Here is a 72089-nt window from a genome sequence, read left to right as displayed (position 1 = left end):
AATTATCATGAGCGCAAGTCAAGTTTTTGCAAGTGTAAACTTTTTAATACTAAAGGTGAACAAAAAATGACCTAATTGCTAATGAACTGTGAACTTTTCAGAACGCTGAATGTTTTCCGAAAACGAATCCTGAATTTAGTATAAACAGTTGTGTTTTCTTGGCACGTACCGGTGGGTACAGCTTCAAATTATTCTATGTCATTTTTTACATTTAAAAATTATTAATTTGTTTAATTTTCTGTAAGTTTTATTTGTTTATCGGTATTGCCGAATTTTCGGGTAGTTACTATAACTTGGTGAAAGTCGCAATTTTTAAGTTATCCACTCAAAACACACATTTATTTTATTTATTTACTTATATTATGTACAAAACTGCACTACTGCCCGTTACAATGTACATATATTATATTATTAGGAAATTACTAATGTCGGCCTCGTGGTGTAATGGTCAGCGTCTTTGCCTACCAAGCAAGAGGTCTCGGGTTCGACTCGCGACATGGTTGATATGAAACATTTACCCTTGACTGGTACCGGAAGAGTAAGACTGATCACCTTACCTTCATTTAACAAAAATGATAAAGTTTATTATTTAAATAAAACACGAGTGATACTGTAATCCACAAATTTGGAATATCCAGTGACCGGTTTCATCGGAAGATGTCGCGAAGATGCCGGAGGTTGTCGCGAAAGCGATGAAACCGGTCACTGGATATTCCAAATTTGTGGATTAAAGTATCACTCGTGTTTTATTTGTATAATAAATTACAATGAACTTCCATCAAGAATTTTCACTTACAAACTTAAATGTTTTAAAATGATAAAGATATGCTGCGATTGGTGTACCAATACAATGCCCCGTGCACCAGTGGCGAATGGTGATTTTATTTACAAATAAGCTATAATAAATATTTTTACCTACATAGGAGGTACATAATATAATAAAAGTAATATATACCATAAATTGATATTTTTCTGTAGTTCTGTGTGATACAACAACTCTCATCCGTGAAATCAACTCAAACGATGTAATTTCGTGATATATTATATGGAAATATTATCCATTACTTTAATACATAACTCATTAAAAAATACTACTATGAATTCAGTTAATATTAGGTATTCAATTGAAATTTCAACTGGCTGAATTGTTCTAGTAATTAATAGTGCTAAAAACGGCCGCGTGGAGCGCTATATGCCCTGCAATATGACGCATGAAAGTAATTATGGTCTTATGTCAAAAGTACCATCTCAAAGAAAAATAGTCCTTAAGAAATAATGTTTGAAATACTGTTTTCCAAATCAAGAATCTTCAAATAATTTGTGTAATCTGCAAGTTCAATCTAGGAGAAAAAACCCGCACTGGGGTTAGTACATTCAAAATATAGTATACTTATTTGTGTGAAAAAATAAGCTGGAATAATTGGCTAGTTTCTTGGCTCACCGCAGGCGCTGGGCGCGCTTTATTAAAATTTATATTTATATTAGGATAAAAATACAAACGGTGGAAATGATTTAAAATAAATGGTAATTATTTAATTTTTTTATTTTGTTTTTACAATAAAACATTATTATGGTTCGTCAAATATAATGGTAACCTGAACATAATCGCTTTTATACACGGTTCACCTCTGCCATGCACCATTAGGTGTGGAAAGGCAATGATGATGGTAATGATCTCAATTTCATCTAAATAGATTAAAGTTTTAACATAAAAAAAAACATATGATTTAAATAGCAGGTTTTTTAAATTTTTTTTTAAATTTTTTATTTTCTTTCTTTTGACGCCCATGGGGTTTTTACATTATACATACAATATAATAAGAAAAAGTTACACATTAAGCATAATTAACATTTTTTTAAATATAAAAATTAAAAAATAAATAATTTTAAATTTAAAAATAAAGTTACATAGTTAACATAATACACTATTAAGACATAAGAGATTACCCTTTTTAAAGTATTATAAAGATTAAATTGTATTGCAACGCAGACTGATAACGTGACATGATCAGATAAACCAAAATCTCATGTCTAGTCATATCTAAAGCAGATAAAATTGAGGGGCATTTATGACAAGAAGTATGAATATGGAAGATGTTAGGAATGTACAGCAGGTTAGAAGCATGTAGTTTTCTTTTCTTTCTTTCTGCTTACGGGGAAATATCGTAAAACTGATAATGGTAACAATATTTTGAGTTCGTCCAAATTTTTTTAGACAAGGACTGGATTCAACTCCCTGGAGAACTGTTTATATTAACATATTACAAAAGATATTTAAGAGAAGGTAATATGGAAGTCTAGGCATCTACAGGGCTTATGACCTGTCAATGGCTGGTTTAAGTGGCCACTTTACACACTGTGTAACATTCACCATTCCGCATATATTTGAACATATATATTCCTTTAGTTCTTTCATCTGTTGATGTTTGTGAAGTTAAAGAGCTGAAACCTTTATTTATGCGGGTGAGATTCATCTAATTGAATTATTTCATCTACATACTAGGCAACGCCTGAAAATGTTATTTTTTCAATTTCTATACTTCATCATGGACCAGGTAATTTATCAACAATATTTTTAGTTTGTCCAAATTTTTGTAGACAAGGACTGCATTCAACTCCCTGGGGAGTTTCAAATATTGTATATACTCAAAATATTATTTTTATTTTATTGATATATTTAAGATTTTTATTTTATTTTATGTAAACATTATTACATTGTGTTACCAAATTGTTTAAAGAGAGAAATCCCTGCAAAAAAACGGCTTTTGCAGTTTGGCGGGAATTAAAAAAATTGTTTAGATGAATGCTTATGTGAAAAAAATTTCAATAAAAAAACAAAAAAAACAGAGATGAATAACATTTAAGAGAAGGTAATATGGTAGTCTAGGCATTTACAGGGCTTATGACCTGTCAATGGCTAGTTAAAGTGGCCTCTTTATACACTGCGTAACATTCATCACTCTGCCCATATTTGGACATCTATATTCCTTCAATTATTTAATCTGTTGATGTTCGTGAAGTTAAAGAGCTAAAACCTTTATTTATGCGAGTGAGATTCATCTAATTGAATTATTTCACCTACATACTAGTGGCCACTTAAACCAGCCATTGACAGGTCATCACCGATGTGGTCCATAGGGCTGCCAACCAGAAATGGAGCTGGGCTGGTCATATAGCCAGAATCACAGACTCTAGGTGGACCAAAAAAGTCCCGGAACGGCGACCCAGAACGGGTAGAAGAAGTGTCGGCAGGTCTCAGACAAGGTGGTCTGATGACATAAGACGAGTTGCAGGAAGTGGTTGGATGCGGTTGGCTGAGGATAGGGAAATATGGAGACTGAAGGGGGAGGCCTATGTTCAACATTGGACAAGAGACGACTGATGATGATGAAGCCCTGTAGATGCCTAGACTTCTATATTACCTTCTCTTAAATGTTCTTTATCTCTGTTGTAATATGTTAATTATAATGTTTAAATTTATGGTAATCAGGAGAGACAGTTAAGGGCGTCGGGTGCACCGAATATAATAATCCGCAAAACGAAACATATGCCGAAGATAGGCATTTTAAATTTCGTGATGTCCTGCCGATTTAACAACTTGGTGACTTTAAATTGATCTTAAATCAATTTGTTGATTATGAACATAAAAATTCCACACTCACTTTACTAGAATAAAAACTAAGGAAAGCATGGTCGTAATACCACCGTGTTCAATAATCTTCCGAAAACCATTGTTAAAACACTTATCCCGGAGCCGTGTAAACACGTGATTATATAACCACGCGTTGTGTCTCGGTCCCGTGTTTTCACGTGATTTACCAGCTGTTAAAAAAAGTGCATTGTATTGACATCTAGTGACTTTTATTGGTACTTTTCACTGCTGGTAAACTACGTGAAAACACGGGACCGGGCACAAATCGTGGTTGTTATAATCACGTGTTTACTCGGCTCCGAGATACAAAGCAAAAATGACTCGCCTACAATTTGTATTGAATGCCGCAGCGAAACTTATTTTTGGAATCTCTAAGTTCAGTCATATCACTCCACTACTTCGGGAACTACACTGACTACGTTTTCCACAGAGGGTCGCATACAAACTCTGTTGGCTTATGTATAAGTCACTGCACAACTCTGCTCCGGAATATCTAAGAGAACTATACATCCAGATGAACAAGCTGACAGGCGTCTCACGCTTAGATCAGCTACGTCTACGGCGAGAGGAAAAGTTATTATACCTCTACGCAAACAGCGCACTAAATTTGGTGAACGCGCATTTGCGGTCGCAGGCCCTATGGCATGGAATGCTCTCCCAGCAGAGGTGCGAGGCTGTGAAAGTGAAGTGATGTTCAGGAAAAAACTTAAAACCCACTTGTTCTCTAAATGATTTGAATAAATCCGTAGCACGTGACAACAAAATAAATTGTTTTAATTTAGGTTCGTAGGTTTTCACGGCCTTCAGAATACAGATAGTGTTTTTTTGGGTTATTATGCCGTGTTTGTGGGCTTTGTATTGCCAAATTATTGGCAATACAAAGCCCACAAACACGGCATAATAACCCAAAAAAACACTATCTGTGTTTTAATTTAATTACAAATTTATATGCTTCAATTAAATTAATTAAACAATAGAACCACTATGTAAAGCGCTCTTGAGGTATTTTATCACGAAAATGGCGCTCTATAAGTTATCCATAATAATAATAATAATATGGCACAAAAAAAGGAGTGAAACGCTTTAGGTATGTGTGCCAACATTGTAATGTGGCTCGCAAATAAATACGAAAAGTAAGAATTTATTTGACGTATTATTTTCATAATAATGACACGTTTAAGAAGCCCTTCACAAAGCATAAAATTTCACAAAAATGGGCCGGGCACAGGGTAAATTCTATGTGTATTTGGCGGTACTCAAAGTGTTAACAGGGAAGATCTTCAAAAGAAATTAAAATGAAAAAAATGCCTCTTTACTACTTTTTTGAAAATGTTTAATTCTAATTGAGTTAAGTCTATTTTTTTTCCTCATTAAGAGAATAATAGTACACAACACTACGCTTACACGGAAACGGGGAGATAGTAGTAGTAGTATATAAAAAAGAACATACACAACTACACTCTTCAGCTTGATATACTAACATATTATGCGAACTTGACTCTACCCCATATGATAGTGATATCAGGGCGCAAGTTTCAACCCTTCACATGTAAAATGAGGCTCTGTTTCAAAGCCTTTTTTGTCGTGTAACATTTCAGTAGCCCCCATAATGGGTCCCCTGAAATTTCAGACCAACTCTGAAATGGTTTCAGCACAATCCCGAGAGCACTCATTGAAACATTATGGGATCAATATTTTTAAAATACTGAAATAAAACACATGATTTTTAGTACAATGCATACAATTTAAAAGGCTGTGTCAGTTCTTTGTAAATAAAAATATATTTTTATTTTATTTATTTCGAATACAAACAGATGTACAGGTTAAATGAATATTAAAAAAAACAAACTAAATAAAATGTATACATAGTAGGGCCTGCCATCCAATTATATGTATTCACTAAATAATACTTTAATAAAGCGACGACGCGACGGCTTGAAGTTTAAACTGTATAAATAATAAATATACTATATATTAAAATAAGATAAATATGGACAAAACAAGGAGATAGTGGAAAGGAAAGAAGGAAATTGATAAGGAGTGGTAAAGGATGATTGAAGGAAAGTGAGAGTGGAAAATTGCATTTGATTTAATGATTAAATGAATTATGAATGAAGAGCATGAATCAAGCCTATTAATTCTCTTCTGTACACATTGTATGGAGTGTTAAATATATCAAGACTATTAATTTTTTTGTTAAATGTTTCACATATACGAGGGATCGTAGAATGTTTCCGATGATTAGTTTTAAATTTACGAATATAGAAAATATTAGAGTCCAGTTGGCCTGGAGGGGACACGGTAAGCAAGTAGATTAATGAGTTCCGGGGAATCGAATTTATTATTAATAATTTTATAAAGCAGGTCTAAGGTCTAAGGTCTAAGGTCTAAGGTCTAAGGTCTAAGGTCTAAGGTCTAAGGTCTAAGGTCTAAGGTCTAAGGTCTAAGGTCTAAGGTCTAAGGTCTAAGGTCTAAGGTCTAAGGTCTAAGGTCTAAGGTCTAAGGTCTAAGGTCTAAGGTCTAAGGTCTAAGGTCTAAGGTCTAAGGTCTAAGGTCTAAGGTCTAAGGTCTAAGGTCTAAGGTCTAAGGTCTAAGGTCTAAGGTCTAAGGTCTAAGGTCTAAGGTCTAAGGTCTAAGGTCTAAGGTCTAAGGTCTAAGGTCTAAGGTCTAAGGTCTAAGGTCTAAGGTCTAAGGTCTAAGGTCTAAGGTCTAAGGTCTAAGGTCTAAGGTCTAAGGTCTAAGGTCTAAGGTCTAAGGTCTAAGGTCTAAGGTCTAAGGTCTAAGGTCTAAGGTCTAAGGTCTAAGGTCTAAGGTATAAGGTCTAAGGTCTAAGGTCTAAGGTCTAAGGTCTAAGGTCTAAGGTCTAAGGTCTAAGGTCTAAGGTCTAAGGTCTAAGGTCTAAGGTCTAAGGTCTAAGGTCTAAGGTCTAAGGTCTAAGGTCTAAGGTCTAAGGTCTAAGGTCTAAGGTCTAAGGTCTAAGGTCTAAGGTCTAAGGTCTAAGGTCTAGGGTCTAGGGTCTGGGGTCTAGGGTCTAGGGTCTACATTAAAAATATTTTTGCTGAAACTATTAGCCGCTGGAGCCATTTGTTAGGAATTATTGATTAAATATAAAATGGACTTGTTTTTTATATGCCATACTACCGCTATGGACATTTTATCAGAATTTTCATAGCTTACCAATTTAAAAACTCACCGCTCGCCACTGATAGATAGATATATAGATAGATAGATAGATAGATAGATAGATAGATAGATAGATAGATAGATAAATAGATAAATAAATAAATAAATAAATAAGTAAATAAATAAGTAAATAAAAAAGTAAATAAATAAATAATATTACATGTATTCGTTTTATTTGTGTTGAAATTTTGTTCTATGGAAAGGAAATGTATAGAAATCGGTAGAATTTCAATAGAATTCGGTAGATCGGTAGATTGCTCCTAAAATCGGTTGATCTACCGAAAAATCGGTAATAATGGCAACGCTGCCGACTAGCTTTCAAAGCTCTCATGCGAAGTTAGTCGTTAGAGTTGAAATTAGGTTCGCTCCGGCGTAGCCAATAGAAGAACGCTTCAGTGTTGACAACCTCCTCCAACCATTCTCCGAAAACCCATTCAGGAAAAAAAAATGGGTATTAATATTTTTAAAATCTAAAAATTGCAATGAGCGCGTTTTAGCCGTGTACCCTACATAAACATATATCTGTTAATTCAATAAATAAATAAGTTATTTCCTGAGCCACCACAAAAAATAATATAACCTAACTCTAATTCGTTCGATAAAATCCCCTTAATAATATTTTAATACTAATATTAAAAGCTTTGCGGAGGTCCTTTTTATTATATTTTCTCTGTAAGTTCATATTTTTCTCATGCTTGTTCCTCGAATTCTTTTGAATACCCAAATTCTTTCTGAGAGAAAATAAAAATACCTTTTATTATCTGCAAAATTACGCTGTTTGAATGTGCTTCACCGTTAGTTAGCATTTATTTAGCAAGCGTTATTATTCGTTTTTTATTTTTTTTACTATTAAGTTGTTATTTTTTTCATTTCACCATCCTAAATGAGTTTTTTTAAACTCCTGGGAGTATGACATCATGTTCATCTATTATTAGCTTTATCAATAACAAGCTGTAATGTCACCATGGTTGTTTAATCTTTACATGGAGAACTGTATGAAAGAGATTGAATGTAAAAGTATTGGAGCAAAAATGGATCATTTTTCAGTGAGCTGCTTGTTTCATGCTGATGATGCAGTTCTGTTGGCAAGCAGCAAAGATGATTTGCAACAAATAGTCTCTAGAATGTATACTGTATGTCTGGAGAGCGAATTGGCGATGAACGAAAGTAAGTCAAAAGTGATGGTATCTGAAAGGGGAAGTGAGGTTGCTAACTGCAGAATAAGAGAGTAAACAACGAATGTCTTGAACAAGCAGAAAAGTTTGTGTATCTAGGAAGCACGTTTTCAAGAGGTGAAAGAGTAGAAAAATATGTTAAAAAGAAATGCGGGCAACAAAATGAATGGAGCACTAAGCACAGTAATTGCTAATAAAAATATGTCAATCGAAGTAACAATGGCAGTGCACAATAGAGTTTTAGTCCCAACACTTATGTATGGAAGTGAAACATGGAACTGGCAGAGGAAGGATGAAAGCCGAGTGAACGGGATTGAAATGCGATCTCTTAGACGCATATGTGGGAAATCAATGTATGACAGGGTTACGAATGATGAAATCAGGCGAGAGTGTAAATCTGAGTCAAGTATAATTGATAAGATTAAGAAAGGGTCTCTGAGATGGTTTGGTCACGTAGAACGAATGGACGACGAAAGAATGGTAAAACAAGTATATATGGTGAAAATGAACGGCAACGTGAGACGAGGACGACCAAGGAAGACGTGGCATGATCAGATAAACCAAAATCTTAAGTCTGGTCATGTCAAAAGCAGATAGAACCGAAGGGCAAGTATGACAAGATGTATGAATGTGGAAGAAGCTAGGATTGTATGCCAGGATAGACGTGTGTGGCGGTCCATTCTCTCTGCCTACCCCTACGGGGAAATGGCGTGATGCTAGTAGTAGTAGTAATATTGTAATATAATAAAGATTGCTTTTAATTAAAAAACACTGAGCTCTCTCAGTATTTACTTATATAATAAAATGTTTGAACGCACAGTTAAAGTTCTAAATATTGATAAATCACAATTACCTTGTAAAAACTTTAAGGGCGTTTAAATATTTAATAAAATAAATAAATATAAAGGGCGTATCCACCCCGCAAAGTATAATCTCTTTATTCTGTCCCGAATATTCGCACACCATTTGACAGACATTTTGGGTTAATTTAGAAAACAAGATGGCGTCATTTCCCGACCAAAATGACGGGCAAGGGGCACTTATTAACTTAAAATGCCGCCAAGTGCTCACTACAATTAATATTGTTCGAAGCTTTCAAAAATAACTAAGGGTGCGGCTAGAAATAGCGGGAGCTACATTCAACAGCATAAAGGTTGTCTGGAGATCGAATAAAAAAAACTAAATGCCGCATTTATAACGCCTGAATAACCTCTTTTCTCCCCTGCAGATAAAAAATGAGGCACCTCATTAGCACTAACAACATTCTGAGTTTCGAAAAAAGATGTCTCAGAAGAATCTTGGGTATGCGGTGGTTTGGCTTTGTAAGGAATTAAGTTATAAGAAAACGGACGCCGTAACAACTGTTACCAAGCAAAGTTGTTGGCTTGGCCATGTACTGCGGATGTGTCCAACAACGCTTGTCTACCGTGTTTTATTGTTGACATTGCATCGTATTCACTGCATTTTGCGGCTACCTACCGTATTATATGGGATTCGTTGCACATAATTCATTCAGTGTGTATTAATTAAGTATTAAAATTAAATGTGTTTTTTTCAAAAAATTAAACTTCTTACCAAACTCTTTTCTGTACCCCTTTCAATATAAATATATGTTTTAAATGTTTTTCTTTTATACTTATGCACCCACACACACGCACCTTCTACCTCATTCATTCAAACGCAACCATACACACCCTCCCTCACCCTTTCACACATACATACATTCACATACCAGGGACGAACCGTGTGTAGAAGAGATTATGCGCAGCTTACCATTTTATTTGACTAACCATGATAATGTTTTATTGTAAATTTATTTACAAAAAAAATGTAAAAGTTTGTTTGTATTTTTATCCTAATAGGAATATGAATTTTAATAAAGCGCGCCCAGCGCCTGCGGTGAGCCAAGAAACCAGCCGATTATTCCAGCTTATTTTTTAATACAAATAAGTATACTATATTTTGAATGTATTAACCCCAGAGCGGGTTTTTTTTATCTTACAGATTACACACATTATTTGAAGATTCTTGATTTGGAAAACAGTATTTCAAACATTATTTCTTAAGGACTATTTTTCTTTGAGATGGTACTTTTGACATAAGACCATAATTACTTTCATGCGTCATATTACAGGACATATAGCGCTCCACGCAGCCGTTTTTAGCACTATTAATTACTAGAATAATTCGGCCAGTGGACATTTCAATTGAATACCTAAAATCAGCAGAATTCATAGTGGTATTTTTTATTTATTTTTTAATTAATTATATATTAAAGTAATGGATAATATATCTATAAAATATAATTTATCACAAAGATACATAGCTTGAGTTGATTTCATGGATGAGAGTTGTTATATCACACAGAACCACAGAAAAATATCAATTTATAGTATATCTAGGTACAAATATATGATATTTTTTTATAGCTTACCTGTAAATAAAATCACTATTCGCCACTGTCACATACACACACATGAATACAAACGACACACACATACATTACGTAAAATGTTTTATAAGATTTACTGGGGATTTTTCCAATTGTCGCTAGTATTGTAAATATATTTTTTTAAGTAATAGCGGTAAAATTTTTAATAAAATCAAATAAATAAGGCATCAGGTTCTCGAAGTATTGTATGTACGTTCACTGCTAACTGTTCGTCGACAGTTCATGTCAGAAATACAGGACGCGAACCTGTTAATATTTATTTTCTACAGTATGTTTTGAGCAAAATATTGAAGTTCATATTTGACAGTATTGCAATTAACTTCGAAACATGACTGTTTAAATGAAATGTTAGCTACCAAAGTATTATTCTTATGGGTGGAAAATAATGGTTAATACTAGTCTATTCTTAGTTTGGGTCAAGTTTAATTTATGACACAACGGAATAAACTTGTGACACGAACTGACATTTTGTTTTCAATGTTTTACATAAATCATCATATAAATGAATGAAAGACCCTTTCAGGAGTTAAGCTTCTTCCAGCACGTTTTTCATGAAACATCCAGTTGTGTTCTATTTAAACGCGCTTTCATGAAAAATATTATTTATTTCACATTTTAAAGATAAAACGATGGTTGGAAGAAAATATGTTATATTGCAGGGTAAAAATGAAAAGAACTGATGCCCTTTAGAGCATGGGTGGCCAACCTTTTCAGCAGCCGGGCCAGATTTTGTAAATGAGATTTCCTACCGGGCCGTACAACAAAATTTCTTCTATTATTAAATGCAAATAAGAAATATGTATATTTTTTAATAAGATATCACTAAAATGAGAGTCAAACATATTTATTAGATTAGAGTTACAATACAAAAAATAGCAATCCAAAAAATTATCTTTAGAATTCTTTAGAATTTATCGAAAGAAGCAAAATTGGCAGTACATAGCCGAGTTCTGGTACCAACCCTTATGTATGATAAGTGAAGCGTGGTGTTAAAAAAATAAGGATAAAAGTAGACTAAGCGTTGTTGAAATGCGATCTCTCAGGCGAATGTGTGGTAAGATTATGTATGATCGGTGTACAAATGTCGAATTTAAAGCAGAGTGCAAGGCTGAGATAAGCATTATCGACAAAATTAAGAAAGGGCTCTTACGATAATTTGGTCATGTGGAGCGAATGAGTGATGAAAGAACGGCTAAAAGATGTTATAATGCAAGTGTGCCTGGATGTAGAAGCCGAGGAAGGCCGGGAAAGACGTGGCATGATCAAGTACGATAAGTACTTAAAAGTGGACATGCGAAAAGTTGAAATAATCAGCGTGTGTAAAATAGTATTTTTTTTGCATAATATGGTCCGCGGGCCATTAGCAGACACTCAGTGGGCCGCATGTGGCCCGCGGGCCGCGGTTTGGCCACCCTTGCTTTAGAGTGAATTGTGAAGAAGATTCATAGAAGGAAAAAATATTATATCGATGGATAAAAATGTGAAAAATTGATGCCTTTTAAAGCGAATTGTGTAAGAGATGCAAGAAAAGCCATTTGCTAATGAATGTTGATAAATCGAAAGTGATGGTTTTCGAAAGGGATGTGTTAATAATAATTAAATGTGAGATCAGTGTGCCATGGAGATGTTTTGAATCAGGTAGAGGAATTTGAGTATCTGGGAAGTATGTTTACTAGGGATGGAAAGAAGGTTGTGTGCCGGGAACAGGGTGAATCGATGCACTGAAATCTATCAATGTTTAAATATGTGCAAATGCTTGCAGACTGGCTGGATTTCCTCCCTAGCAAGTTGTTCATATTTAAATTTATTGCAACATAGAGAGAAAACATTATTGAGAAGGGAATATGGAAGTCTAGGCATTAACAAGGTTTATAACCTGTGATTGGCTGGTTTAAGTGGCCACTTACACACAATGTAACATTCACCATTCTGCCCAGGTTTAAACATCCACATTTCCTCAACTCTTCCATCTGTTGATTTTTGTGAAGTAATGGAGCTGAAACCTTTATTATGTGAGTGAGATTCATCCGGCTGAACCAAATCGCCCTCTAGGCAACGCCTGAAAACAATTTTCCAATTCATACCTCTTCTTTTATCAGGTAATTAATTCAACAATGTTTGAGTATGTCCAAATGCTTGCAGACTGGCTGGATTTCCTACCTAGCGAGTTTTTTTAAAATTTAAATCTTAAAGTAGGGCACACATATCATACATATTGTTATGTGTGTTCTAATAATAACATTACAAATATATTTAATTTATAAATTGTTTACCACATATGTCTTGACCTTTATTTTAAATTTTGATATGTTTTTTTCTTCATAAATATTTTTTTCCATTTCGTAATACTTTTTAATTGCTTTAAATAAAATTGAATTTTGTGACTTTGCCTTTTTCCTAAATGGAAGTCTAATTTTGTTCTTTTCTCTAGTATTGTGATCGTGTTCATGCTGGTTCCGATCAATTTTTTTCCAAAATTCTTTTTTTTTATTAGAGTTTATAATTTTATGAACAAATATCATTGTATTGTAAAATATTCTTTGTTTATATGTTAATAATTTCATTTCATTTACCATCGACTTTACCCTCGTATATCTGTTTTTTTTTTCAAAATGATTCTAAAGGCTTTATTTTGTAATACAGTTAGTTTATCTATGATTTCTTTGTATGATAAAAATAAAATGCTACTACAGTAGTTAACGTGTGGTTCAATAATTGCTTTGTAAATAGTTTTGTAAATAGTTTTGCAGGAGTCCTTATCAATAAATCTTCTGATCCTTCCCAAAATTGATATTTTTTTTGCAATCTTATTTATTACCATCTTAGCGTTTTGGTGAAATGTAAGTTTTGACTCCAACATTACACCTAAATATTTAATTTCAGTGACTTCATTAAGTTTTTCATTTTCTATTACAATTGATGGTGTAATTTCTATTCTTTTGTTTCCTATATTCATATATTTAGTTTTGTTAACATTTAATTTTAATTTATTAATTTTTAGCCACAGTGATACACTATTAAGATCATGATTTAGTCTGTCCATAATTGTTTTATAATTTTCTCCCGATATATATATTAAGGCATCGTCTGCAAAGAGTCTTATTTTTGAATATTTTAATGTTTCAACAATATCATTTATGTATATAATAAACAAAACCGGTCCGAGAACCGATCCTTGTGGTACTCCCAATGAAATTTTGAGGGGCTCGGAAATTTTATCATTCACCTTCGTTATTTGGTATCTATCGCCAAGGTACTCTTCAAACCATTTTATAGTTTTTCCTTTTATTCCTATTTTTTTCAATTTTTTAATAATTATTTCTCGGTCTATTGTTTCGAAGGCTCTTTTAAAATCCAAAAAAACTGCAATTACGAACATGTTCTTATCGGTTTCCTCTTTTCAATCTTCTAAAACCAAGTTAATAGCCATTTCACAAGATTGATTGGTTCGAAATCCACATTGTTCTTTGCATAATACTTCCCATTGTTCCAAAAAATTAACTAACTCATTCTTTACAATATATTCCAATAATTGTTCATATTTTGGAAGGGTGTTTATGGGCCTGTATTCTTCACACTTCACTGAATTTTTTATTTTTGCTATTTAAATTTATTGCGACAGAGAGGGAAAATATTATTGAGAAGGGAATATGGAAGTCTAGGCATTTACAAGGGGTTCGAAGGTTGGTAGAATCACGATGTCATATGCTTTGCTGGGAAGTTTATGTCTATAAAATGTCGTGTAACACCTCGCTGCATAACACCAGCAGCACTACCAACCGCCCGACTCATTAGCGTCCCCGCCGCGAACCCCGGGCAATGTGATCCCTCTATGCTTACATAGGTATGGGTCATAGCAGATAATGAGAGGGTAATGGCGAGTTCTTAGCGCCATAAAACTGAGAGCATCCAGCTAAGGGTAGGTAACCCTGACAGAAAATTCCCCGGAGAAGGCAACGGGAAACCACTCCGGTACTTATTCCCAGGAAATCACTATGGAGAGAAAACCAAAAGCCATGGCCCCGAGTCCCGGGCGGTCCTTAAATGGACCAGGGGTGCGAAGAATCTCCCGGCTCAAAATGGTGAACTCTAAAATGCGACTAGGAACATGGAATGCGAGGAGCCTGTATGCTGCAGGTAAATTAGAGAACTTGATACAGGAAACTGTTAGGTGTAGCATACACATTATGGGAATTAGTGAGATGAGATGGTCTGGCGCAGGTATTCAACATCATGAAAAAGGCACAATTTACTATTCTGGAAGTGATCCGCAGGACAAACACCATAGGAATGGTGTTGGAATATTTGTTACAAAAGAGTACACCAAGTTTGTTAAGAACTTCATTCCTGTGAACGACAGAATTATGCTGCTGCAGATCAGCTGCCAACCATTCAACATGAATATCATACAGGTGTATGCCCCAACATCTGAAAGGAGGTACGATGATGACGTGGAAGTGTTTTACGAGGCCATTCAAAGTGTCCTTAACTCGGTAAAAGGAGACGAAATCACAATTGTTATTGGTGATTTTAATGCCAAAGTAGGTGAAGGTCGAAGATCGCATATAGTAGGTGACTATGGACTTGGCACAGGCAACCAAAGAGGAGATAGATTATATGAATTCTGTCAGGAAACTGAAATGATCATTACAAATACATGGTTTAAACTGCCCAAGCGCAGACTCTATACATGGAAAGCACCAATGGACATCAGAGATAACCTTCCACCAGTAAGAAACCAAATCGACTATATACTTATTAATAATAGATTTAAAAACTGTGTTAAACGTGCTACAACTTATCCAGGAGCTGACATTGGTTCTGACCATAGCCTACTTGTAGCGGATATCCAACTGAAGTTGAAAGAATTGAAAACAAAGCATCCGAACAATCAGATAGATTTAACTAAACTGCAGAATCATATTGTCAAACAAAAAGTGGAATCCGATTTAAACCAAAAATTGGCACAATTGACAGACAATGCAAGTGAAAGTAATAGTGAAATTGATGTTGATACGAGCTGGAACAACTTCAAAATTATAATAAAAGATGTCTGTAATGAACACCTTAAGAGAGGAAAACAGGGAAAGAAACAGTCTTGGATGACTGATCATATTCTTGAACTCATGGAACATCGTAGACAAAATAAAAATGATACTGACCAATATAAAATTATACACAGAAGAATCAAGTCCGAAATAAAAAAGGCTAAAGAAGAATGGATGAGGAGACAGTGTCATGAATTGGATATCCTTTGTTCAAAGCATGATGCATTTAATTTGCATAAGAAAGTGAAGGAGATATCCAGAGTGACAAAAGGAAAGCATAGACCAATGAGCTTAGTAAATGACGATAATAAATTGATACTAGATGAGGATGAACTGACAGATACATGGGAATCATATATAAAAGACTTATTTGCAGACGATAGAGAAAATTTTGATTTGACAATCCCAAATCAGGGTCCTACTATTCTAAAATCTGAACTTCTCCACGCTATAGCCACATCAAAAAATAATAAAGCGAGTGGACCTGATGAAATCCCTATAGAAATGATAAAACTTATCCATGAAGAAAACATTGATCAAATCATTAAACTTTATAATAAAATTTATGACACAGGAAGAATTCCATCAGAATGGCTCCAGTCAATATTTATTACACTACCTAAAAAACAGCATCCCAAAAAATGTAGTGATTATCGACTCATTAGTCTTATGAGCCATATGCTCAAAATACTCCTTAAAATTATTCATGCTCGAATAAGAGGCAAATGTGAACAGGATTTGGACAATGCCCAGTTTGGATTTAGGAAAGCTTTTGGTACACGTGAAGCACTATTTGGAATGAATGTCCTTCTACAAAAATGTCGAGATCAGCGAAAAGACGTTTTTGCTTGCTTTATTGACTACGAGAAGGCATTTGACAGAGTAAAGCATTCAGAATTACTGAAACTGTTACAGGAGTGCCAGCTGGATGACAAGGATGTTAATTTCATAAAGAACCTTTACTGGCAGCAGACAGCTGTGATAAGATTAGGTCACAATGTAACGAGAGATATTGCAATTAAGCGTGGAGTGAGACAAGGCTGCATATTATCGCCCTTACTTTTTAACTTATACTCGAACAAGATATTTAAGAATGCTCTCTCTGATGTCAGAAAGGGAATAAGAATTAACGGCGAAATTGTCAATAACATCCGATATGCTGACGATACCGTTATCCTGGCTGACAACGCATGTGTCCTTCAGGAACTTCTTAATAAAATTGACGAAGCTGGTAGAGTAATGGGCTTGAACATCAATGTGGCCAAAACAAAGATGATAGTGTTTAGCCGAAACCCTCACAATAATGCTGTATTGCTAATAAATGGTCAAACAATAGAGAGAGTGACTAACTTTAAATACCTCGGCAGTCAAATCACTTCTGATCTGGATCCGGATAAGGAAATTAGATGCAGAATAGAAATAGCACGATCAGCATTCAATGGCATGAAATCATTCTTCTGCAGTGATAGTCTTAATTTAAAACTGAGACAGAGGATGGTCAAGTGCTATGTGTGGTCAATACTGCTCTACGGGGTTGAAACATGGACTCTCAAGGTGAACTCCATGAACCGATTAGAGGCTTTTGAAATGTGGCTTCACCGGAGAATGCTGAAAATCCCGTGGACAGATTTAGTGACCAACGTGGAGGTGTTGAGACGAGCCAGTGCCGAAAAAGAACTATTGTCCTCAATAAAACAGAGAAAACTCGCATATCTGGGCCATATTATGCGCGGAAGCAAATATACGCTTCTACAGCTTATTATGATGGGAAAGATCGAGGGAAAGCGTGGGGTTGGAAGGCGACAGATGTCCTGGCTGAGAAACATCCGCGACTGGACGGGAGTGCGTGGGGTTGAGGCGCTGTTCCAGTTGGCGCAGGACCGGAATGCCTACTCTAGAGTGATCGCCAACGTCGGGGAGACCTGATATGGCACAGAAAGAAGAGAAGGCATTTACAAGGCTTATGATTTGTCATTAAATGTTACACAGTATGTAAAGTGGCCACTAAATCCAGCCAGTGACAGGTCATAAGCCCTGTAAATGCCTAGACTTCCATATTCCCTTCTCAATAATGTTTTCCCTCTCTGTTGCAATAAATTTAAACACTGAAATCTGCTTTGGCAAACAAATGTTTGTCGCAGGAGACGAAACAAGCAGTTCACAATGTCGCAGGAGACAAAACTAGCAGTTCACAATAAAGTTCTAGTGCCAACTCTAATGTATGGGAGCGAAGTATAGAATTGAAACAGTGCCGTATGCACCTTAAGATGCGGAAAACGAATGATAATGATGATGATTTAAATTTTGAGGTCTCTTTTCTAAGACTTGTAAATAACTCAGTATTAGAAAAATTTAAATCAAGTTGGGGTCAAATTAGATTCGAGCCACGGACCTTTGATCCGTGAGTCCAAAACACTAGCCGCGGGAACACATCCCGATCCAACCACAAAAGCAACTTGTAAAATTATTTGTTTTTAAAAAACAATAATAAAATAACAGTATTCTGAATTTCGTTTAATATTAATAGTGAGAGATAATTATATAATATGTATTCACCAATCATACTTTGTTAAAGTTTTTCGATTTGTCAGACTGCCAGCTACTCTAAAAGCATTGAGGAGGAATTATTAAGATGATTAATTCGTTATGTCGTTTATCTATAAGAATTTTCGATATATTTTATCGGGATTAAAAGTAGCTCGGTCTTCCGACTATTGCAATGAAAGAAATTTGATGATCTGTTAGTCTATGGTGATGTAACATCGCAATTGTGTTCACAAATCAAAAATCCTACTACAAAACCAAAATGAAAAGCAAAATAAACTATAATCTTTAAAATATAGCTTGATTAAAATGACAGCTGTCAAACTTTTAAATTCTGTAATGTCCTGCCGGTAAAACAACTTTGTGACTACAAATTGATTGTAGATCACTTTGTTGATCCGGAATATAAAAAAAGAGTTTCCCACACTCACAACACTAGATTAAAAACTAAGGGCTCCCTGTTTGTTCCCCGAATTACAAATTACTTCGGAGAGCGAACATTAAATTGCGTTGTTCCAAGATTGTTCAATGATCTCCCACAAACCATCATTAACATGAAAGATCTTCAAATGAAAAAAAAAGAATTGAAGAAATATCTTCTAGATACTTTATAGTGCCTGTTTATGAATAAATTTGAAAAATATAAATAAAATAAATGTAATATAAACCTGTCATTAAAAAAAAAAGTGTCCCACCGAAAAGTCTTTAGACTTGGTGGGTAACAAATTCTTGTATGTATTTTTTTTAAATTATATAATAAATGCTGCTCTGCAGCACTGAAACTGAAAAAAAACTAATGTCACTAGTGATGGTAAATTATTGATCACTTACCATGTACCGATCAAATCGATTTTATCAGTTTTTTCATGCAAATGTAGGATTAAGAAGTTGGGTGTTAGTTGGAGTTACTACCCCAGCTGGAGATCCACAGGGAAGACACGAGTTTGGTGTTAAATGCGTATTTATTACATGGCAAATAAGATACAGCTCTTGGTTACGTAGCACGAGCGTAGCGGCGATGATGGGTTGAAGTAACAGCACTTAAACTACATGCTGGAGCTGAGTGACATCGTCGAGCTGGTCTGACGCGAACTGAACTTGTTGAGCTGACTGACTAGCGTTGCGTCCTGTGGTCTTTATATAGACGACGTTCCTTTGTAGTTCATTTCTTCATGGTAGGGACGATGTGAATGTACTGCCGGGCGACGATCCCGTCTTTATGTGCAATATTGCTAGAGTTGTAATATAATTTGTATTGGGTTCGATAGAAAATGACGACATTGCATCGTCGGTCATTAGTCTACTTCAGGTGAACTAATTTAACACGCGTGTGTCATCGACTATGGACTATGGACCCTACACAAACATTAGATTTTGTTTCCAAAAATTGATATAAAAACGCAAAAACAAGCCAATTATAGTGTGTTTAAGACAATTATTTACTAAAAAATAAGACATGATTTACTTTTTTTCATGAATAACAACAAATAAATTATTTTTTAATCGGTCGATTTAAGTCAATCAATTCATCTCATCTTTAACATTTTTACGGGATGGAAAACAAGTAATTTATTTTACTTCTCACCTCTCTTCTATCCTAATGCAAAAATCGCGCATCCCATTGAGACGTGAAGAAAATACAAAAAATGCTTTTGCATTAAAAATATTAGGATGGATAAAATAGATATTGTCCTTCTAGACAATACTCATGAGAAAATTCTTAAAATGCTCCCGGTGTAACGCGATGCTTTGATCAATTTATCTATCGTCTCTCTTTGCCCTGTAAATACTCCCTGCAGTAAGAAGTCTCCGATTTCCAGGACTTCCCATAGTTGCCGAGGGAACTGAGATGCAACGGCTTCTAGTCACGGTAGACCCGCTTATGTACGAACAAAATATTGCCCGGAGAACCTTTAACCGTGGGGCGCGTTCGCACATAGTGCGCCTTTACTTGGTCAACTAGTAATAGTTTGGTCAACGTTGTATTATAGAACTCTAAGTAGACTCAAATCAATGTTCGATTGTAATCTATATGTATAAAAGCAATGTTTGTATGTGTCCTCGATAGACTGAATGTTTTTTCTTCTTTTCACATCACCAGTTGCATCACCAGCTGCCTCCAGGAGACCTTATTGCCAGCCAGCATTTTTGTCTCTTCCCACGTCAATCTAGAACCCCTTAGTTCCACCGAATAAAGTCTAAAGATCGTCATCGAAGGCCTTCCAGGACGGTGAGAGCCCGCAGTTTTAAAGAAGAGGCAATTTGGGTTTGGGTTCTCCTGAGACATGCGCAGTACGTGTTCAAGCCAGGTCCGTGACCGCATCATATCCACTTCTTGACGATGGTGTTGATCCTGGCCAGAGTATAGATACGTGCACTTGTCCAACTATATTTTACCCGCCCCCTTTCAGCGCACTTCACTCAAACCTAAAATGTCCAAATTTTAATCTTTTCAGACGCGCGTGGCGTGAAGGTCTTTACCTTGGGCTTGCAAGGTGCGCACATTGTAGGTTGATTTATTAGAGAGAATTTGTCTATATTCTTCCAGTGGGGATGTGCCAGGTCGGTTACCGTAGCCATTTTATGTCCGAGCCTGAAGGGGTTATGTTTTCGTATTCGAAGTGTTTTTAAAATGCTGTATGATTGGTCTCGTGCTCTCAAGGCCTGGATCCCTAGGGTCGGCTAGACTTGGTTTTTGTATCAGGGTTTTCGTTCCCTTAGCCAAAAGTTCTGTTTTCTTCAAAATCTGTTGTCTTTTTGCCGAAGATTCGCCTTCACCCCCTGCCGTTTGCTACAATTAACGCTGCATTATCCGGAGGCCACCACGAGGAAACTGACAGTAAGATTTGCAGAATGGAGTATTTGTGCAGTATTTTTAAGATACACTTTATTGGCATTAGCGTATTCGCAGCTACCTAACCTGCCATTGACCATCAATAACTATTGGACCGATTTACGTAAAATTTTCAGTGAAATGTAGATCTTGGAGCATATGGAGTCCACAAAGATCCTCCAGGCATCTCCATTGGTTGCCAGTTTCTGTGCATTCTCTCAAATCAGGTTCGCGTCTCGTAGTTCCGACATAAACTGCCGACAAACAATCAGCAGTGTACGTCCAGAACGTCGAAAACCTGATGCCTTGTAAAGTAAGCAAGCGGGGTTAAGGCTCTCAGGAGGCATCCGCAGTATATGGCCAACCCAACCGTATCGCTTCTACTTGATGACAGTTGTCAAGGATTTTTCTGCGCCTCTTATCTTATTACTTCATTCCGTACAAAGTCAAACCACCGCGCACCCAAGATTCTTCAAGAGACACCTATTTTCATACTCAGTATGTTGCTGTTTTGAGCCCCAGTGAGGTGCCACGATTTGCATTCGTAGAGGAGAATAGGTGTTATGCAGGCATTTTATAGGCGGTATTTAGTTTTCAATGAGTAAATATCCAATCTCCAGACAGCCTTTATACTGTTGAATGTGGCGCCTGCTACTCCTAGCCGCACTCTTAATTCTGTTTAAAAGCTGCCATTTTCCGTAGCATACGAGTATACTCGCTGGTATTTGAAACTCTCGACCATTTTGACGATTTGGTTTAACAGAGTCAGGGGATTTTGGGCACCAAGGCATGAAATGTTACACAGTGCATTAGTTTTTCAATATTGATTTTTAAACTGACTAATAATACGGACTAGCTATTTAGGCTATCTACAGATATGATAATATTGTTTTTTTTTTTTTGTTGACATAAGCTGTCTTCAAAGTTTGAGGATTGTCGCTCCTCGCTCCAGTGATCCCCAAACGAACGATAATTCCAACATCCGCTTCTTGCAAGATATCAAAGCACGTTCGCCCCTCTGCACCTACCTTCCTACCCCGCCGCCACGAGGCACAACTTACTTGTGTACACAATCTGGGGGCACATTTGCTGCCAGGAATTTGCAAGTTGAGTCTCCAGTAAGATCATGCCACGTCACGAGGATGCATAGACAAACATTTGGATGAAACCGCTAGGGTATTAATTTGTAACTTACATTGTGAACCTTGCTTACGTGTTTGACGTTTATTAAAAAAAAAGGGGTTCATGTTTGTTTATCATCTAGAAACCGACCAAAGTTTCGTCTTAATTGGCTGTCGGATTACATTTGGCGGTACTCGGGTGCATCCCATGGCTCGTGACAAAGCTTTTGTGAGTTCTATGATCTTTCGTATTAATTTTTCTTTCTAATTTCTTCAAATTTAATAAGTTAAAGTTTCTTTTAGCCTCTATTGAAGAACTCTTATATAACAGTTGGGCTAAAAAGTTCGTAGGCAAACAAATTCTTTTAAACACCTTTTTTTGACAATGTTTGAGTATGTCCAAAATCTTGCAGACTTACTGGATTTCCTCCCTAGGGAGTTATTCATATTTGAATTTATTTAAACAGAGAAAAAAAACATTTTTGAGAATGGAATATGGAAGTCTATGCATTTACAAAGCTTATGATCTGTTATTGGCTGGTTTAAGTGGCCACTTTACACACTGTGTAACATTTACCATTCTGCCATGTTTGAAAGTCTATTGATTTTTGTGAAGTAAAAGAGCTGAAACCTTTATCATAAGTGAGATTCATCCGGCTAACTCAAAGCACCTACTAGGCAACGCTTGAAGACAGTTTTCCAATTTTTATACTTCTTTTTTTACCAGGTAGTTAATTAAACAATGTTTGTGTATGTATAAATGCTTGCAGACTGGCTGGACTTGCTCCCTAGGGAGTTATTGATACTTAAATTTATTTCAACAGAGAGGGAAAACCTTTTGAGAAGGGAATATGGAAGTCTAGGTATTTACAGCCAACGACAGGTCATAAGCCCTGTAAATGCCTAGACTTCCATATTCCCTTCTCAAAAATGTTTTCCCTCTCTGTTGAAATAAATTTAAACATTTTTTTAGTAAAATTTTAAAACGATTTTATTATTCAATAAAGTTAGTTGCCTTCGAGGGCAATACAGTAATTATAGCGGTCATATAATTTTTCGATACCATTTTTATAGTACGAATTCTCTTTAGCGTTAAAGTAAGCCTCAGTTTCAGCGATTATCTCTTCATCAGTGCTAAATTTCTTTGCGGCAAGCATTTTTTGAGGTTTGCACACTGAAAAAAATCACTGGGGGCCAGATCTGGAGAATACGGTGGATGAAGCAGCAATTCGTAGCCTAATTCATGCAATTTTGCCATCGTTTTCATTGATTTGTTACACGGTGCATTGTCGTGATTAAACACCACCTTTTTTTCCTTCAAACGGAGCCAATTTTTCGTAATTCAATAATTCGAACGCTCCAACAATGCTATGTTATACTTGCTGTTAATGTTCTGGCCCTTTTCGTGGTAATCGATGAATATTATACCATGCGCATCCCAAAATACTAATCCCATAATCTTGCCAGACGAATGTTGCGTCTTTCCACGCTTTGGATTCGGTTCATTGCGTGCAGTCCGCTCAACTGGCTGTTGATTGGACTCTGGAGTAAAGTACTAAAGCCACGATTCATTCATTGTTATATATCGATGGAAAATTTTGTCTTTATTAAGGCTGAATACCGCTAAAATTGCTCCGAATCATCAATCAACACGTTGTTGTTTTTGATTGATTGGGAGCACGCGCGGCACCCACTTTGCACACGGCTTTCGGCCATCCAAATATTCATGCACGATATGTCCAACACGTTTTTATGATATATTTAGAGTCTCAGCTATCTCGATAAACTTCATTTAATGATCATCATTAATGTTTTTGTCAGTAACAGCCTCTTTCGAGCGTCCACTGCGTGCATTGTCTTTGGTTGCGCCTATATTATGTTCTTGTATATTTTTATTTATAATTATTTTATTTTTTTATTACTTATATTTAACATGTTATTTTTACTCGCACCTGCATTCATGTCCCTCACCGTTCAGTAATTTTAGTTGAGAATTGACCAACGTATCGTCTTCATCACCGCCGCTTACCGCTTACCGCTTTGCACCGCGTAACCGCTCCCGCTACCGCATTTATTTTATTAAATTTATTTGACACTTTATATACATATACAATATATATACATATAAGGGCGGGCATATTGCCTTAAGGCAATTTCTTCCTACCTACCCAAACCGTTCAGTTTGAGAAAATTATAAATACATGGACATATTGAATCTTAAAATTTTATTCAAAAATTAAAAGCAAGGATTACAACAACAAATATATATATAAAAAAAAATTAACACTATACTATAAAGAGAGGAGAGGGGATGGGAAGGAAAGAAGAAGGATAAAGGAACAATTAAAATATTTAGATAGCGACATTTCAACCTTGACTTAATGTAAATAAAGAAGAGGCGTCTCTAACATTAGTGGTTAGATTATTCTATAATCAAGCGGCTACTACTGTGAAAGAGGAGGCAAGAAAATTAGAGCGATGACAGGGTATTAAAAGAATTCTCTCGTTACTAGAACGAAGAGATAGTCCGTGTTGTAAAAGAGGTTGTATGAGCTCTCTTAGATAAACAGGCGAAGTGGGATTATTGAAAATATTGTGAAGAAGTGATAGACTGTGACTGTTTCTTCTATGCCTGAGCCAGTGTAGTTGCGTGCGATACGGTTATGTGGTCATTCCGCAAAAACAATGAATCAAGTGAGAAGTGAAGTGTCCCAGAGTCATCTCCAGCCTCCAGTTATAGCATCAAGATAAATCCGGAAGGTAGGAGATTATTTTAAATTTCAGCTGGGATCCAAACCTGTCTCCTTAGTTCCTCTCATCGCACCGCTCCGCATGGCCACATGCCCCCTCTAGTCTTCAATCCTCATTTCGCCTCGTCAAAATTTAGCACACCACTTCTTAACGGTTAATTTTTCTGGTCCAGAGTCCGAATAATGTATATCAAGCTAAGCCTTGGCTTCAACATTTTTTTTTTTGCCAAAAAACAATGTCTTACAATATCAAAAGTAGTTTCACTCACAATGCTTTATCAGGAACCAATTGTCTGACAGCTGTAAAATTTATACACGTTTCTTTTCAAGGTTAGTACTTGCTAAAAATTATATGGATTTAATTCTAGTAACGTCATCCATGTGTCAGTCTACGAACTTTGCAGCCCACGTAAAATGTAGGTATAAGATAAAAACGAAACAAAAACCTCATTAAGTTGATTTATTTGACAATTGTAGTCTGCATTACTTTACGGGTTGTTTATCCTATCACGTAATGCAGACTATAAACATAAATTAGAAATAAATTAATAAAATGAATGCAGATGCCTGCCAAATTTAGGGTTTTAGATATAAAATTGCCATGTAAAAAGAATTGCTTGCTTCAAATACATAAAGATAAAATAAATAGTAGTATTTCTAGGTCTCAAAACGTAAGTACGCGACCTAGAACATGTGGTAATATCTTAATTCCTAAATTAAAAACAACTACTGCACAACATCATTATACTTAAAGAAAAATATTTTTCTTTAATGAAATGAACAAAGATAATAAAAAGTACAGTCAGGAATACAATATATTTAAGAATGAAGTGAAAAATTACATCTATAATTAATCTTTATGTAGCACTGTTTGAAAACATCGTTTATATCTTTTTTGTAATTTATTTATGTTATTCTAAAAATATTACTAATTAAAATAAATTAAACTATTGTTAGACGTCACTCCCCATTATGTACAAAAGAATTGTTTTTTTTAACGTAATGGGAAAAGTTAATGAAAATATACGTATTTGATTAATGTAAAAAATTGTATTTAGTTGTTATATTGTTATATTTGTTAATTATTACCTTAATTTTAAAGTCATACCCTTACAAATGTTTTTAAATAATGGAAGGTTTTTCCCCAATATAACCAAAATATTCCTCTAATATACTCAGTATATCCTAATTGAATTTTAATTACTCTACTTATTTTGGTTTGTATAGAAATCCACAAACAAAAAATAGCAATTATTTTTAGTATATAAGGAAACTTTGTAAATATTTAAGTTAATTTGTTTGAAAATGTCCTAACAAGACGAAACGCGTCACAATATACCCTTTGTATATTTTATAAAAAATTAAGTAGAATTACAATCCAATAAAATTGTTTTATTTTGGATACATTACCAAATTAAATAAGGAATTCTACCAATTGTCTGCATACACAATGAATGGGTTGTGACGCAAAAATTGAATTACTAACTTGTATAATGCACGGTACATTTTTTTGTAACAAACATTTCAATGCAAAAAAAGGTTTTTCCTGCTTCGTTGATGAACACAGCCTAATTCAATAGAAAAACATTTCAGGCCGAAAATCACATTGTTTTAATAACAGTATTACGGTTTGTTCCTCAAATTTCATAAGGCAAATGTAATTACTATCAAACGCAAAAGTAGCAAATTGATATCAAATAACCCAGTCCGCATCCCAAGAAGTAAATATTTTACTGCCCTGGGTGTGGTTTTATTGAATTTTGAAAACGTGATTTGAATTTATACCCTTAAAATCGCAGTACCCTTCTGTTAGGCCAGATCAGCATTGAGACATGCACCTTCACTCCTAGGTTATAATATGTATTTACTAATGACACGACGGACGTGAAAAATTTAACCTAGCCGGACCGAAGGGAGGATTCGAATCCCCATTGACTGATTTTAATTAATTAAATTATTAAATGCAGAATTAAGACAGCAAGAGCAGTTTTTAATAAAATGAAATCCTTCTTCTACAATGCTAATCTCAACTTATAAATAAGGTAAAGATTAGTAAAATGTTATGTGATATACCATTGCCGATCTTCAGGAGTTGTTAAATAGTGTGGATGCATTTGGCGAACAACTGGGTTTAACAATTCATGTTGGCAAAACAAAATGTATAACATTTGTCTGCCTTGATTACTCCGCATTTTCTCTCAAATTAAAAGGTATTGACATTGAAAAGGTGGACAAATTTAAATACCTCGGCAGCATTCTAACAGAGACCCTCGACTCAGATATAGAAATTAAATGCAGAATTGAGACAGCAAGAGCTGTTTTTAATAAAATGAAATCCCTCTTCTGCAATGCTAATCTCAACTTGAAAATAAGGCAAAGATTGGTAAAATGTTATGTGTGGTCTGTATATTCATTTTATGTACATAAAGATTCGGCAAACCAACAAAAAAAAATACACGAATTAGTAAAATACAGGGTGTTCTTTGAACCCTGTCACATCTAAAACCACGATAATCAGATGGGCATGAAGACATATTAAAATATTTAAAAAATATTTAGAACGAAGAAAATTATAAAAAAAAATATCTAAAAAAAGCCAATGGTTGCTTACTTCTGCAGGGGAGAAGTGAGGATGGCGCGGAGCAGTATCAGACTCCCCCCTCTTCCTTCAGAAGTAAACAACCATTTTATTTTCCTGATATTATATTTTTTTCAATTTTATTCGTTTTTTTAATAAATTTCTACCGGTTTCGAGACGTAACCGTAACTTCATCAGGACACTAATTAAACTAACTTGGACATCCCACTATACACCTTCACCATAGTTCTAAATTTATTGCAACAGAGTGGGAAAACATTTTTGAGAAGGGATTATAGAAGTCTAGGCATTTGCATAATTTTTCATCAACAATAATGAAACGAAGTGGCTGATGAATACATATATCTAGGACACAAAGTCAAACTTGGTAAAGATAACCAGACAGCGGAGTTACCAAGAAGAATAGGGCTAAGTTGGGCTGCTTTCGGCAAACTTAAATATATTTTTGAAAATAAACAAGTCCCTATATGCTTGAAAAGACAAGTATATGAATCGTGCATATTGCCGGTGACAATATACGGACTAGAAACCATGTCTGCAACAAAAAAAAGGAACCAGAAATTTAAATGCACGCAACAATCCATGGAAAGACAGATGCTAGGTGTATATCTAAGAGACAGAGTAAGAAATGAAGAAATAAGGCGCCAAACCGGAGTCGTGGATATAAGGGTCTTGTAGAAAAATTGAAATGGCAGTAGGCAGGACCCTTGGCGAGGCAAAATGATACCCAGAATAATAAAGTGGAGACCATGGGCAAACAAAAGTAGTGTTGGAAGGCCACAGAAAAGATGAGTCGACGACTTTGCCTCTATTGCTGGTAAAGCGTGGATGATGAAAGCGGGTGATAGGAAGGAATGGATTCGTTTGGAAGAGGCCGCCACCCAGCAGTGGAGATAAAGCTGAAAAAGGAAGAATAAAAAATAAGGCATTTACAGGGTTATGACCTTCCATTAACTGATTTACGTGGCCACTGTATACACTATGTAATATTCACCATTCTCTTTCTGTTGCAATAAATCAAGATCTAAATAACTCCCAAAGGAGGAAATCCAGGCTGTCTATAAACATTTGCACATACTCAAAACATTGTTGATTTAACTATAGTTGTTGGAAAAAAACATAAAACAAACGCGCTGATTTGAAACCACATGCTTTTAGTTGATAACTCTTACACGCAATTTATTTTACCTCAATCATCACCAATGAGTACAATTAAGTTTGTAGTGAGCACCTGTAGTTTTTTGTATGAGAAAATGCTTCTAAATGCGAATCCTATTTTTGTAATTATGTTTATAAAGTTGTCGGTTTGTACGCTAGATAAGGTATTTAATATTTGATTGCAAATGTAGCGAAGCATGCGTTCCATTAAACATCTCCTAGAGAAATTCTCAAATTATTATCTATTCAGCTTTGAAGCATGCTGAGAATTTACAACTGGTTCTCAAACATCAGTACAAACGATAAAAAAATATTGGCATGAAGGTTAGCAGTTCACAATGGGGTCCTGGTGTTGACAAAAAACATGGATGAAAGTAGGCTGAATGCTGTTGAAATGCGATCGCTGTGTCAACGACCGATGAAGCAATTCATCGTTTTCTATAGAATCCAATACAACAACTTATGCAACTCTAACATTGAGGGGAGACCCTTAAGCCAGTAGTTTTTTTGCACCACAACAGGCTTAATTACAGCTCGAAAAACCTAGGCTTGAGAAAAATCACATTTAATTGTTGTGTTCTCACCGGGAATCAAACTTGGAACCTTTAGTTTGTGAGTCAAGTGACTTGACCACTATACCATAGAAGCCGCCGAAAGATGAGAACATTGAACTGCAGTACATCAATATCGTACCTACCGCGGAGAAATGAACGACAAAAAAACATGGCCTATAAACAGACCACAGGGCGCAGTCAACGCCCAGTCAGCCCAACAAGTCCAGTTTAACGCAGTCACTCAGTTCCAGCATGTAATTCAAGTGCAGTCTCTTCAACCAATCACCGCTGCTACGCTCGCACTACGCGATCAAATGCTGTATTTTATTTGCCATGTAATAAATGTGCATTTAAACCACAACCTCACCTCTTCTGTCCATCACCAGCTGAGACAGGACCACCAAACGTAATCCTACAAAAATATGTAAGGTAGGTCGTAAAGTGTACAAATGTAGAAATATGAACATTTCGTAAGGCTGAGATAAACACTATCGACAAATCAAGAATGATATACGCTTTAAAAACACGAGTTTACAGAGTTTGAATAAAGTTCTGAGACGTTATGTTGGACTCATTCGTCTTTAGAATCGTATGCAACTTCCGTAATTCGAAGAATGACGGCATTCTTGGAACGCCTATACAAATGCAGTCGATTGAAAATCAATAGTCCAAGTGCCCCAATGCACTTGATATTGACAATCGAATTCGACATCGTTACTTCAGCTGTCAAACTTCTTTCTTGTAAAAAGCTCGGCATTTATGTTTTAATGACGAGAATGTATTTTTGTTGTATTTAACTAATAATTTACAACGCTGATCAATATAACAATGATAACGTACCAACAAATGTGCAATAAATATAACTGTTCTTATTTTTAATCCATTATCAAATAAAGTTTCACTAGAACCACGATTTTAAAATTATTTTATCACTCGTATTTGAGATATTCTCGTATATTATACAATGTTTTTAAAATCCATTAAATGCATATGAAATATTAAAAATAACTTGTAGATGTGTGTTATATCAAAGGCAAATAATAATTATAAATGTTGCAGTGTCTCAGTAAAACCTTTTCTAATATTTTTTCATAATATTCCATCTACAAAATATTCAACGAAAGAAGTCTGACAAGAAACAATAAAAGTTAACGCGTGGCAGGAGAGTCATAGGCCATAGATAAATACGGATTTGTTAGTGTTGCCACTTTCTCATTCGTCTTTGTAATTAAATTGTCAGGGGGTTTTCAAGAATAGCATTATGACAAAGCAATCAAGATTCCCAATCGACTATTGTCGAGTGGGTGACAATGTCACATCTTTCTAGCAGAAGGCTCCTGATAAAGCAATTTGTCATAGGATGTTCAAACCAGAAGCGGTTTCTTAGTATGTGCATAAATGCAGTGCACTGCTAAGTAAAAATATCTGGAAATAAATTAGTAATTTTATTGATATTAAAAATATGTTGTAGGTACAAAGAAACAGGAATTCGTTGCAATATTATACTCGTAAACATCAAAAGATTTAATACTAGCGCCAAAAGATCTATCGAGATTGACTCTAGCGGACGATTTTCTCATCTTTTCCACGCATGCGCAATCGTCCCTGTGCATCGACCCTGAATTTGTATGAAATATGTAATTTCTCCTAACATTGTCATTTGAGCGAGAAAGACAACGCTTTATACCGGTGAATCGTGCGTCGGAGAAGGTCATAACGTACTCCGGGCATTGCCAACGCATGCGCAGATTTAAAATTTGAAGTTCGTTTGCAATGTCACTTTGAACATGCGTAATGACATGATATTATTACGAATTTAGTTGATTTAGTATCCTATAACGTGCGTATAATGTTAGGAGAATTTAGCGTTCCTTGTTCCGATGCGCGAGTTGTCATCTGTCATACTTTTGCCCGTGTATCACGTCAGACCTGTCATATTGTTATAATATTATTGAACTTAATATTATATAAGTTTACAAAATGTAAAGAAATGCACTGGCCATATTTTCGGTCAAGAGCCGCCAGTGGTTCAAACCTAAGTTCAATGTATAATTTTTTTAAAATCTAAGAGTGCAAGATATTCATGGTCATGCTGTTACAAAAAAATCCCAGCATAATGCTCGTATGAAGTTTTCCTGTAATTTTAATTATTTAATACCAAAAACACGAACGACTTTCGCTTAAAAAAAAACTGTTTTGTGGCCCCGAGAGTATTCAATGTCCTGAATCAACATGTTAAGTTCTCCGAAACAAAAGCCATTTTCAGGAGAAGTACACAAGTTTAGATTTTGTCTAAGGGAATAGATCATTCCAGGAAACTGCTGCGAGACGTTTCAAAGATTTATATACTACTAGCGGACCCGACAGACGTTATCCTGCTAGAACGTTGGCTTACCAGCTATTACCTTGAAAAAAGGCTTTTCATTGATAAGCACATTCCTAGGTATTTATTTGTGATTGAATTCCAAAACTAAAAATAATTGATTTTCAAATATTGAATTATTTTTGCAAATATCAGACTCGGCTCTTCTCACCAACAGGGGTACCCTTACCCTTATTCATGTGTGCGATGTTCAAAAATGTATTGAATGTCAGTTAATATTATTTTAGTATTACTCAAAATCCAGTAAAAATAACTAAATAGAAATAAATTATAAGGAATCTAAGGAAAATATAAACATCCATAAAAAGCGAATATTGTTTGTAAACATTAAAAAAATAAATTTTTGAACACAATAAAACAACATCCTTCCATTTGTTTTGTATATGCGTTCTCGTCGAATGCAACCCTGGTAGGTCGATGAAAAAAAGATTCATGCTTATAATTTTTTTTTACAGATTCGATTGAAAATTTTAATATCTACGAACACTCGCAGTGCAAAGATCTACATTTCACTAAAAACTGCATATAAATCGGTTTAGCCGTTTAGGAGGAGTTTAGTGACATCACACGTACGGAAGAATTATATACACATCTAAAGATTAAGCGTGTTGTCAAGATGTTCATTAAAATTTATGTATTTAAAAAAAATGTATTTTTCCACTTTCTATTTTGTTGTATCCCAACTCAACACATGGCTCATGGCTTCATAATACATTAGTAGGTATACAACAGTTAAAAAAGGTGATATAAAATTATCATCTTACATATTGTGTGAAAAAACTCTCTGAGTAACTGTGGTTAACTAAAGTGATCCTTGGGTACCCTGAGGTTAGGCAATAATCGCATGATAATGTTTATTTTTTTGTACTTATATTAGTAGCATTAAATATTTCTAAATTTATAATTTTTAATTTCTTTGAAAACATTTCATGGAATTGGTCTCGCCCCAAATCTTCACGATTCGGTCAAATTTTGAACTTTGTTTACGACTGTTTAAATTTAAAAAGAACATCGTCATGAATCTTGACGTCACAATGAGGAAGTTCAGTGGTTTGTTTTTGTTTTATTTATTTGTTAATAGACTATTAAACTAAGCCACAATTTATTTCTTTAAAAAAAATAATGCATCGTATTATCGGCGCTACAATTTGTTTTTGTTTTGTCTTTTTCACTCTGCGTGTGACGTCAGAGGTTTTTTTCCGCTTATTCGTCGAAAAATAAAATTAGTCGAAAATTTACATGGCATTAGTCAACAAACATTTGAACATTCTCAAAATATTGTTTAAATATACATTTTATTTTATTAATTGGTACTGTGGCGGGCAACACCAGCAGTCCTGAGGTTGACAGGTCCGAACTCCGTTTTAACCCGCAACGCGTCGTCCACTGCAACGTCAGCTCGGACAAAATATTAAACGCCGTGTATTGGAAGAACTCATTGCATTTCATCTTGGAATTTCATGTCACCCGGCCACCAGCTCTCCGCCAGTGTTCGCTATTCTAAATTCATTCTGTACAAAATAATAGGATGTAACTCGTGTGTGACTGCTTAAAAAATAACTTCAATTGTAATCCATATTACTCATTTAACCTCAAATCAACTCACGCACACTTGTCCTATTGTTTTGTAGGGTCCATAGTCTATAGTCGATGACACACATGTGTTAAATTAGTTCACCTGAAGTAGACTAATGACCGACGATGCAATGTCATCATTTTCTATAGAATCCAATACAACTTATATTGCAACTTTATGAGTATTGCACATGAAATTGGGAGGCATCGTTCTGCAGTACATTTACATCGTCCCTACCATGAAGAAATTAACTACAAAGAAATATGGTCTATAAAGAGACCACAGGACGCAGGCAACATCAGTCAGCTCGGTCAGTTAGTCAGCCCAACAAGTTCAGTTCACGTCAGACCAGCTCGACGACGTAACCCATCATTGCCGCTACGCTCGTTCTATACAACCAAGTACTGTAATGGTCAATATAGTGCAGGCAATTGGTAAAATAAACCAAAGTAGGGAAGAAAATGCCGAACACTCCTCTAGTGGAACGGCAGGCCTGTTGACTGCTGCCAACAGGCCGGCTTCTCCTAAAGAGTTTTGAGTGGTTTCCTCTCCACATGAACAAATGCTGAGAAGTTCCTGATTGGCACACATAAGTATATCCCACCTAATCCCAACAGTTTAGATAAATTTAAAGAAATTGAATTGCAGAAAAATCCACTTTTAAAGTATACACCTTGTTTATTATAAGCAAGGTAAATAATAAACTAACTTGCATATAAAATATAATATATATATATATACTATAAAAATATTTTAAAAACCAAGTACTGTATCTAATTCGCCATGTAATAAATACGCATCAAATAGCTAACGTGTCTTTCCTGTCAATCTCCAACTGGGGTAGGAACGGGAACCAAACCCTCAACTACTTATTCCTGCAGTACTAAGGATTTTTTGTCACGTCAAGATCGTTTTTCGAGATTAATGTTTGAGAAGCCCTGCTTCGGGACCGCGGTACACCGTTAGGGCCCCTGAGATTTGCGGGACCTTTGCCTTTTATCCTAATTGACAAAGTGTCAGCTCACACAACTCACACGAGTGTTGCTGTACCATCCCCGCGGTGAGCATAACTCCCTAACATGGCTTTCACATCTCGAAATACTCAGAAAGATATTAAAAGGAATTATAATAGACGGTGATTTTATTCCGTATGCGACACTAAAGATTATATTATAATTATTTATTTTTTATTTTATTTTATTAACATAAACGGCAAATCTACCTTTTACAAAAAAATAAAATACTAAAATATTTAAAAATATAAAAAAACGTAAATTTCCTTTTACCCAAGATTTATAAAAAAAAAAAAAAATACAAGATTTATAAAAAAAATTAACCTGAAAATTATACAACATATTAAGTAGAAAGTTTAAACAATTTAAGAATAAATTTAAAAAAAAATAAATATTAAAATAATTTAAAGTAATATAACAAGAAAATCATTAGTACTGTGTCATACAGCTGGGCAAAGTGAACAAAAAATTGAATATATTATGAAAAGAACAAAATTAGACTTCCATTTAGGAAAAAGGCAAAGTCACAAAATTCAATTTTATTTAAAGCAATTAAAAAGTATTACGAAATGGAAAAAAATATTTATGAAGAAAAAAACATATCAAAATTTAAAATAATGGTCAAGACATATGTGATAAACAATTTATAAATTAAATATATTTGCAATGTTATTATTAGAACACACATAACAATATGTATGATATGTGTGCCCTATTTTAAGATTTAAATAAAAAATAAAAAAAAATGCATAAATATAATTACCATTCACCATCTTTGAAAAAGTTCAAAAGGTTTGTTCTATAAGAACAATTCTTCTTCTTTTTTTTTTCCACGTCCGCTCCTAAGTGGAGCATGTGGACATCACCAGTTGTCTCCAGGAGACCCTATCGCCAGCCAGCATTTTTGCCACTTCCCACGTCAATCCAGCGCCCCTTCATTCCGCCGAATGAAGTCTAAAGATCGTCATTGACGGCCTTCCGGATGGCGTGAGCCCGCAGGTTTAAAGAAGAGGCAACTTTGGTTAAGGTTCTCCTGAGGCATGTGCAGCACGTGTCCAAGCCAGGTCAACCGCCGCATCCTCAAGACACTCGTTATAGGAGGCTGCTGCGTCCGTTCTCGGACTTCAATGTTGGTTATAAAATCGAACCACCTTGTACCTAATATTCTTCTCAAGCACTTAATCTCAAAACTCAGATGTTTGGTGTTTTGAGCTTTGGTAAGGTGTGAAGATTCGCACCCATATAGGGATACTGGAATTATACAAGAATAGGGACAATACCCTACACTTAATATATCAGATACGTGGGAATAACTATTGCCGAGTTCATGAAGTCTGTTCAATACTGCATTACAAGAATACACTGTCCGTAAATTGTTGCTACAAAACGGTGGCACCTGTCTAGTCATTCTTCCAGGCACCCTGAAGTTGATGAGAGATAACAGTTCAGGGTAATCCCTCATTGAATTTATAATTTCGAATAAATTGAAAACGTCCATAATTTTTCTTCTATCGTTAAGTTTGAAAAATAAATATTTCATAAAATAAATAAATCCGCTCACCTCTTTTTTAGAAACGGTTCAAATAGACAACCGTTTTTTTTAGTTTCGCGTATTTACTATAATTTTTTCTATCTACAATCCGCTTCCAAAATCTGCGAATTTATTTTGCAAATATCTAAGCCACGCGAATCCCCAAAAATTACAAAAGGGAAATGGGTTTTTTTTAAAACATTTTTAAAGTATTCAAATTCTATGAAATACTGTTTGTGTATTTTTCTAACAAATACTGTTGTATTTGTTAGAAAAAGACCAATGCCACAAATTATTATTACACAAAAATATTTAAATCATTTTGGAGGCAAGATGAGTCCTTAGCACTTTTGATAGATTTGAAAATCTTGACACCATCAGTAAAGAGAAGGTTATCATAGTTTTTGATCGAGTCATTAATATCATTAAAAATAAAAGGAAGAGAAGAGAAGAGAGAAGGCCCAGGTCGGATTCTTGTGGAATTCCAGAATTTGTGTTGTATTCATAAGATATGTAATTCCTGTAGGAAGTAAATTGTCAGCAATAATGTAAATAACTTGAATGAAATTTTGAAATTTGAGAACCATCGTTGGATTCTTTTCTCAGAACAGTTAACAAAATCTCCCTAAACAGTAAACAATACGGTCTATGCGTTCCTACAGCAAAGGCATGCATTCAAGATGCAAGCGGTGTTATCACTCCTGACTTAAGATGACACACTTACCATGTCGGTCTAGATCATGCCATGATTATACCCACTGTACATTTAAATATATTCTGAGATTGTTTAGGTTAAGTTAATTTACAAAATTGATCAACGAAATTGCTTTACAAAATTGTAAATAATAAATTCGATTCCCCGGAACTCATTGATCAACTTGCTTACCGTGTCCCCTCGGGGCCAACTAGACTCTCTGATATTTTCTATATTCGTAAAATTAATACTAATCATCGGAAACATTCTACGATCCTTCGTATATGTGAAACATTTAACAACAATTTTAATAGTCTTGATATATTTAACACTCCATACAATATGGACAGAAGATAACTAATAGGCTTGATTTCATGCTCTTCATTCATAATTCAAATCATTAAATCAAATGCAATTTTCCACTCTTACTTTCCTTCAATCATCCTTTTCCACTCCTTATCGATTTCCTTCTTTTCCTTCCCACTATTTCCTTGTTTTGTCCATATTTATCTTATTTTAATATAAAGTATATTAATTATTTATAAAGTTTAAATTTTAAGCCGACGTCGCTTAATTACAGTATTATTTAGTGAATACATATGATTGGATGGCAGGCCCTACTATGTATACATTTTATCTAGTTTTTAAAAAAATATTAATTTAACCTTTACATCTCTTCGTATTCGAAATAAATAATAATAAAAAAAAAAATGTTTAATAGATAATTAATGTCAATCTATTAGGGCTTTCATAAGCTTGTTGTTGATTGGCTTAAAAAAAACAAACTGAGCGAAAATGTAATATTTGTTTACAATCAAACCACGAAAATAACATAACATGGAAACTCTGAAAGCTTTTATTGCATCCCTTACTGCAGTATGGTCTCCAAATACACATGTTCAGTATATTCACCCTATTCTAGTTGACAGCAAAGGAATACAGTGGTAGTTCCAAATTGGGACCGCGGCCTCATTTCCCCGATTTTCCTCTCAATAAACTTTGAAAAATAAAGAACTGCTGAATATCGAGCGAAATGCAAGTCAGCCAACAGAGGCCCCTTTAAAACATTATTAATTTATTTATTTACTACTCATGTCTTTTTTTTCTTTAAAAAAAATATATTTTGTTTATACATTTTATCATAATTAAAATTTAATGTTCACTTTGCCCAGCTAACAAGGGTACATACTCCGTTCCAAGCTAGGCAATTGTATTTTAATAAATGAAATGGTTTACAAGTTAATAGAAAGCACAGACTAATAAAATATAAACTTACTCGTATGCACATTTTGATACATATACATACACACGTACACATACATACACATATCCATACACATATACACACACATATACACATATATATATACATATATACGTATACATACATAGACACACATGTACATACACCCATGCGCATACACATACATACTACATACATTTATAAAGCATAGACAATTTTAAGTTTAAAGTAGGTTTGAGGTCTTGGATTAGTATGAAAAGAACAGATAGACACATTCTTTTTAAAAAAAAGAAATTAAGAGTAAAAGCATACTGCAAATAAATCATGTTTTCGTAATATCAGCATATGTTAATTTGGTTTTTCTTTTATTTTTCTTTTCTTTTCTTTTCATAGTCATGTCATACCATATATATGCTATAAACTTTTTAATAATTAAAAAAGGTTTGGCCCACGCTCAGCCGCTGAAATCTTTGTGGGCATTTTTTCCAATTTATGTTATAGCGTAATTTTAAGACGTATTTTTCCAAAGTGTATTATTGTAATTATATTTCTATGTAAATAATATATATATATATGGAAAAATAAACAAAAAAAAAATTAATTAAAAATATATAATACAAAACTTCATGATTGCCATTAGTATATATTATATAACTATATATTATGCTAAGGCTGACATGCTAAGGCTGACATGCTAAGGCTGACAAACGTGTTTGTATATTGAAAAAAAAAAATGTATATATTAAGCCAAATATGTTAGTTTTATAAATTTTTGTAAAAGGCAGATTTGCCGTTTATGTTAATAAAATAAAAATATAAGGACATTCAATCCATATAATCTTCACATTCGTTTGAAAATGCCCCAACAAGGCGAAACAATTGTCACGAAATTTTTGTTTTATATTTGTAAAAATAAAATAAAGTGTTCAGTAGACTCAGTGTTTGATTTCTTACATTATCAGTTTTGATAATATATGATTATTCTTTTGTCGTTCCCACCCTTATGTGCCTTTTAACATTCCCTGAAAATCAATCCTAATATTATTATTTGTATTGGATTATATTGGCAACGTAGCGACATCTGCCGTCGATTAATGAAACACGCCATGCGGCCTAATTAGGAACTTAGCTATGTCGCTCTGACACCTGTCGGAGTATAAAATTAACAAGCTACATTTAACGCTGTTCAAGGTATATTAGGTGACAACTCAGTAATATTATATGCATTGATTTGCTAATGCGATAATGGATCAAAGCTGTGGAAACTACAAGTTATCAATTTACAATGAAAGTCTATATTAAATATTTAAGGTTCATACAGTAGATAGTCTTTATAAAATAAATTATATTATACAAATTTATAAAAAAACAAAAGAATTTGAGATGAATAAGTCACTCAGATACCCACATACGAGGGCGGATTGAAAATGAAGCTACCTAAGTAGGAAAAAAAACATTATTTTTTTTCAAAAACCACTTATTTCTCAACATAGTCTCCTTTTACTTCGATACACTTAGTAAGACGATATTCCAACTTTTTTATACCATCTGAAAAATACGATTTCGGGAACCTCTCAAAATACGCGTTAATTTCGGTAATCACTTTTTCGTTTGAGCTGAATCTGGGAGCCATTTTTTTAGGTTTGGAAACAGGAAAATGTCACTAAGAGCTAAATCAGGACTATAAGGTGGATGATCAACCAGTTCGAGGTGTATTTCATGTAATTTTAGCATCGTTTATGATTCTGTGTGAACCGGTGCGTTGTCTCAAGTCTTCAAAGAAAGAGCACCTTTTTCTTCTTTAAATGTGGTCGTTTTTCATTGATCGCATCATTTCATTGGTCCAATAATGCACGATAATACTTTCCTGTGATTGTGTATTCAAGATAATCGATGAGCAATATTTTGAGTGCATCTTAAAATACAGTGGCCATATTTTAGGTGTATAGTGGTGCACCCACGTTTCATCAACAGTTATTAATTGACTATTACGCTTTATCATGTCCAAACACTGCTGTGAAGTGGTCTCTCGAACTCGTTTTTGTTCGACAATGAGCAAACGCGGCACCCATTTTACCGATAGCTTTTTCATATGCAAATGTTCATGCAAAATGTTGAACACACGTTTATATGAGATGTTTACCATTTCAACAATCTCACGCAACTTCACTCGGCGATCATTCATAACTATATCAAGGATTTTCTTGATATTTTCTTCAGTAACCACCTCTTTTGGCCTTCCTGTTGATGGTATTGTTGCAGTGATTGTTCGGCCGCGTTTAAATTCAGCAATCCAATATTTTACAATGTAATCTGGCGGAATAGACTCACCGTAATGTTGATCGAGCTTTTCTTTTGTCTCTTTTGCCGTTTTCCCTTTCGAATAATAGTGTTTGATCACTGCACATGATTCGCTTTTTTCCATTTTTCAAGAAATACAAAAGTTTATTTCAAACGACTACAACAAATAAACTAATTGATGAATTTGGGTGACATTTTAACAGCTACCGTTTGACAGATGGCTATTTGGAAAAAAAAATATGTTTGTGCTGCCATCTAGGGCTAGGTAGCTTCATTATCAATCCACCCTCGTAATATTAAAATTCATAAATTCTACACAAGTCATGGTCAAAATGGCTTTGTCTTCAAAGGTGTAAAAAATTGTAAACACGTGTAAGAACTACATTAAATTTTAATTAGTACGAATTTTTAAGTTTGTAAGTGAACATTCTGGATGGAAGTAGATTCTTATTTATTATATTAATAAAAGACTAGTGATACTTTAATCCACAAATTTGGAAAATCCAGTGACCGGTTTCATCGCTTTTGTGACATCTTCGAAACTGATATACGATATATTTTTATGAAAGATACTAGTCTCGAAGATGTCATGAAAGCGATGAAACCGGTCACTGGATTTTCCAAATCTGTAGATTAAAGTATTACTAGTCTTTTATTTATAAAATAAATTAGTATTATTTTTTTATGTTTTTTCTGTATCTATCCTATGTTCTTAATTTTTCCTCATGTACTCGTATTTAAAATTATATAAATTCTTATAAATAAACAACTACAACAGTGTAAGTCACTCTCCAAGCACAAGAGTTAGTCTCTTTTTCTGGAGAGTTACAGTGATAACATTTAAATTTTTTTATGAAATTTATTAATAAAAAAAATTAAAAAATAGTCAGATTTATATTCAACAATGTTTGAGTTTGTCCAAATGCTTACAGACTGGCTGGACTTCTTCCCTCGGGAGTTATTTATATTGAAATTTATTTCAAAAGGGAAAGAAAACATTTTAGAGAAGGGAATTTGGAAGTCTAGGCATTTACAGGGCTTATGACCTGTCATTGGCTGTTCAGCCGGATGAATCTCACCCACGTGATAAAGGTTTCAGCTATTTTACTTCACAAAAATCAACAGATGGAAGCGATGAGGAAATGTGGATGTTCAAACATGGGCAGAAAGGTAAATGTTATATAGTGTGCAAAGAGGCCACTTAAACCAACCAATGACAGGTTATGACCTGCAAATTCCTAGACTTCTATATTCCCTTCTCTAAAATGTTTTCCATCTCTGTTGAAATAGATTTATATTATTTATTGACAATGTTCAATTTGATAATATTTCACCTTTATTATTATTAGTATAAAAAACTGGCCTAATATTGTTAGGTAAAATTTGAGCGATATTATTAAAAAATGAATTTATGTAACAAAATTCTACGCCGATTATCATTATTTTTAGAAATGTTTTGAGAACAATATAAGTATTTTTTCCTATGGTTTATTTTTAGTTTTTTATTCAAAATATTGTCAATTAAATTTGGTTAGTGTAATAATATTGCCAAACATGGTTGTCTCTTCCACTACGATGAACCAATTTAAAAACTGCTTGGATGATTTTCGTAAAGAAAGTATAATGTGTACTACATACAGGGACACCAGCAAATGCTGCTTGCATCTTATTATCATTATTATGATTACACAATTTATTAAGGCAATTAGCACATAAAATGACAACTAATTAACACTATTGCAAACACAATAAGATATATTTTAAGGCCTCTAAAATTGTACTAAGCAAATAAATTACAGTTGTAAATACATTTGTAGTCAAAATTCTTCCACCAGTTAGTAAGTTATTAGGTTACAAATTTAATTTCCACCTAGGTCAGTGGTCGGCAAACTCATTAGTCAAAAGAGCCAAAGATCAGCGATACAAGAATTAAGATTTCTTTATCGAGCCAAATTCATTTTCGTGTAAAAAGGTTTCCTCAAACCCAATGGACCTTATTATGTGGTAAAAGATTTGCGTATTCTCTCTCTATTTTAACTCAAATTCTTTGAATTGGCGATAATTGACAATTGCGTTGGCAATCTTGATTACCAATTCCAAAATATTGAATTTCTTCTTAGAGATGTCTTCGCACAGAGCGCTTCGTGGTGAATGATGCAACAAACAAATATCTCGTGATGATAGAAACAGAACCTTTTTTTCCGGTCACACTTTTTGTCCCATCTGTTGAAATTGAAACAATTTTATCGAGTGTAAGATGAGATGTATGTAGTATGTATGTTTTAAGATGGTTCATAACCATTATTAAAAGCGATCAATTTACATTGATCAATTTGTCCCATCTCTAATGTTTTTGCAAATTAATGTAACCTTATAAAAACGTCGTGATAATTAGGTTTATTTTAGTTTTAAAGCTAATTTTATATTTTTATATTGATTTATGTGTCAAGCATTGTATTAAAAAAATTAGTTAACACGCCAGATACGAATGATTTTTCGTGTGTCAATATAAATAACTCCTTAGACGTTCCTTCAAAGTTATGTCGTTTTTTCTGACAAATGTCATTCTAATTAAGCTATATTTTAAGGATTATTGTCAGTTAAACTTTTCATAATATTAATCACTGAATATACGTGTAACTTGTCCTTAAAACGGTTAAACACACATTCCTGTCAATATTACAAAACACAAAATTTCATTTCGATTTTTATTGACAAGTAAGCGCAGACTACTCTAGTGTGTAAAACAAATCGATTTGAGGTTATTTTTTTATCTTTGACTTAAATAATAATTGAAAAAAACGCTAGATGTCAGTAACGTGTTAGTTTTGTCTTTCTAAGCCCTTGTAAAGCAGTGCTTTTAAACTTACCCATACCCGCGTAATTACAACTGGAAAAAAACCCACACATACGCGTTGTGTAGGAGTATACATATTTGATAATGAGAAGAAAATAGGCATTAGCAGTTCGTGCCTCTGCCGACATTAGCTCTTAGCGGCGCCACGATCGGTACAATACACTCTTAAAACCGAATAACATATGGCGCATTTTTCAAATTTTACAAATAGTTGGCGTATTTTTTATACTAATTTTTGTTATTGTTTTAATGAAATTCTAGTAGGGTAGGCACTGCTTTTGTGCTTATATGGAACGCACGCCACTGGGTTGCCGACAAAGATATTTTAAATGTTCATGCAAATATACTCATTTTCGTACACAAATATCGGTTTTTCTTTTTGGAAATTAGAAGATAACTCTTTTAACTTCCCACTGTAATCGGGGCCCTGGTCAGTTTAAAATCTAAACATGAGAATTTAAACAGTATAGACGTGGCAGGGAGTGAAAAGTGACGCAAAACATAATCGAATTTCGAACGACGACATTGACGTCATAACAAACGGTACATGCGCGCGTTTTCATTCTAATTTGATTGTCTCACTCTATCATTTACAATTTAGCGTAGCGAAGCAAGTCCAATGCGATTTGTCACTAAGGCAGGGGCGATTCGTAAAAATAAGCGATTATGCGCAACTTACCATTATATTTAACGTACGATATTAATGTTCCATAGTAATTATTTTTATGCGAAAATAAATGAAATAACTGTTTTAATAAATTAAATAAAACATCTTTGTTTTTAACCACTATTTTTTTTTTTTTTTTTTTCCACCAACCGGTTTCAAAGCAAACAAGTTTCTTCGTCAAGGTTTACGTATCTAATGAATTAATTCCTATTTTATTTTTATCATGTTCACTAAATACTACACGTGGACCCAATAAATCAAGTCTTTTTTTCCTTACGAGGGTGGTAATTTGATATCAATATTTTCGAAGCTAGACAGGAGAGGACTAAAAAAAATAGGTGCGAAGGTTTTGACGGTCACTGTTATCAATATGTTTCTTTTTTGAGTGATACCGTGTGTGTTGGATTTGTTCCGACGTTTCGGCTACCATTGCAGGATCCATCTTCAGGTTAAACTGAGTGCATCTTCAAGGTAAACTGAGCAAAAAACTCAGTTTACACTGAACCTGCAATGGTAGCCGAAACGTTGGAACAAATCCAACACACACGGTATCACCCAAAAAAGAAACGTATTGACTAAAATAAATATTGTTTATTTGGTTATTAATTATTTTTTTCTTAAAAGAATAATTGTTGACATTTGCGTTTTCCATGGAGGTAATAAGTTAAAATAAATAAAAATACTGAATGTACACTCCGAGCCATCCACGCACACACATGAACGCACATATAAAACATACACAAACATATACATTACATGCGGCACATATACATAGCACAAACCACTCAAGATGCACATTCAGCAACTATCCCAAATAATCGACCCCATGAAGAAATTTTCTGTACAAATGCAACGTGCAGTTTAAAATGTCTACATCAATACTGAGTCCGTTATAATTTCTACAGGTACGTCTAATGAATGAATTTGAGGTATAATTGTTTTTACAAGTTGGTACATAAAAAAGGGAATTTAATCTAGTACAGCGAAGAGGACAACGGAAACCAATATTTTGTAAAAGATACGGCGAATCAACTATATTATTGAGAATTTTGAAAAGAAAAATTAAATCATATCTAAGGCGCCTTTTTTGTAGTGATTCTATATTAAAATTGATCAAAGATGCGCCGGAATCATTTTCAATGTTGCCAAAACGATATTCCAGGCTGCTTATGAATTTCTTTTGAATGTTTTCAATTTGATTAATATATACATTATATTGAGGGGACCATACTAATGAAGCGAATTCGAGTTGACTTCGCACATAAGTATAGTAAAGAAGTTTGAATGTATTTGGTGATGAGAATGGCTTGGGGATTCGTAAGATAAACCCTATCTACTATTGTATTTATGTCTGATTATATTTTTTTAATTGTATTCTTTGAAATTTTATTATTTATTACTTATACCTTGTTTTTCTGGATTGTTATTATATTGCATCATGTCATTATATTTGAATCTAATTAATTTACCATATCTTGTTAATTATTATGGCTTGACACGGGCATAGCCTAAAAAGCCTTAATAAGTTCATTAATGTTTAAACCAGGGTATTTTTTTAATGAATAAATAAAACTAAAAACTAAACTATTTAGACACGAAGAAGCAAAAACATTCATAGACCTAGAAGGCTGATATTTCTGAGCGGATCCGAGGCCTGAAGAGCCGATGAAATCACATCCGAAGGGCGGATCAAATGAGACCCGAGAGGCTGAATTTTCAAGCATTTTAGTATTAATAAGCTGTTTAAGATGAAGTCAACTCGAATTCGCTTCATTAGTATGGTCCCCTCAATATAATGTATATATTAATCAAATTGAAAACATTCAAAAGAAATTTATAAGGAGCCTGGAATATCGTTTTGGTAACATTGAAAATGATTACAGCGCATCTTTGATCAATTTTAATATAGAATCACTACAAAAAAGGCGCCTTAGATATGATTTAATTTTTCTTTTCAAAATTCTCAATAACATAGTTGATTCGCCGTATCTTTTACAAAATATTGGTTTCCGTTGTCCTCTTCGCTGTACTAGATTAAATTCCCTTTTTTATGTACCAACTTGTAAAAACAATTATACCTCGAATTCATTCATTAGACGCACCTGTAGAAATTATAACGGACTCAGTATTGATGTAGACATTTTTAACTGCACGTTGCATTTGTACAGAAAATTTCTTCATGGGGTCGATTATTTGGGATAGTTGCTGAATGTACATCTTGAGTGGTTTATGCTATGCATATTTGCCGCATGTAATGTATATGTTTGTGTATGTTTTATATGTGCGTTCATGTGTGTGTGTGGATGGCTCGGAGTGTACATTCGGTATTTTTATTTATTTTAATTTATTACCTCCATGGAAAACGCAAATGTCAACAATTATCTTTTTTTCACTTAAAATTCTTATTTATTTTTTATTTTTTGTCACATTTAATGTTTATATCTTTTTAATTTATGAAAACTTAATTGGTCTTTTTATGTTAAAAAATTGTTGTTTTTAATACTGATTTTGTATGACTGTATGTTTTCTAAATAAAATAAAATAAAAAATAAAAAAATAATTCTTAACATTATTCATTTGCAAGTACAAGCAAAGATGTATATAGTCTTACCTCAGTTTAATGTGTTAACGTAGAATGTTTAGAAGTATGGGTCAAGGATTAGGACGGGTAGAAAGATTAAATTAGTTGCCCGGAAAAAGGTTGGATGGGGTTGTACAGATAAGGGGTAAGTATGTTTGAGCTTTTAAATGGTGGCATTAAGCTGTAAATTGGCAGATATTTGAAACTTCAGTTTATGTTGTAAAGTATAAACAAAACAAAACATTATTAATAAGTATTTTCAACAAATTCCCGACAGAGTAATGCTTTGGTTTCCTAGGAGAGGAGATAATATACTGTGTCGCGGTGAGCGTAATAAGATGCCCCTTAACGCTATCCAGGGCCTCGATTATGATGGGAAGCCAAGGACGTCATACTTTCACCATTACGCTATATTTGAAGATAAATTCTCTAGAGCGATTACGAAGATACACTACCGACCCCCCCCCCCTTCAAGTTTTGGGTAGGTACATCGATATGAAACACGGGAAAGCGCACGTCATGGTACACATATCTACACACTAAAATGACATAGCATCAGTATGACGTCATGGTTAAAGATAAACATCTTCCGACCGATTACAAAGATACACTACCGATCACCCATCATCAAATTTTGTATTACAAATAAGTACATCGGTTTGTATCGATGGGTCTAGAGCCCCTCGATACGTTTATCTACGCATTAAAAGTGACAAATAATTTTGCTCCGCCGAGCAATTTTTCCTTTAATTACGATTTATTTAAAAAATTGTCGTTCCAAAGTCGACTCATTTTTTCTGGAAAGCCTATTAAAAATATGACAGAGAAATAAGTAAATTTTGGGGTCAAATTAAATTCCGAAAAAATTGACAGTTTTGAAAACGAGCGGCTAGACGCAGTGGCGAGACTGGCTAGATGCTGCTCTAGTAACATACAAGAGCATCTAGCCGTAAAATGTTACTACTGTAAAAATAAATATGCTTATTTAATTTTTTCCATCTGTTTTACTATATTTCTGAGTGTACGTATCAAGAGTCAGTCTTATAATCGCTCAGTAAATAAATACTGACATCATCATAAATCGAATTGGTAATTATCAAAAATTTTTTTTAGCATTTTTTACTTGGATTCGGATTTATTGGAGTTTTAAATCGCTTTGAAATGGGCATTTTTTTATCACAGAAGCCTATTTTTATATATATAATTCCTCTGTACGTGTGATGTCACCGTACTCTCCTATACGGCTTAACCGATTTACGTGAGGTTTTCAGAGAAATATAGATCGTTGCGCTGCGCGAGTTCGTAGATATTAAAATCTTCAAGAATATTTTTTTTAAAAGTTAGGAGCATAAATATTTTTTTTTTTGGAGCACGGTATAATCGGTTGGGGTAGTGCGAGTGACACAGTTTTAAATAGTGTATTTGTTGCACAAAAATCCATAATTAAAATAATACTCAGAGTCCCGATACAGACATCCACTGAAGAAATATTTCATAAATCACAAATTATGACACTAAAACAATTATACGCTAAAACAATACTCACTTATAGATTCAAAAACTACTCTTATTCAAATGAAAGAAAAAACCCTCACACAATACATCACTTACAAATAATATAATCACTAGATCCTCAACACATAGACAACTTAAACAAATAAATACTAATACCACTTTCGGACAAAGGGATTTTGAGTATTATTCAATTAAAATCTATAACCAACTTGCACTATCTATTAAAGCAATTAGTAATGAAAAAATGTTTAAAAAGGCTTTAAAAAATGGATAGTAGAGCTAGGTAGAAGTAAAATGGATTGTCTCATTCGCCCATACCAATACTGAATCATCTGCTCCACAACTGTATAGCTAATGTTAGGTTTTTATTATTTTCATTGTGTGTTTTGTAATTTAAATAATATAGATGTACATAAATACCTTGTTTTTAAAACTGTCTGAATATTTGTTAATTATGTTTGTTTTCAAGGTTAGTCTTCTTTGTTTATTCTCAAATGTAATTTCGAAAAACAAAATTGTTAAGTGTCCTCGGCACGGGAAACCCCAGTGAGTCGTTATCTGGCGGCCGCGAGAACTTATCTGTCACTTAACGAGAGTGTGTTTTTTTTTTTTTATTAATTTACAATTTTAAAAAATCCATTAGGGTTACATTAGAAATTTAATATTGTCTAGTCATTTTATGTCTCGTCTAGTCTAGTTAGTTCAGTCATCATGTGCTTTTTCAGATTGATTTTAAATTTGTCGCCAGTAAAAGTCTTCAAGTAGTAAGGTAAGTCGTTGTAGTGTTTAAGTCCATTATGTAGTATTTTTGACTGTCCTGTATTTGTCTTTGCTTTTTCAATATGATAGTGTTGTTGTTGTCTGGTGTTATATTTGTGTATGTCAGCATTTTTGACTAATATTTTGTCGTCGTCTTGTATGTTTCCCAGTGTTATTTTGTGCACAATTTTTAAGGTCTCAATTTTAGTCAAGTAATTTATGTCAAACTGGTGTGTTTTTTTTTGTACAGTTCAGTCGTAGAGGTCAGGTAGGGTAGGTTGCATGTTAGTTTAAGAATTTTATTTTGTTGTCTTTGTATTCTTGTTATGTCTGTCTTGTTGCCAGTTCCCCAGAAGGCGATCATGTAACTCAATTTACTTTTGACATAGGCTTCGTACATCATAATGTTTTCCTTCCTTGGTATACAATCTTTAATTTTGTAGAAGAGGCTATGTAGTGATGCCATTACTTTAGTGAGTCCGTCCATGTGTTTTGTCCATTTTAATTGTCTGTCCATTGTGAGTCCTAGGTAAGTCACATGTTCTAGTTCTTTAAGAGTTTCGTTGTTTATTTTTATGTTTATGTTATGGTTCTTTTTTTGTGTTTCGAAATGTATTATATTGCATTTCTTGGCATTTAGTGTTAAGAAATTTTTGTTTGTCCATTCTAATAGTTAGTAAAAGGAACGTATTTTACGTAGTATCAAGTGATTGCTTCCCTAATCGAAACCCCCACCGCACGCCCCTACTTTTTGTGTATTATATACGTAGAGTATATACATCTTAGAGTGCGTACTATCCCAAAGTTTGTAAGAATTTTTAAAAAAGGGGCGTAGTCGTTTGTTTAGTGAAGACGTTTTTCGTTTCCAGATGTTTATAAAACAGGGTCGTCACAGATGCACGACTTAGGAGGAGTAGGAAGTACAATAAAAACGTTTATTTTAATTTAGTAACAAGTTTACTAAAAACATTTTTAAAACTTATGTTTAAAACTTATGTTAAAACAACTTTTATAAGTAAGCAATAATAAACATTATAAATGACATTGTTGAGTACATAAATTAATTTTAAAAACAAATATGCAATTACATATAATAAACAAGTAAAACTGCAATAAAGTAAATTTGTTATTTAAATTTATTTCAACAGAGAGGAAAAACCTTTTTGAGAAGGGAATATGAAAGTCTAGGCATTTACAGGGCTTATGACCTGTCATTGGCTGGTTTAAAGGTTTCAGCTCTTTTACTTCACAAAAGTCAACAGATGGAAGAGTTGAAGAAATGTGGATGTTCAAACATGGGCAGAATGGTGAACATTACACAGTGTGTAAAGTGGCCACTTAAAACCAGCCAATGACAGGTCATAAGCCCTGTAAATGCCTAGACTTTCATATTCCCGCACAATAAGTTTTTCTGGGTTATTATGCCGTGTGTCGTTCGTACTCTCTACCGACGTTTCGGATCGCGTTACAGCGTCCATCATCAGGGTTGATGTAGATACATCACTACATACTACATCAACCCTGATGATGGACGCTGTAACGCGATCCGAAACGTCGGTAGAGAGTACGAACGACACACGGCATAATAACCCAGATAAACTTATTGTGCATCTTAACGGCCGTGAAAATCTAAGAAGTTTTTTCATATTCCCTTCTCAAAAAGGTTTTTCCTCTCTGCTGAATTCGTTGTTTGATTTTAAAACTTTAACATAAAATTTTCAAATATTTTTACCTGTTCAGTTTTATAGATGAACTCCTATTGATATTTTGGTAATAAGAAGACATACCTGAAACAATGAAAACCATAGTTAGTAAAACATTCATGTTATTTAAAAAAACAGCACAATAAAAGTTCATGCCAAATATATTATATCAGCTTCTAAAAATAATGAGTACTAACTTGATAAAGCATAAATAAATTAATACTACGGTAAACGGAAGTTTTAAAAAAGAACTGGGAGTGCGGATAGGAATAGCAGACGCCGCATTCAACAGCAGGAAGGCTGTCTAGAGATCGGATATCTATCAAGCGAAAACCGAAACAAAACAATTAGTGACGAGAAAATGTTTGAAAAGGCTATAAAAAATGGATAGTGGAGCTAGGTAGAAGTAAAATGGATTGTCTCATTCGCCCATACCAATATTGAATTAACCGCTCCACAAGTGTATAGCTTATGTCAGGTTTTTGTTATTTTCATTGTGTGTTTTGTAATATAAATAATATGGATGTACATAAATACCTTGTTTTTAAAATTGTCTGAATATTTGTTAATTATCTCTGTTTTTTAATTTAGTCTTCTTTGTTTATTCTCAAATATAATTTCAAAAAGGTATATTGTTAAGTGTCCTCGGCACGGGAAACCCCAGTGAGGTCACAATATTTTTATTATTAATTATAGCTTGTAAGCGAAAAATATAAATAAATTAATAAATAAAAATAACGCCTGCACACCACCTATAATCCTCTACGGATGCGAATCGTGGCCCCTCACTAGGACTCAAAACAGCCGAGTACTGAGTTTTGAGAATTGACATCTCAGAAGAATCTTTGGTGTAAGGTAATTTGACTTTGTAAGGAATGGAGTAATAAGAGACCAGGCGAAGCAAACTCCGGAGGCAACTGTCAATCATATACTACGGATGCCTCCTCAGAGTCTTAACCATACTTGCCTACTTTACAGAGCATCAGCCTCTTGACGTCTTGGTTGACCACTGCTCACCGATTGTTGGCGGTTCATGTCGGAACTACGGGACGTAGACTAAGGAATGTTTCAACACAGTTTAAGGAATGATGACTATTGTCCATGCGATGGTATTTCTTGACAGAGTATCAAACATCTGTTATTTCAGTGCTCATTTTTCAGTTTACAACGCCATAATCTTAAAGCAGAATGCAGGAGATGGAATATCCTTAACAGATATCCACACTGTCGTTAAAAGTAGTTTTCACGCGCCATTGTTCTTGGACTTTGCAACAATGGTGATTGAACTTATAAAGGTAATAAACCAAAATCAGTGATCGAACATACCATTTCCAAGATTATAAAGATTTTTCCGAGTACCTTAGCCTTGTACATGACACGTAAGGCTACTAAATACATGAGTCCAAATAAATAAAAAAAGAACTACGAGGCGTGAATCTAAAAAAATGTCTTTTGTAGAAGCTAAGACCATACAAAAACTCTTGTTTTATCGGCCTTCTTCGGACGTATGGTGTAACATTATGTAAGGTTTTGGTGTAGTGGTGATCCCGCTCTAATTCTCCTGTAGGAGTTTGGTAGTTATGGGGGTTGGCTACACCAGTTGGAAGCAGACAGAAGACACAAGTTTGTTGTTCAAAGGTGTATTTATTTCATGGCGAATACGATACTACACTGTGTTGTGAAGCGCAAGAGTAACGGCGATGAGGAGTTTAACTGACTGGGGCTTTTTTTTTCTTAATTCTAAATATTTTTTTAAATATGCTAATATAACTTCTTGCCCATTCTGATCATCATAGGTTCGGATGTGACAGGGCTTAAAGAACATCCTGTATATATAATAACAGTTAAAGGAAAGGCTTAAGAATGGGAGCAAAAATGGTTGATTTCAATTAAAAACTAATAAAATAATATATCAAAAAATAAATTCAAAGTTAGTCTAAAGAAATTTTTTGAACACGTGTAAAAACAACATTAAATTTTAATTAGTATGAATATGTTATTGTTTTATGTTTTTTCTTTATATATCCTATGTTTTTATTCTTCTTTTTCATGTACTCGTATTTGAAATTTTATAAACTCCTATAAATAAACAACTAAAACAGTGTGAGTCACTCTTCAAGCTCAAGAGTTAGTCTCTCAAGAGTTAGAATATTTTACAATACAATGATATTTGTTAATAAAATTATAAACTCTAATAAAAAACAGAATTTTGGAAAAAAATTGATCGGAACCAGCATGAACACGATCACAATACTAGAGAAAAGAACAAAATTAGACTTCCATTTAGGAAAAAGGCAAAGTCACAAAACTCAATTTTATTTAAAGCAATTAAAAAGTATTACGAAATGGAAAAAAATATTTATGAAGAAAAAAACATATCAAAATTTAAAATAATGGTCAAGACATATGTGATAAACAATTTATAAATTAAATATATTTGCAATGTTATTATTACAACACACATAACAATATGTATGATATGTGTGCCCTACTTTAAGATTTAAATAAAAATAAAATAAAATAAAATAGGTGGTAAAATTATTCAAGATAGATGCGCAAATGTTGAGATTCGTACATTATGTAAAGCTGAGATAAGCATTATCGACAAAATCTAGAAAGGAGCTGGTGTTGGTTTGGACATGTAGAGCGAATGGGCAGCGAAAGAACAGCTAAAAATATTTACGATGAGAATGTTGACGGATGCAGAAATAGAGGAAGACCGAGAAAGACATGGAATGACCAAATCCAACAAATACTTGAAGATGGACATGTCAAAGGTCGGAATAATCGGCGCGCGTGCATGTGAAGATGTATGAATGTAGAGGAAGCGAGATCTGTATGCAAAGATGGAGTGATGTGACGTGCTATCCTCTCTGCCTATTCTTACGGGTAAACTGCGTGATGGTTTGTTGTTGTAATGACAGTTAAATCAATTTTGATCATTTTTATTACATCAAGGCAAGTCTGAAAAATACGTATTTGTATATTACACATAGGTATGTATATTTTTCTTTTAGTGAATAAAACGAAAATGTTTTAAAAATATTTTTAAAATGTAATATATTTAAAAAATAAGATGGATTATCGTAGAAAGGGTGTCACGTGAACCATTATACGGCCTCCCAAGAGCCTCGAGTAGATTAAAGGATGTAAAAAGGTAAAAAGGGATGAATTAATAACGTCCTGGACAAGGGTTGTAAACAGTCATTTCAGAATATAATGTTTTAAAAATTGTTTTTTACACTGTGATTATTTTGCAGCTGTTAATAAATACTGAAATGGTTGATGTATGTTTCAACAAATAAAAAAAATATAAATATGGAAGTTTTAGGATCTACAGGACTTATGACTTGCCATGTTTTTATTTTTTATTTATCAAAAACATACATAAATTAAAATACAAATTATCAACTGACGAACTGCATAAAATGCAGTTAGTCAGCAGTAGCTCAATCACAAACAACTATCGACGTGCTTAAAAACATACTCAGCATTTGAGCGATCACAATGAACATGCTTAAGTTACCGCAGTCTTAAGTCAACGCGTGTGTAATCTCTAAGTCAACGCTTGTGTCGGTTCGTTTTTTGTTTTCCTCGTAAATAAATACAGTTCATTGGCGAAAAATCGGCGTTTACTATAAAAAAAATATTACAATAAACTGCTCCACTTCTTTCCTCTCTCCTCTTTTTTCCATTTTCTTAATGAGGAATTGAATTGATTGAGGGTAATTTATGTACAAATACATTTATTTGTATTTTTATGTATCTTAAGCTTTTTTGTATCTTAAATTTCATATCGAATATGTTTTAACTTGAATTTGAAAAAAAAAGATGATGACAGTAGGTTAAATGCTATCAAAATGCGATTCTTCAGGCAAATGTGTGACGATGTATGATAGGTGCACAAATGTCGAAATCCGTGAACTGAATAAGGCTGAGACATGCATTATCGAAATTTGGAGGTTTGTGGTCCCGTGGCTAGTGTTGCGGACTCACGGGCCAGAGGCCGATTCTAATAGTGAATTATTTACAACTCGTTGAAAATGGCCACCAAAATTGAAATATTTGTGTAAATTATAGGAACAATAATATTTCTTTTACTAAAAAAAAAAAAAAGAAAGAGGAGAAAGACATGGCACGATCAAGTCCATCAAATACCTGAAGATGGACATGTCAAAAGTAGGAATAATCGGCGTGCTTGCATGAGAAGATGTATGAATGTAGAGGAAGCGAGGTCTGTATGCAAATATAGTGTGATATGGCATTCTGTCCTCTCTGCCTACCCCTACTGAGAAACGGCGTGATGGTTTGTTGTTGTTGTTGAACACTTTTATTTTATCAGTTGGTTGGAAGAAATTGCCATTTGGCAATAAGCCCGCCAATGTACAAATAACAATATGTAGAAAAAGTTAAACGAGGTCTGTATGCAAATATAGTGTGATATGGCGTTCTGTCCTCTCTGCCTACCCCTACTGGGAAACAGCGTGATTGTTTGTTGTTGTTGTTGAAAACTTTTATTTTATTGGTTGGTTGGAAGAAATTGCCATTTGGCAATTAGCCCGCCAATGTACAAATAACAATATGTAGAAAAAGTTAAATAAAATAAAAAATTAGAATAAAACACTCAGATTTGATGAAAATGCTACTAAGCTGCGGTACGTACGAGAAGGATGTGAGAACAATAAAAACCCTTAAATCTGACCAAAGCGCTATTATTAAACTGAAAAAACGAAATTCTTCACAAGGCATTCAAATTCAGCGAAGGGTCCGAGAGGGTTGTGTTCTCTCGCCTACTCTGTTTAACCTATACTCTGACTTGGTCTTCAAAGAAACGCTGACTGATACAAATCTCGGTGTGAAGGTAAACGGTGTAGCCATCAATAATATTATGCAGATGACTCCGTTCTAATTGCAGACAATATACAAGACCTTTAAGAACTGCTTGATAAGATTGACTCTGTCGGTAAACATCAATATGATATTAATGTAAACAAAACTAAACTCGTGGATTTTAGCCGAGAGAGTCATCCAAATGTAAATCTCCAACTTAAGGGTGTCAATATTGAGAGAGAGAAACAGTTCAGGTACTCGGGCAGTATCATCACTGAAAATCTAGACCCCGACATTGAGATAAATGCAGAAAAGAAGCAGCTCTAACAGGATTTAACTACTACTACTACTACTACTATCACGCCATTTCCCCGTAGGGGTAGGCAGAGAGAATGGACCGCCACACACGTCTATCCTGGCATACAATCCTAGCCTCTTCCACATTCATACATCTTGTCATACATGCCCTTCGGTTCTGTCTGCTTTTGACATGACCAGACTTAAGATTTTGGTTTATCTGATCATGCCACGTCTTCCTTGGTCGTCCTCGTCTAACGTTGCCGTTCATCTTTGCCATATATACTTGTTTTACCATTCTCTCGTCGTCCATTCGTTCTACGTGACCAAACCATCTCAGAGACGCTTTCTTAATCTTATCAATTATACTTGTCTCAGATTTACACTCTCGCCTGATTTCATCGTTCGTAACCCTGTCATACATTGATTTCCCACACATTCGCCAAGAGATCGCATTTCAACCGCGTTCAATCGGCTTTCATCCTTCTTCTGCCAGTTCCATGTTTCACTTCCATACATAAGTGTTGGGACCGTTGTGCACTGCCAGTTTAGCTTCGATTGACATATTTTTATTAGAAATTACTGTGCTTAGTGCTCCGTTCATTTTGTTGCCCGCATTCACTTTCTTTCAACATCTTTTTCTACTCTTCCATCTCTTGAAAACATGCTTCCCAGATACACAAATTCTTCTACTTCCTCGAGACATTCGTCGTTTACATTTATTATGCAGTCAGTAACCTAACAGCATTTAACAAAATGGAAAATCTTCTTTCTGACGATAATATAAACCTTTAGCTGAGACAACGAATGGTCAAATGTTATATATGGTCTGTCTTACTGTACGCTGTAGAGGCGTGGACTCTAAAAGTTAATATTATAAACCGCCTTGAAGCATTTGAAATGTGGATCCACCGTAGAATGTTAAGAAAATGTTGGACCAATATGATAACCTTCAACGAAGTATTCTTCTTCTTGCGTTGCCTTGTCAGGTCTCCCCGACGCGCAAAGTTGGCGATCACTACAGCGAAAGCATCTTGGTCCTGCGCCACTCTTATATTCCGCAGCCAGGACAACTGCTTACTGGATGTAATCTCCATAGTGATTCCTGGGAAAATATGACAAGAATAGTTCCCCGTTGCCTTCTCTGGTGGATTTTTCGGTCGAGGTGACCTTTCTTTAGCTGATTGGTTCTAGTTTGGAGGCGCCAGAAACTCGTCTTTCATCCTCTCGTTATCTGCTGTGATCAAACCGTTATCTCATTGCCCGGGGTTTGCGACGTGGACGCTAACAAGTAGGACTAGTCGCCGTATTTATTACAGTAATGCCGGTGTAATGCAACTGAAGTTCTAAAAAAAAATATTTTTATAATTCAAGTTTCAGAACATATTCAATAGAAAATTTAAATTTAAATGCTAAAGATGTACAAAAATATGAATAAACATATTTTTTTATAAATTACCTTAAATCAAAACTATTACTCAATGGGAAAGAGGAAAAAAGAGGAAAAGAGGAGAGATTAAGGAAGAGCAAAGAGATTTTTCTTCAGACGTGATTTAAACAGAGATAATGTACTAACATCTTTGATGGTGGATGGGAGATGATTCCACAGTCGAGCCGCATGGACACTATATGAGTTATAGAAGAAAGAGGAATTGTGGATGGGTATTAAGAGAGTGCCTTGAGAAGTAGAACGAAGAGGTAAACCATGAACTGAAAAGCGTTGAAATTTTTCACGCTGGTATATAGGAGCGTTAGTTTTTATCATATTATTATTAGTACAAAAAATAATGAATCTCCCCTACGCAATTTTACCGTACCCCATAGGTAATTACGATCGCCGTAAATGGGCAAAACGCATTTATAAAAATTTTTGTACAGAATTAAAAAGTTTTTAATGTAATTTCCCTTCTGGTATAAAAAAATACTTTTTACATAATTCACCAAAATAATAAAACAGTAAGATAAAAAATGTATTTAAACGAACCGTGAATGCTCATGGTTTTTCTTTAGCTACCTCTAGTAATGCATAGGGAACTGTATTTCTACTCTAACTGCAGCGTATCTGGATCGTTTTTATCGAATAGAAGTCGAGGTGATCAGTCTAACGTTTCATGTGTTAGTCAAGGGGCAGAAAAATATTTTTAAAGCTGTTTTTAAATAATGTATTACAACAGACATATTTTTTTTTATAGAAGTTTGGACATTTATAAGGCTTATGACTACTTTCACTGATGGAAGAATTGAAGGAATTTGGATGTTCAAGCAGAATGGTGAATGTTACATAGTGTGTAAAGTGGCCTCTTAAACCAGTCAATGACGCCATAAACCCTGAAAATACCCAGACCTCTATATAACCTTATTAATGTTCTTCATTTTTGTCAAAATGTAATCATTCCCTTTCCGCATCTAATGGTGCATAGGGTACTGTATTGGTACACCAATTGCAGCGTATATTGATCATTTTTGTTACATGGCGGTACGATGATCAGTCTTACGCTTCAGGTACAAGTTCAGGGACTATGAAATATTATAGTATAAAAACCCCTTTTTAAATAAATATATCATTATAAACATGTCAGGAATCGAACCCGAGACCTCTTGCATGATTGCCAAAAGCGCTGACCATTAACCACAAGACCGACTGTTGTAATTTATACTTATATCAATAACTTATATCTTGGAGATTGTTTAAATCCAGAAAGACTTACGCCAAAATAGTCCTGATCTTGTCTCGAGTTTACAATGCGACACAATCGGGACATTGGTGCATGCGAACCATAGTTTGTGCTGTGCTGATCCTTGATCAGTCAGATTATTAGTTAGCAACCGGCGGATTGAAACACTGAATGCCACTTGTTCCAGTTACGATGGTACATCAATCGAGCCATTTAGTAAATTAAATATACTGGAGTAATATATTGTTTCTGGACTAGCGTCTAAAGCGTACGATTGATAACTTACGGTCAAGTAACAAATGATCGAAATACGGTGAATTCGTTTTACAAATGCAGTGCCCAATGCATTACTGGGTGCGGAAAGGGGATGATGATGAAATAAACTCAGAAAGGAATTTTTCATTTGCATTCTGAATACTGAAACAATTTTCAGGGCAACTTGACAACGGCCTTTATTCGTCTATTGAAAAATGAAGGACAAATAGGGCATATTTCAGGCCAACCGTATTGTATAATATTTATAATGTACACGCTGTGATAAAACTAAGGGTGTTTTTATTATTTTGCATCACAACAAGCCAGGGAGCCTAATTATGTACAAGTGTGGGACTTCAAGTTCGCCCACTGTGATCTGACAGTGAAGAAACCGAATCAAACATTTCCCGCGTATAAACAATTGATTATCTTAACATTCAATTGACTAATAACAAACTGCTAATACGAGCAGATATGAAATCGCTGAGAACCACGGAACTAACGACCTCAAAAATCCCACTAAAAAGTTAAATGAATTTATGGAATGTAATTAATATTAATGGAATTATTGACGTAATCTCTCCATAATCTATTTACTATGCAATGAGTATCGGAAATCCGTCTAACTTCTTGACTCTAGATTCTGCCTCTTTTGGGTTTCCCTGCGATTGCCTTTAGTACTTTCATCTCTGACGTTCTGAGCAGTAATTTGTTTTTTCTATTAAGTTTTTCGTATTTTTATTCTCTCTCTATCTATCCTCGCCTCTGTTGTATACACCACGATTTGGTCTGACACACGTTTTGTATATCCGAATTATGTTTCCAATAATCATGTGTTCATTGTACTATACAACATTTCTTAGGGCTGGTTTTATAAACACCCGTTATTAAATAAGGGCATATGGATGTCAAGGCATTTACAGGGCTTATGACCTGTCATTGGCTGGTTTAAGTGTTCACTTTACACACTGTGTAACATTCACCATTTTGCCTATGTTTGAACATCCATATTTCTTTAATTCTTCCATCTGTTGATTTTAGTGAAGTCGAAGAGCTTACTAGGCAACGCCTGAAAACAATTTTTCAATTTCAAAAATTGAATGTTACACAGTGTGTAAAGTGGCCACTTAAACCAGCCAATGACAGGTCATAAGCCCTGTAAATGCCTTGACTTCCATATTCCCTTATTTAAGGTATTCTCCATCCCTGTTGTAGTTTGTTAAAATATTTGCTAAAATGTAAGTGTTGGAGGACCCTACTCCCCCGCGTGTGGTGTTAAGGGTAAAAATAATATCAATAAATTGACAGAAAATAAACGTAATCATTAAGCATAGAAGTAAATTTGTCAAGTGTTCATGCCAAGAATCATGAGCTAAAAACTGAATGAATAAAGCACTGTTTTAACATTGTATATAACAAAATAAAGATAGATGTCCGAAGAGAAACTTTTGTAGATAGTTGGTAGATACCACCACCATGTGGCTAACTGATGGCTTGATAATTCCTGAAAGATGGTCAATGCACATGTGTAGTTACGAAGGGAGGATGCCTATTGTTCCTCTCATTTATTGTCTATTTTGGTTCATGTTGTTTCGTTTTGTGAGACGCAACATTTCTGTTCTCTCTAGGTATTCTATTTACTCATCATGATTACATGTTTATTAAAATACACTCAAAGCAAGCAAAACATCATTTTTCTTTAGTCAACCTCCAACTGGGGGACTGCAATGCTTTCCCCATCAATCAAATCCTACACATCACAAACCAGAGATGTGAAATATGTAAGTAGTATATAAAATGAACCATTTATTTTTTTCTGAAAACGGGACTTCTTCTAATATTTAGGTTATAGTATGTGTGAAGCGTATGACTGATCATATTACATTATTATTACAAAACTGGTCAAGACGGGGTGCAATTAGTGTACCAATGCAGTGCCCTACGCACCATGCCAAATGGGACATGTATGGCGGCTCATCATTTCTGCCTACCCCTTCAGTGAAATGGCGTGATGGTAGTAGTACTAAAAATCTAATGATCGCTATTAAAAATATGTATTTATAAATTACAAGTTACAAAACTGTTAATAAAGTTATTTGCCACCCTGCTCTCTGAAGTCTGAAATCATCCCTTCAATTGAAATCGATCGCCTATGTCAATAACATTTTTCAGTATATTCAAAGGTTAGATTGTATTTACTTTTATTTACACAACATTTATTGATTTTATGTATATTTTTGAAAATAAGTACAGACAGGTGTTTTATTTTTATTTTATATACTTCGAATACATACAATTTGTAGATATTTGGTCCATACAATTCCCCATGCATATATATTTCATTTAATTCCGAACAGAAAAGATGGAATTATATCGGGCATTTGACATTCAAGTGTGCTGGATAAATAATATTTCTTGTACAAGATAGGTTAAATTTAGTTATGCAGAAAACATCCAGCCATAGAAAAGTGAAACTAAGATAATGTGACTTTTGTGAAAAGAGTGAATAATCAAGTTTACACAAGAGTTTGAATTTTTTTTACTTTGACTTCAAGATTGGATGATATTTAAAGTCTGGCTTACCATACAACCTAAGATGTGCATTTTTCAATAAACACCCAGCCTTATTAAAACTCTGCTGTCATTACTGAAAACTCTGCTGTCAGCTGTCGCTGATACAATTTCACATGACAGACTATATAGCAAATTGGATAATCTGAATATTGTTGATACTGAACAACTTGGATCAGAAGCTATCTCTCAAAAATAATCCAAATAGTGCAAGTAAATGGATATTTTAGTAACCCGCTACCAATCACTTTTGGGGTACCTCAAGGCAGCGTTTTAGGACCAATCCTTTTTCTACTTTACAAAAATGATCTATGTACTAAAGAAGAAAATAATTTTAAAATAATTAATTTTGCTTATGACACTGCTCTACTCATTGATGGAAAAACCTTGGAAGAAACTCACCAAAAGGCAGAAAAGGCATTATCTGCTATTGAAATTTACTAAGACTCAAACCTTTTGACTTTAAATGAAGATAAAACGAAGTTTGATAATTTCTGTGTGACAAAAAAAGGAGATACAAAATAAAATAAATTAATGATTCATACATGTAAAAGTGTAATGCAGTGTAGTGATGAGAACAAGTGAAAATTTATAAATAAAGTTTATAATATAAAATATTTAGGAGTTATCGTAGATTCGCATTTAGACTGGGCTGCTCAAATTGACAATTTAACAACAAAAATTAAAAAACTTGTGTTTATTTTCAACTCTTTAAGAAACAATCTGGACAAAAAAACTTTTTTTTAAAAATGTTTATCTTAAGGATCATTATCAAAAAATTTTCTTTGGGTTAACTAATGAGTTGATATAATGCTATTTTAATGAGTTTAAGTATTTTATTTTATTTTATTTTTAGTGTCCCATAGTAAAATAACTTTATTTAATTTACTTACATATAACTTTGAATTATCTATCCTTACCTCTGTTTTGTATAAATACATTTAACTCTTTAATAAAGATACCAGTCTCGGAGATGTCGCGAAAGTGATAAAAACCGGTCACTGGATATTCCAAATTTGTGGATTAAAGTATCACTCGTGTTTTATTAATATAATAAAAAAAATAGATATATTGATAATCAAATAACTACAATAACCTCGTTCTATCCGAGTATTCAAAAAATATTTACTAATATTTATAGACCTAAATCAGCTTTTGAAAGCTTCCATGTACATGAACACCCGTGTGATGATCATGTTCCCTGGGAGCAACAAGTGTCTTCCCACGCATCCCTTAAATACGTTATATCGGGATCCCCCTCAAACGAAGGCTGTGTTTCATCTTTTCAACTCGCTTCAGTAACGTTAATTGTTGGAAAATTAAATTACTGTGTCTGTTAGCGACAGTAAACAATAAAAAAATCGTTAAGAGTTCTGAAAGAGTGAAAAAGATACCTTTTTCGTTTACATACGTACGTGTTTTAAAAACATTCTGTAAAAAAAAAAAGATTAAATCAGATAAGCAAATACCTCAACAATGTTTTGAGTGTGTCCAATTGCTTGCAGACTGGCTGGATTTCCTGCTAAGGGAGTTATGCATTTTTAAATTTAGGGAGTTATTCATTTTTAAGACAACAGAAAAGGAAAATTTATTTGCCAAAGAACATAGAAGTCTATGCATTTACAGGGCCTACAACCTGTCATTGGCTGGTTTAAATGGCCACACACACTGTGTAACATTTACCATTCTGCCTACGTTTAATCATCCACATTTCCTCAACTCTCCCATCTGTAGAATTTTGTGAAGTAAAAGAGCTGAAACCTTTATCATGTGGATGAGATTCATCCGGCTGAATCAATTCACCTACTAGGCACCGCCAGAAAACAAATTTTCAATTTTTATGCTTCTTTTTTTTTTCAAACTAAAATCAGTGATTGAACATCGTAAGCCCTGTAAATGCCTAGACTTCCATATTCCTTTCTGATTTTTTTTAATTTTTTCAATTTCTATACTTCTTCATGGACCAGGTGGATTTATCAACAATATTTTATTACATATTTTAATGTTAACAGCTCCCCAAAAAGTTGAATCCAGTCTTTGTCTGCAAAAGTTTGGACAAACTCAAAATATTGTTGATAAATTCACCTCGTCCATGAAGAAGTATAGAAATTGGAAAAAATAAAAAATTTCAGGCGTTGCCTAGTATGTTGGTGAAATATTTCAATTAGACGAATGTCACCCGTATAAATAAAGGTTTCAGCTCTTCAACTATACAAACATCAACAGATGAAAGAGTTGAAGGAATACAGATGTTCAAATATGGGCAGAATAGTGAATGTTACACAGTGTGTAAAGTGGTCACCTAAACCAGCCAATGACAGGTCGTAAGCCCTGTAGATGCCTAGACTTTGACTTCTATATCACCTTCTCTAAAATATTCTTCATCTCTGTTGTAATATGTTATTAATAACATTAATATTACTTAACACTTTGTATCCCGGAGCCGTGTAAACACGTGATTATATAACCATGGGTTTTGTCCCGGTCCCGTGTTTTCACGTGGTTTACTAGCTTTCTAAAAAACCGCATTTTTTGGACATCTAGTGATGTTTATTAGTACTTTTTTGCTGCTGGTAAACCACGCGACAACACGGGACCGGGACACAACGCATGGTTATTATAATCACGTGTTTACACGGATCCGGGATACAAAGCACAAAAACGGAGTGAGGCCCTGTATATGTGCGAACATTGCAATGCGCAATGTGGCTCTCCATTATGGCCTATGTTGGCAAAACTATCATACAAATATTACTCATTTAATTGATACAAATAAGTCAAATAAGTTTCAGTTGATTTAACCCAGTATTTTCATAATTATGACACTTTTAAGAAACTCTTCACAGAACATGAAATTTCACAAAAATTGGCCGGGCACGGGGTAAATTCTATGTGCATTCGGTCGGTACTACAGTGTTAATATAATGAAAAAAAAATGGGAGCCCACAAGACGAGTTATTCGATTCAATTTTTCCCGGATCTAGAGGGATTCAGGTATTTCATTTTTTGCTCATCGAAAATCTTAACACACATGCCAACATTTACGTCTACGCAGACACACGCTGTGCACACAAATAATACGATCCGTACGTGTTTCGGGAAATTCGATCTACGTGATGTTTTCAGGAGGCAAAAGTAGTGTTTTTTCAGTGATTTTGGAAACCGAATAATCGCCCTTATCTGTTGCCTGAAGAATTTCAGCAAAAAGAAAAACACTTTAAGGTTTTTTGTTGTATTTTCTTGCACGCCATTTGTAAGAAGCTATTCCGATTTTTTTTGTCCGGTTTGATGAATAATACAGTTCTGTGTGAGAAAGAGAACTAGAACCCAGGGTGTTTTTGACGGGATAGCTACTCTCTGGTGAAAAATCGAAAAAGGGAATTTATTTGGTTATTTACATTATTTCATTTCATTTTTTTTTTCTTTTTTTTTTTTTTTGCACCACAACAGGCCAGGAGGCCCAATTACAGTGGTGAATTACAGAACAACCAGGCTTGAGAAAAATCACATTTTTAATTTTTGTGTTCTCACCGGGAATCGAACCCGGAACCTTCCGTGCGTGAGTCAAGCGTCTTGACCACTACATCATCATCATTCCCTTTTTGCACCTAATGGTGCATTGGACATTGCGTTGGTACACCAATTGATTTACATCTTGATAATTTTTGTTACATGACGGTTAGATGATCAGTCTTAGGCTTCAGGTACCAGTCCAGGGACTTTGAAATATTCTAGTGTGAATACACGCTTTGCTTTTTTATTATTTTTTTTAAATTAGGACGAGCAATTAGTTGACACAGACACATGTGTAGTATAACCAGAAATATAGGATCAGAAACACAAAAATAATTTTTAAAAACATATAAAATGTCACATCAATATCATAAACAGTGCACTCATTGAGCGGGATAGTTGGATTTAATTGAGTAGTGAATCTGTTATCTGAGAGGCAATTTCAAAGACTATCATCATCGGTACATACCGAGACGGTATCTTTAACTTCTGTACTATCTCTGATAAATATTGATAAGGGCATTCGCAAAAGCTCGAAGGGGGGATAGACGACATTAAAAATAAATAATTTTTCAAACTTGTTACAGGCACCTGGGCCTCGATTATGATGAAAGATAAAAACGTCATACCTTCACCTTGACGGTATAGTTGAAGATAAATTCTCTCTAGTGATTACGAAGATACACCACCACCCCCCACCTTCAAGTTTTGGGTAGGTACATCGAAATGAAGAAAGGGGAAGCGTATTTCACGGTACACATATCTACGCACTGAAATGACAAAGCTTCAGTATGACGTCATAGTTGAGGGTAAAATTGTCCCAATCGACTACTAAGATACGCTACCGATCCCTCCACCATCAAGTTTTGATGTAAGTACATCGGTTTGCATCGATGGGTCTAGAACCTCTTCAGCCGGATGAATCTTACCCCCGTGATAAAGGTTTCAGCTCTTTCATAATTTAAAAAAAATATATTGTTTTTATTAATTTTTTTAATTTTTTTTTTTTAATTATTTTTTTTTTAATTAAAAAAAAAAAAAAAAAATTGCGTTCTTATAATTTACGCAAATATTTAATTTTGAGGGCCATTTTCAACGAGTTGTAAATAACTGACTATTAGAAAATGAGAACCAAGTTGGGGTAGAGTGGGATTCGACCCACGGACCTTCGATCCGTGAGTCACTTGAGTCACGTGAGACACTAGCCACGGGACCACAACCCGATACACCGGTTTACTTCACAAAAGTCAAGTCATCTGTTGAGATGGAAGAGTTGAGGAAATGTGGATATTCAAACATGGGCAGAATGGTAAATGTTACACAGTGAGTAAAGTGGCCTATTAAACCAGCCAATGATGAAGGAAGAAATTGCCTTAAGGCAATATGCCCGACTTTATATGTATATATATTGTGTAGAAAACGAGGCTGGCACAGACATGCATATTTTATTGGCCCAAAAATTTTTAATTCTTTTTTTACTGATAATATTTCATTGATTCCAAACTTTCGAAATTTTAATTCTTTTAAAAAACATGCACCATCCTGGATTCAAACTAAAGATATGAACTCTTTTTTTCTATGATTTATTTTGTTGCCCTTTAATAATAAGGAATATTTTTGAGTTTTTTAAAAATATTTTTTATTTCCTTTTTTAATTACTATAAAAAAATAATGCCATATAATCTTTTACATAATATTTTCCATTTTTTTTCTTATTTTAAACAAAAATTATAACTGTCCATTATTTATCATAGGAGCAAAAATTCATTAACATACTCTTGTATACCCACGAACAGGCCATGCCTTTGTGGAATTTTTTGTTTACTATTTTTACTATTAATATGTATTTAATTGCCATGCAATTGCGTAGCATAATTATGCTTTTATTTTTTGAATACTCTGTTTTATCACTTATATTTATTGTAAAAAAACAAAAAAAAAAATATGCAAATAAAGTGTTAAAAAAATAAATGACAGGTTTTAAGCCCTGTAAATGCCAAGACTACCATATTCCCTTTTCAAGATTGTTTTCCGTCTTTGTTGCAACAAATTTAAATATGAATAACTTCCTAGGGAGGAAATCCAGCCATTGTTAATAAATACAAACATTGTAGTATATAAATATGAATAACTCCCAAGTGGGCTCAGTACACAAAAATTTGGGTAGACTCAAAATATTGAAGTATGTGTGCCCTATGCACCATTAAGTGTGAGTAGAATAACAATGACGGTTATTCGAGAGCTGATATAAAACAGACTTTTTTTCTCGGCAAATTCCAGTTAAGATGAAAAATGTTTTTTTGATCGAAATATTTATTGCCCGAGTTTGACCTTTACGTAAGAGATTAAAGGATCAGGTTTAGTATAAAACCACTTTAAGGGCAATCATAAAACCTTTTTATTTCGTTAGAGAAAGGTCGAAAAGTCGGCCTCATGGTTTAAAGGTCAGCACGTTTGTCTACCATGCGAGAAGTCTCGGGTTCGATTCCCGATATGGTTGATATGAAATATTTAAAAGGGTGTTTTCACACCAGTATATTTCATAGACCCTGGACTGGTACCTGAAGCGTAAGACTGATCATTTTACCTGCAAGTAACAAAATCGATCAAGATGCGCTGCGATTGATTTACCAGTTTAGTGCCCTATGCACCATTTCAGTTTTTTTGTGTGTTTTAGTTGCAAGTTATTTGAACGTAGTTATATAGAAACTGAGATAATAGCTCTTTTATGAAAAGAGTGATTTATCAAATCAATACAACAGTCAGAAAGTTTTTTACTCTGACAAATGTACAATAATGCAAACCTTCCTTTTTTCATTATACCAAAAATAATTTAACTATTATAATAAAAATTTGGAAAATTTTATTTCATTGCTAATGTCATTTATAAATATTCTTAACAACGTTGGTCCTAAATAAGACCCCTGGAGTACTCCCGAGGAGGTGTGAAAAACTACATCCATCCATCCATATTTTGTATCTTCCTGCGGTGTCTCGTCAGGTCCCCCCAACGTTGGCGATCACCACGGCGAAAACATCTTGGTCCTGCGCTACTCTTATATTCCGCAGCCAGAACAACTGCTTACTGGATGTACTCGCCATAGTGATTCCTAGGAAAATATGACAAAAATGGTTTCCCGATGCCTTCTCTGGTGGATTTTTCTGTTGGGGTTACCTTCCCTTAGCTGGTTGGTTCTGGTTTAGAGGCGCCAGAAACTCCCTCTTATCCTCTCGTTATCTGCTGTGGTTTCACTGTTATGAGTGTGATCTCATTTCTCGGGGTTCACAACGTGGACGCTAACGAGTAGAATTAGTTAGTAGTGTTGCCGGTGGAATGCAACCGGGCGTTTGCAGCATTTTATAGAATCACACTTTCCAGCAAGATGTGACTGACAATGACCCCTCACTGTGACAAAACAATGAAACCGATTGAAGAATATTTGTACACGTTATGTCTTTTATTTTCGCAAATTTGACCACATAACCGAGTATCACACGCAACTACACTGGCTCAGTATCAAGCATAGAAGAAACATTCACATTCCATCACTTCTTCACAATATTTTAAATTATGCCACTTCGCCTATTTACCTGAGAGAGCTCTTTCAACCTCTTTCACAACACGGACTAGTTCTTCGTTCTAGTAACGAGAGAACCTTTTTAATACCCTGTCATCTATCTAATTTTCTTGCTTCCAGCAACTTTGTGAAAGATCACAGTAGTAACCGCTCGATTGTGGAATAATCTACCCATTAATGTTAGAAACGCCCCCTCTTTATTTACATTTAAGTCAAGATTAAAATGTCACTATCTAAATATTAAATTTTTTCCTTTATACTTCTTTTTTTTTCCATCCCCTCTCCTCTCTTCATAGTATGGTATACATTTGTTATTTTTTTAATTTTCTTTTATTCAGGAAACATACAGTAAAGTTACAAAGTTTAATATTTTACACAATTAGACTTAATTCTAATGGACCAGTGAAGTTTCCATATTATAAAGCAATTATATGTAAGGTTAGCTATGAAAGTATAAAAAAGAGAAGGAAAACGAAAAACACTAATGAAAGTTGTTTAAAAATTAAAATTTAAGTGAAAAAAGATATTTTAAAGTTTGTAGTTTGTAGTGAGTATTTGCAAATAGAAATAATATTAAAAATGAAATAAAGAATGAAAAACATGCTCAAATGTAAAAATAAAATAACATTTTTAAAAAAAAGGAAAAACATAAATATACACATATTTATTTTAAGGGATTCAAAGAAACGATGAGAAGAATCTTTAAGTGAAATATAAGACAATAAATTTAGGTCAATTTAAAAAACATCTTCAAAATTAATGACAAATTATAGTAATAGCAGCAACGTATTGATTTTATTTACATGTATAATATAAGTAATTAAAAGAAGTTTAAAAGTATAAAAACATGCCAATGCAGCAGAGAAAAAAGAAAAATCTACTACGATTAATATTTGTAGTAAAGTGTTAATTTGTTATATTCACAGTAAAGTGTTAATTTTTTACACATTATTTATTTTGTTAATCTTTGCATTTAACTTTTGTATAAAATTGTAAGATTGAATATGTCCATGTATTTGTGATTTTCTCAAACTGAATGGTTTGGGTAGGTAGGAAGAAATTGCCTTAAGGCAATATGCCAAACTCATTAAAATAGCATTATATCAATTCATTAGTTAACCCAAAGAAAATTTGTTGATAATGATCCGTAAGATAAAAATAACTTTATTGAATTTACTTACATAAAACTTTGAATTATCTATCCTTACCTCTGTTCTGTATAAATACATTTAACTCTTCAATAAAGATACCAGTCTCGAAGATGTCGCGAAAGCGATGAAACCGGTTACTGGATATTCCAAATTTGTGGATTAAAGTATCACTCGGGTTTTATTTATATAATAAAAAGTTAAATAAATAAACTGCTGACTGATTTTTCTGAAAATGTTTATTTGAGTATCGCTAGACTGAAATAAAAAATTCTACAAATATAAAAGAAAATATTCGTATTTGAAATTCGATCACGAATCGTCAATGAAAAACAGAAATCTAATTAACTTGTTTTCCTAATTGGATGAAAATATAATTGCACTGAAATTGAATTGAAATAATTATCACATTAATTTGCTTCATACAATAATGAAAATAAAACTAGTACATGTTGCGAATGAAGGCAATCAAATCACTTGTGACAGCAGCCGAAGGAAATTAATTTTAACATCACAGTAAATTAATTATTAATTATTTCCTGGACTGGACATATAAAGAATAGAGTTTTGTAATCGAATGTATGGCTTTCAGATAAACAACAAATTCCATCTTTGTTTCTTGCAACAAGAGGGAAATCATTTTAGAGAAGGGAAACGGAAGTCTAGGCATTTACAGGGCTTAAGATTTGTCATTGGCTGGTTTAAGAGACCACTTTACACACTGTGTAACATACACCATTCTGCCCATGTTTGAACATCCACATTTCCTCAACTCTTCCGTCTGTTGACTTTTGTGAAGTAAAAGAGCTGAAACCTTTATCGTCATTCTTCTTAGCCGTTCTTTCGCTTTCCATTCACTCTACATGTCTACACAGACGCAGAACTCCTTTCTCGATTTTGACAATAATGCTTATCTTAGCCATACATATTCATAATCCACAGATCCTGACATTCGTACACCTATCATCCATAGTTTAACCTCTTATTAGCCTAAAAGATTTGTATAGATAAAAAAAAAATATTTTTTATTATTATTTGCTTATAGCAATGTAAACTCGAAGATTTCTAAACGCCCAAACAGCATTTTTTCCTGTTTTTCTTAAATTTAATCCATTTTTCATGTTTTTCTTTGCTTTTATTACTCCAGCACATCAATATTGATTGCTTTTCGGATCCATTGCGAGGAATTTATATATTTAGAATTTCAAATTCGGAAATTCTCGATAATCTTGAATTCCGAACACAACACACGGAAAAATGGCTGCCAGCTTTCGCTTCAACCCCTTTAAGACATAACACTTAAATAAAAAAATATTACACTTATGTTATTAAAGAAAACCGTTCCATAAAATCGCTTTTCCTGATTTTGTGTACAGTAGATGATTGATGACTTTATTTTATTTTATTGGAAGGAAAAATTAGCTGTTCGCAATGGAGTCTTAATCCCGACTCTGAAGTATGGCAAAGAGCAATGATAGTAGGCTGAATGCTATCAAAATGCGACCTCTCAGGCAAATGTGTGTTATAACTATGCATGATAGATGTACAAATGTTGAGATCCGTTCATTATGTAAGGCTGCAATAAGCATTATCGTCAAAATCAAGAGATGAGTTCTGCGTTGGTTTGGACATGTAGAGTGAATGGACAGCAAAAGAACGGCTGAAAATATTTACAATGCGAATGTTGATGGATGCAAAAGTAGAGAAAGGCCGAGAAAAAAACGCGGCACGACCAAATTCAACAAATACTTGAAGATGGACATCTTAAAAGTCGGAATAATTGGCGCGCGAGCATGAAAATATGTATGAGTGTAGAGGAAACGTGATCTGTATGCACAGATTCTGGCATTCTGGATTCAGGCAGGCTTACACACACCTGAACACTTACTCCCACACAAATACACACGAACGCAGCTCTACATTTACTCTCATACAAATACACACAAACACACCATTTTGTTGTACCGCAATTTAAAATGCATAACTTTTATTTAGAAACGTTGCTGGTTTGTCTTTAAACCGTATCTTGTTCATGTTATTATATCATTGTTGACTGTTTGTTTCTGTAAAATCAATGAATAAATCATAAAGATAGAGCGATGTGGCGTTCTTTCCTGTTTGCCTCCCTTGCGGGGAAACGGCGTGATGGTTTGTTGTTGTTGTTATTGGAAAGCATACAAACAGTATTATTAATACTAAAAGTAGGCAACTAGACTCAAAGTATCTGATGTTTTTACGCTACGTAATATTGTAAATAATTTTATAGATTGTCCATGCTTGGTAAATGAAATTGACTTTGGGATTCCACTTTCTACCACACAATACAGACTGAAGACATATGTACTTTCTACACCAAATCAACAAACAAATTTGGTTCAGTTATTTCCTTAAGCGCGATTGCATCTAAATGATAGTAAATTTAACAATCTTTTTGAAATATGAGGGTATTAAAAACAAATTTAGAAATCTCCACCAAATCGGAAAATTAGTTATTAATGCTAAAATAAACTATACGCAAAAACTTACCTACCCAAATAACAGCGCAGTTCAAAACCATCTCCAAATCTTGCAAAAACAGATTTCAATTTTACTACTTGACCCCGCAAACTTAGTATTCTCCATTGTGATCGCGCCACTTTCCCGTTGGCAGATAAACGCTAAAAATTGGTCTGGTTTGCGGGATGCTTTATCTTTATTAACTTTGCCACTGTACCCTAATACGATGAATGCAATCACCCACCTTGTACTGGGGTTTCGGCACCTTATTTTTTGGATCTTCTCTCGCGGCAGTCAGGATCAGATAAGATCCCGTGGTCAGGAAGGAAGGGTACTTGACGTGGTCACTTGATTATAATTATTATTACATTATTATACAACACAGTGGATTAAGTGAGCTATTGACCGCAAAGATAATTATTTCGCGATCGCGGTGAGAATATCAAAAGCTCAGAATGACAGTTCGGTTTTTATACTTTGTTCTTTTTTTGTTATATTCATTTGTATAATGTTGAATATTGTCAAAATTCTCGAACGGTAGCTCAATATAACTCACCTATTGTTAGATTACAGAATACCGGGAATGAATATGCATCACATTTTTATATATTTAGTTTATCTCTGCCTAAATTAAAAAATAAAGTGACTAATATATTGTTATCAACAAGAGCAAATCATCTTCAGAAGATTGGGTTGGAATAGTTATAATTTGATTGATAAATGTATTTTGTTATTGTATAATTTCTTAAAAATATATATGTATTTCAAGTAATTAATAATGTGTACAGTACAAGTATATTAATATTTCATACTCGATTTTTTAAAAATTATTTT

The 72089-nt window shown here is 34.1% G+C and overlaps 1 protein-coding gene across 1 annotated transcript; it reads left to right on the top strand.

Annotated features, from left to right (window-relative positions):
* The first annotated feature begins 14140 nt into the window (after positions 1–14140).
* On the top strand, positions 14141–37803 carry LOC148278985 (uncharacterized). Its single transcript, XM_088230616.1, has 2 exons — positions 14141–17507; positions 37721–37803. Exon 1 carries the CDS (start codon positions 14458–14460, stop codon positions 17434–17436), a length of 2979 nt encoding a protein of 992 aa, XP_088086742.1. The 5' UTR covers positions 14141–14457; the 3' UTR covers positions 17437–17507; positions 37721–37803.
* Positions 37804–72089: the final 34286 nt, after the last annotated feature.

Source organism: Micrasema longulum, unplaced genomic scaffold (assembly GCF_059751315.1).
Source record: "Micrasema longulum isolate JH-2025_06_02 unplaced genomic scaffold, ASM5975131v1 h1tg000799l, whole genome shotgun sequence".
NCBI classification, from domain to species: Eukaryota; Metazoa; Arthropoda; class Insecta; order Trichoptera; family Brachycentridae; genus Micrasema; species Micrasema longulum.
This window is presented reverse-complemented; position numbering and strand designations above follow the sequence as displayed.

Bases quoted from the DNA above. Each gene is read 5' to 3' on its own strand.
- LOC148278985 (XM_088230616.1), top strand. From the start codon at position 14,458: ATGGAGAGAAAACCAAAAGCCATGGCCCCGAGTCCCGGGCGGTCCTTA.